General features: G+C 52.5%; 1 protein-coding gene across 3 annotated transcripts; it reads left to right on the top strand.

Moving 5' to 3' along the window:
• Positions 1-30,880: 30,880 nt before the first annotated feature.
• VSTM2B (V-set and transmembrane domain containing 2B) lies at positions 30,881-57,618 on the top strand. 3 transcript variants are annotated; one of them, XM_037518123.1, is made up of 5 exons: positions 31,470-32,156; positions 32,711-32,895; positions 33,869-33,898; positions 35,122-35,605; positions 56,915-57,618. In XM_037518123.1, the coding sequence occupies exons 1-5, from the start codon at positions 32,075-32,077 to the stop codon at positions 57,001-57,003; spliced, it is 870 nt and encodes a 289-aa protein (XP_037374020.1). In that variant the 5' UTR covers positions 31,470-32,074; the 3' UTR covers positions 57,004-57,618. The 3 variants fall into 3 exon arrangements, with proteins under 3 accessions (XP_037374022.1, XP_037374020.1, XP_037374021.1); XM_037518125.2 differs by lacking the exons at positions 31,470-32,156; positions 33,869-33,898 and adding an exon at positions 30,881-31,121; XM_037518124.1 differs by lacking the exon at positions 33,869-33,898.
• Positions 57,619-70,673: the final 13,055 nt, after the last annotated feature.

The following is a 70,673-nucleotide window of genomic DNA, read 5'->3' on the forward strand; positions in this document are numbered from 1 at the left end:
GGACCTCCTACCATATTTGATTTTGAGGAAGAAGAGGGGGTGTGTCCAGTCCCACTTGGCAGGTGATGTGGATGCTGGGCAGTGAACCTAGCCAGAGTGTCTCAGAAGAGCTGATGCCAGGCCAGGTCAGGGAGAGGAGATGGGGGCAGGTTGTGGGCAGCAGAGGAAGGAAAGTCTGGAAACCTCAGGCCCCAGGGGCCCCACCTCTCCTTGGGCCCCTCCTTGTAGGCTGCAGGTTGCAGGCTGCCCCTCAGCTCAGTTGTGCTCCTCCTGACCTCAGCAGGTACTGCCCAAAGCTGATCTACCTGGTGACGCCAGCTCCAGCTCTCAAATGCCCCAGAGAGAAGCAGGCCAGTGAGGCAGCCTCTCCTGGGTCCCGCAGCCCCTGATTCATTCACCCTTGCCCTCCCTGGAGCCTGGACACTCAGGAGGGCAGTCGGCTAGGAAGAAGTGCGTGCGGCCAGAGTCCATGGACATGGCCCGGCCCCTGGGGACTCAAGCTCCTGCTCCTCCTGAGCCACTGGCCAGCTGCATGCTTTTCCCATCTCCCCATGAGCCACCTGCTTCCTGACAGAGCAGGGGCTGCCAGAGGGGACTCCTGGCTGGCTCCCACCTGCTGAGAAGGATTCCCAGGAGCAGACTGGAGTCCTGGCCCAGTCAGGATAGCCTCAGCAGGACCCCCTAAATCAGAGGTCAGTGGAAAGTTTCCTGCCTGGAGGTCTGTGAGAGGCACTTCCAGAGAAGGCCCCACAGCACTCACATGTACCTAAAATGCAGCATCATTGCATTCAACCACCCAGACTCCTTGGGCAAAAGTCTGCATCATTTTACCTGCAGTGGGGTTTCTAATAGGAAGGGGTAGCCCCCGGGCATCATGGTGGCCAAGGACCATTTGGCCTTGGATGGGGACCAGGGTCATTCCCCCAACTCTCACCTGATGGTCCCGCAGCCCTGCCCAGTCTACGTGCCATTCCCACTCACAAATGGCCATGACCACTGGAGCAGCTGGAGCCAGGACTCCAGTTTGACACCTGAACTATTTCTCCACAGAGGACTGCAAGGAAGAAAGAAGGGACAATACAGAAATACTAGACATGGATAATGAATGTTTAAATTTTAAAGCCCCGTGTTTTGGAGTTTTTAAACTTCAAAAAATTTAAAACCCTCCTACCACCTCACACTAGCAAGAATGACCCTTCTCAAAATGACCAGAAACAAGTGTTGGTGAGTGTGCGGAGAACAAAGGACCTTCACACAGTGTGGGTGGGAATGTGGATGGCCCCAGCCCCTATGGAAGGCAGCGTGGAGGTTTCTCAAAATATTAAAAATAGATCTACCCAGGGCCTCCCCGGTGGCACAGCGGCTGAGCGCTGGGTTGAGAAGCTGACACAGCCTCAGCAGCGCCGATTTGATCCCGGGCCCCCAGCGAGGGTCCCACACAGCGCGCAGACCTCTCCTGCTGCACCCACTGTTCCGCTCAGCAGTGTATTTCATCAGTCTGCCTGTTCTGCTCCCCGCTCTGGCTCTGGTGAATTCTATCACTCTCCAGCACTTCTGACTGTACCCAGTGCTTGTATAAATAAATAAACAAGCAAACAAACAAACAAATAAATAAATAAATATTTTAAAAAATAGATCTACCCGATGATCCCTCAATCCCTCTCCTAGATATTTACCCGAGCAATGCAAAAACACTAATCTGCAGGCATATATGCACTTATTTACAATTTACATTGCAGCACTATTTACAATTGCCAGGCTCTGCCTCACTGCAATTTTATTTCAGCCATCAGCTTCAAAAACTAAAATGCCACCTCTATGATTCTTCATAACCAACACAGATTAACTGAAAAGGTGGATTGATGATGATGATGATATGTTAAAGTAAATTCGTACTAGTAGTAATGATGAAATATTAAAACATAGTTTTGACAAAAATATCTAAAAGTGGAAACACCATGTTGAGGTTAGAAATTCTGAGCCAGTGACTTTGGGAGACAAAACCTGCCACATGCAGGAGTGGGGTGGAGGACCTCCCCGCCAGAGAGTCCTCAGGGGCCCTGTCCTAGAAATGCAGAATGAGCTGACTTCCTTGAACCTGTGACCCCAGGTTACAGGACTGAAGAGGGGAGTCTCCACGTGGAGCTGCAGAGTCTGTGATGGAACCTTTAAACAGCAGGAGACAAAGCCCAGAAGTTAGGGTTCATGGGCTGCCTCCAGAAAGTCTACTATTATGATGAACCAAAAATAAGTGCACACCAAAGAATAAACCCTATACACTTTCACACTACTAGAAGGTTCCACCCATACCAAAAAACAAGGCCAACAAAGCAAGCAGGAGAAGTGACTTAGCTCATTATGTTGACAGGAGGGCCCCCAGCTTTCGCCTTGGACACCTGCTAATCACATCTTAGCATCATTCAGTGTCCACCTGTGGACTTTCCTGGTCCCTCCCACCTCACCTGGGCTGCACTGGGCCTGCAGCAGTGATTAGCTGTAGGACACATAAACTCTGTATTTGATTATAATTAACTTAGTAACTACTTTTTTTTTTAGCAGCTTTATCAAGGTGTAATTTACATACCATAAAATTCACACCAAACTATTTTCAAAGAATACATAATGAGCAATTAGGACCTGAGCAACATTATTGCGAGAAAAGGAGCTCTGCCCAGTTGTTTGGGGACCTGCAATTTAGACATCCCTGCGAAGTGGTATCTGAGCCTGGACCCTCTGGCTCCTTCCTAAAAATGAGAGAGCTTCCAGGGGCAGGTACAGCTGCCTGTGCTGCAGAAACCCGGCTATTCGTGCAGACAGAAGAGCCCCATCTCGTTGCACAAATTATTTCTGTGAAAGCTGCAGAAAAGGATTGTGGGCTATAATTAGAATAATGCCCTACAGGATTACACTCACAAATGTAATTACATAATCGTTTAGAGCTAAATGGCTCCTTGAAAGGACACAGTTTCCTGATGTGTGGGGTGAGGGGAGGTGGGGTGTCTCCTGGGGAGCAGGCGTTCTGAGACCCCTTTCTGATGCCAGCTGAGCCAGGACACAGTGGAAGATGAATCTGAAGGTCCCTAATTCCTCAGTAGGACTTGTCTTGGGCATCAGCCCACTGCAGACTTCATGAGTGATGGGGAAACATCCAAACATGACCCAAGCTGGAATTCTCAATTGGCCACCTGGTGCAAAACACACCAGGGACGGTGGGACCCTTCAACCGCTTCTTATCTCTTCATAGAAACTCTGGCGCATGCATGGTTGCAAGCGCAGTGTGCCAAACCACTAGGGAGAAGTGCCTAGAATCTGTCGTCTTGCTCTCCCAAAGCTTGGGGAGCACGCAATGTCTTGGAGTTTCTCATGTCAATATTTGAAGCCGAGGATACCAGATCACTCCTGTTGCACCAGCGAGATGAGCGCAGTGACCACACACACGCCTGCGCTTCCCCAGAAGTCTGGACCTCCTGTCACATGGTCTATGCAACAGCAGGGATTTACCCATCGTGCTGAGCTTTCCATAACTGTGTAAGATATTTCATATGCTTAAATGCACAACTGAGAAAAGTATCTTTTGTTGATCCAAGTGTCCTAAATTTTGGTCCAGAAAGAAAGAAAAACAAGTTTCTGTCTAAGCAGACGGAGCTTTGGAAAACCATGAGGATAAATCACATTAATTTGGACCCCATTAATCTGGAGTACCAGCTAATCCCATAGGCTTAGGAGGAAGCTTAACTTTGAAGAAAGAGTTTGCTTTCCAAGCAAAGAAGGAAGCAAACAGCTGTTAGTGTAACCCACTTACACACAAATGTTGTCCTTTAAAAAGGGTGCACACTGAGCTCTGTTGACTGTGAGTCCTGATCTCCATTTACCCTCCACTGTAGACATCCCCTCCCTCTAGTGGGTACAGAACCCCAGGTTCCCACCATCCCGCAAGCACAAAGTCTCCACAGTACACAGTAAGAAGTAGATGTGTCCCCCTGAGGATCTACCAGTCCCACAGCCTCCTCGGGGAAACTGAGTCTCAGAGAGGAAAGGAACAAGACCAAACAAACTCAAACTTCCAGCAGCTCTGCCCAGTGGTTAGAACCCTTCACATCTCAGCCCTGCTTCTCATGGGGAGACTCTGGACAAGGCCCTCAGGCTGCTGAGTCTCTGTGCTCTTTGTATGCAGACAAGGCTGCAGGCTTCCCACCCTTTGAGTCTCAGGTAAGAATGGCCCGGATAAACACATGCAATTTGCAGCAACATGGATGGCGCTGGAAGGGATCATGCTCAGCGAAATAAGCCAGAAAGAAAAAGAAAAATACCGATGGTCTCACTCATAGCAGGAATCTAGAAAACTTAAATAAGGGGACCAGGAAAATGAATAACTATAAGAAAGTGAAAATCAAAATCAACAAACAACTATGAACCAGAGACACTTTTTGGCGGGTGGGGGGCGGGAGGGGAGGGATTGGGGTCAGAATGGGGGGATTGCAATTGTATGGGGAATATAAAAATAAAATTTATTATTTAAAAAAAAAACTAATTACAGTGGTAGTTGTATAAATCTGGAAAGATAACTAAAATCTATTGAATTATACATTTTAAAAGAGTGAATTGTCTCAGATATGAATTATATCTCAATAAAACTGTTACCCCCCCCAAAAAAAAAAACAAAAAAAAAAAAGATAAACACATGCAATTTGCAGCAACATGGATGGTGCTGGAAGGGATCATGCTCAGCGAAATAAGCCAGAAAGAAAAAGAAAAATACCGGATGGTCTCACTCATAGCAGGAATCTAGAAAACTTAAGTAAGGGACCAGGAAAATGAATAACTATAAGAAAGTGAAAATCAAAATCAACAAAAAACTATGAACCAGAGACACTTTTTGGGGGGTGGGGGGCGGGAGGGGAGGGATTGGGGTCAAAATGGGGGGTTGCAATTGTATGGGGAACATAAAAATAAAATTTATTATTAAAAAAAAGAAATATACATTGAAGTAATCAGAAAAAAAAAAAAGACAAGGATGTCTGGGTATGCTATTATACAAATATATTTGTCAACAAATCAGGCTAAAAAAAAAAAGAATGGCCCGGCTCTACTCTCCCTGTGAAACGGCCCCTCTACCCTCAAGACTTCTGCCAGGCCTGTGACTGCCTCTGCCCCAGGTTCCTTCTTATCTGTCGACTCCGTTTCCTAACCAGCTGACTCCAGGGAGACCCCCTCCTCAGCTGGCAGGCACACACCTGTAAAGGTACTAGAGGAGGGGTGCCCGTAGTTAGGCTCTCCAGCAGCACAGGAAGGGGCTACCTTTGTACACCTCTGTGTCCCTCAGCCATTGGTTATGGGGTCAGGGAGGTACAATCAGCTCAGGGCAATTCCCTAGGAAATGGGTAGCAGCTGTCAACCAAAATGAGACAAAACTGCAAAATAAGACAGCGCCTTATTCAGAGTCTCAGGGCTTGTAATCGGGGGAGTACAAATTCTAGAGGCTCTGGAGTCTGGGAAGAGGCCAAAAATGCAGGCATTTTTCAATTATGTAAATTGTCAGAATTATGACTGGTGTGTAGACAAGCAAAGCCTCTGACTTGTCTACGCAGGACGGGTTACTATGCTTTTAAGCAGGAAAATCTGTTATCAACCACTGGCAATTTCTCCAGGATGCTGATAGATGTGTAGATGTCTCCCCCTCGGGATCTACCAGTCCCACAGCCTCTTCGGGGAAACTGAGGCTCAGAGAGGAAGGGAACAAGACTAAACTCAAACCTCCATCAGTTCTGCCCAGTGGTCAAAATCCTTCACACAGACCAAGCTTCCCATCCAGTTTTTCTCAGTAAGCAAACTTTTCAAAGTTTTTTTTTTTTCTCTCTCTTGGAATGGGGACAAATGAAAACTGTACTTCCTTAATATCCCCCCAACTTATTTTAAACGCCCTTGTCACTTCTGATTTCATTTAGGAATCTTTCTTTCTACACAGTCCCAGCAGCTGAGATGGGGGTAGGTGGGAGGGGAGAGAAACCCCATAACCAAATCTGGCTGGAGCACCCCAGCATCTAGCATAGGGAGGAGGTGAGCAGTGCTCTGGGGCTTCCACAGAGAAACAGCTTCACACTCAGCATCAGGCTCCTTGTTCTGAAACATCCCAGGCCCCCACCTTGGGGTACCCCTCACCCACTTTAACACCCTCTTCCTTCCTTCCTCCCATTCCCTGCCCCTCTTTCTTAAATCTCCCCTCCCTCTCTGGAAAAAGAAAATGAAAGAAGCCTCCCTTTCTTCTTCAAAACAGCCCCAATCATTCTTTCATTCTCCGAAGTCCCAACCCGAGCCACTGTCCATGGTGACCACCAGCCTGTTTGATGGCTTCAGCCATACAAGTTCCCCATCCAGGAAGCCTCAGCCCTAACAGAACATCTGGTCACCATCCCAACTGCTCTTTCAGCCGCTGTGACTCTTATCAAGGCTCCCTCCCAAATGTAATATATCATCTGCTAAGACAGCTAGCTGGCTAGATGGCTTTTCTTTCTAAGCAGGAATGGGTGGAAATCTTCTGATGAGTTACATTCAAACGCTGCTTCAGGCCCCATTAAGAACCTCACGTAATATTATTTGCCAATGGAGTGATTACATTAGCCTATTTCCCAAAGTTCTAGTTGCTGGAATAAGCCAAATTTGAATACATGGTTTGTTTCTTATGATCTCAAGCTTGATTTGAGATGCTAATATTTCATAGGTAACTTTGTTTCTAAATGAGGTTCAAATGAACTTTTTGCTGTCTTTTTCTGGTGTCGGTGCCTGGTAGGAGACTTTCCTTGTAAAATGAACTTGGAAATTCTTCCACTTTTTTTCACACTATTTCCTTCCTGCCTAGCCTGAGCACATGAGCAAAAATGAAAGAAGGAAGATACTCAAAGATATATTACAGGGAACCCTCCTCAGGAGAAGGAAGTTCATTTTTTCATAAAAAAGATACAACTTGTTCAGGAAAAAAATATTTTAAATGATAGATATCAAGAACTATATTAGTTAATAAAATCATTCTTCATGCATTCAGAGGGGGAAAAGACATTTTCAGAGGGAGAGAGGTTCATGAAATCCTATGGGGTTCAGACAGTTCCTCAGCAATTTTCTGAATTCAGTGGATAAGAGAAATGTCTGAACCTGCAATGAATACATGAACCTAAAATATCACAACCATCCAAGCTGTCACTCAAGCAAAAAAGCAACAAACATTATCAAAAAGCATGAAGGAACTCAGAATATGGCACCAAGAACTTTTCTTTTAAAAAGTAAATCCAGGGGCCTCCCTGATGGCACAAGGGGTTAAGACACAACCTATGAAGCTATCTGCAGCCACTGCAGCACAAGTTTGATCCCTGGCCAGGGAGCTACCCACATGGCATGGCAGACCTCTCCTGACTGGCCCGCTGCTCCCCTCAGCAGTACATTCCAGTTAGTCTGCCTGTCCTGTTCCCCACTCTGTCTCTGGTGAATCCTCTCAACCCCCCTCCTCTGGCCTGTACCCCAGATCTTATATGCATAAATAAATAAATCTTAAAAAAAATAAAATGTAAATCCCACAAAGTGCATCAAAAGAGAAAGGAAACTGGAGAAGCCACTGTATAGGGATACAAACAGGGGTGGGGAGGGTCTCTAGAGAAAATCCTGTGGAAAGGCATTTTTAAAGGCAAAACTGTCTGTTTCAAGTTATCCTTGAAATGTAAACATCAAGAGACAGACATTCTCTAGCATGAAGAACTCGGGCAACACAGCTCCCACAATTCTTAGGGAAAAAAAGAAAGCTATTTCACAATAAGAGAGCATCAAAATAGAGGGGAAAAACCTTTTAATGGAAAAAGTCATGAAAAAATGCCAAGCATTGAATACAATAAAATATAGCAAAATGAAACCCTATAGAAGAGTGCCCTAGTGATACAAACTTAGGTAAGGTAAAAACAATCTAGCAACAAAACTTGGCAGAGCATCTTCAGAATTTTTTCAAGCCCTACTAATTTCTTCATCTTTCAGAGTACCGCAGCAGCTGAAATTGGCTAAAATTGAAACATCTTTAAGATAAAATGACTCCCAACTCATACTGTTTCTCATAATATTTTTCTTAATCTTATAGATTCTTTTAAGATTGATGGTTTTTGAGATGAAGACAATGTTCCAAATTTCAACCATTGTTTCAGTTTCACTTCAGTTTTTTTCATTGCTGCTATTAAATTCAAGCAAAACTTGACAAATTCATTTTAAACAGCATGTGTGAAGTAATCCCATTTCATTAAACAACTTTTGTTTATCTATATATATATATATAGATATATATATTTATATTTATTCCTAGAGCAATATCTGCAATGACCACCTCCTAATTTTAACACTTGTGCCTGTTGAGATATTAGATTGCAAGTAAGTCTCTTTACCTTTTCTTTATGCTTCCTTCTTTTGCTTGAATTGTATATGACAATGCATTATTTTTATAAAAACCAATAAAATAATTATTCTTAATTGAAAGAGAGAGAAAGAAGGCAGAGGGAAATTAGGTAGGAGGAAGAAATCAGACACAGAAACCTGACTGGAATTGATTGATGGCATTCACTCCCAAGACTTTTGTTAGAATTACAGGGGACAGAGGCCTCTCTTTCTGCAGCCAATCTGCTCAGATGGCAGTCTATAAACAAAGGGGGCTCCACAATGGGGCTCCTGCAAAAGTATTAATCAGAGACAGAGGAAAATAGACACATGGAAATAGAGGTTGAGACCCTGGATCAAGCCATGCCTGAAGTTTATTTCTTTTAGTTACTGAATCAAAAAACTGCCCTGTTTCCTTAATCCAGGTATATGATGGTTTTCTATCACCTACAACTGCAAGCATCCTAACAAAGCAGTCTCCAAAGGCCCATCTAACTGGACTTTGGGGATTCCTTTAGCCTGTGAAAGTTTCCCTGATAAGCTCCTGCCTGTACTCCTGAGTGCAGTCTCAGTTGCCTAGCCTACCCTGAGGTTAACTGCCAAATAAAGCAATTTGCAGAGGCCCAGTGACTAACATGGTGGCGAACCAAATGCTACTGCTTGTAACAGTCTCACAGGAGCAGGACACTCAACAGCCTCACCCTTCAGAGACTCAGCCTTGACTCCCTCATCCCTCAGGGCTACTTCTGCTTCAAATGACCTATAAGGGAGGGCTTCCGCTCACCCACTATTTTCCAGGAAGGAAAATTCTGGGGTGAAGAGCAGGAGGAGTTCAGGTCAAGCATCTGTTTAAAGGGAACTTTGATAAAGATCCAGGTTGATTTCCCCAAGATGGCCCAGGGGGAGAGCTGTGATGGGCTGCCCCAGAGGCTGCTGTCCATCAGGACAATGAGCAAGAAGGGACTCAAGGCTTCCAAGGGTCAAGAAAATGAGGGAGGCAGTGAGAGGTACAAGCCTGCACCTCCACCTATGTCCTGCCAGGCCTCACCCAAAGTTCTTGACTCACTCCCTTGCCCTGCCCTCAGCCTTCCTCTCCCCCATCATCTGTGAGCTTGGAGTGAGGAGTCACATGTGACCCATCTCTGGGCACTCTCACCCCAGACCTCAAGCAGATCTCGTGTTGAGAACCAAATGAAAGTGAATAAATGAAACACGTCCTGTGTGCCTGGCACTACTCATGACTGAGTTTCCAGGAATGTAGGGGAGGCAGGGTACCTGCTCCGTGAGCTAATGTTCTTCCACAGTATGGCTCTGAGTGAAGGCATGCAGAGGTAGTCTGGGCAGGGGCCAGCATTCCACATCAGACTGCTGTGAGCAATCTCTGCCAGTTAGAATTGCCTGACCTTCTAACTAGCACTAAATGTCTCCTGTCCAAGCCAATTTCTTCAAGTGTCTGCACAGGCATGACATTTTCATGTTACCCTGAGCAGAAAAATGACCCAGAGAAGCAGAGTGAAGAGTCTTGGGGGCGGGAGCTCAGCGGAGGAAGCAGCCCTACTCACAGCTATAATTCATTGGGGACCGAACACCCTACTCCCTACCTGCCCAGGTCTGAAACAAGATCATGCAGTTCCCAGACTCTTCATGGGAGGTGAATGTCACGATCCATTTTACTGGCCTCTAGAACCCATTACTGTGGCCAGGCCTGGATGTGATACTTCTGGGAGCTGCAGGGCTGGAGGACTTAGCAAATAAAAACCCTGTTCGGGCCTCCCCTGGTGGCTCTGGTGGTTAAGCGACAAGCTGTGAAGCTGTCCACAGCTTCTGCAGTGCCGGTTCGATCCCGGCTGGCCGGCGAGGGTCCCACATGGCACAGCAAACCTCTCCTGTCTTGCCCACTCCTCCCCTCAGCAGTGTATTTTGTCAGTCCGCCTGTTCTGTTCCCCGCTCTGTCTCTGGTGAATCCTCTCACCCTCCTGCGCATCTGGCCTGTACCCTGGTTCTTGTATAAATAAATTAATAAATCTTAAAAAAAATTCTTGAAAATCTCCTCCCCAACAGCCAGTTCTGAGGCTCCCTGACACCACAACAGGAGGTCTTGGGGACCCCTTCTGCAGGTTATGGGATTCTCCTCATTCTTTCCTTGCATGAACACAGCTCAGGTGTTCAAGGTCAAATAAATGCAGACCCTCTATGTCCACTCAGAGAGACAGCTGGTCAAGCATCCCCATAAAAAACACGCACCCAGAGGTGTAGGGAAGAAAGGGGTCATGTTCCCCATTTCACCAGTGGAAAAGTTGAGGCCCAAAGTGGGAAGTGGCATGGACACTAGACCCCTGGGCCACAGCTCCTCCCAGTGCTGCAGGCTGGAGGTTGGATGTCTCTTCCTCTGAACTTACTAAACCACAACCAAGTGGTCAGAAAAATCAGGAGCAAGAAGAGGCGATAAGATCTCATGCAAAAAGAGCAATTTGGTGATTCTCCAAATGCTTAAAAAGAGTCCCATTTTTAAAACTTTCCCCAGGCCTAACATGTTACCAAACAATCTTTTAAAGTTTCAGATCAAATTGTTTCTGATATTTTCAAGAGTTCCATGTCAAAAGCTGATGTTAATATTTTGTGAGAGACAGGCATGGTGGAACAAACGCAAAATCAATGCCATCTGTCTCCAGGAAACTACTCGAGATTCCAGACATCAGAGAGGCCTGACGCAAGCAGTTTCAGGAGCGATAGCCCCCACAGAGGCAGAGAAAGATGGGAAGTGAAAAGATCCATTTCTGAAGAAATCTTCCGTTATTATTAAAAAACAAAATTAATGAGATCAACCCATTCCAGAATGATTCAGCCTTCTTTAAAACCCACAACTCAAATACAAGTTCATAACAGTGATCACGCTTTGCAGCAGTATAGCTCGGGGTCAGATAGCAGGAGGGACTTACCTAGTAAGCAGTGTGGAGCTTTGGAACCAGTCAGCGAGTGAGACCAATGAGTGTGAATGCAAAATTAGTCCAGAAGCCGGGACTGCATAGGAGGGTCTCCAAAGGCACCTGGTGGCCAAGGCTTCTCAGACTCAGCGGCTGTGCCAACTAGCACTAACGCAGAGGCCTCGCCACCCACCTGGCACTTAGGCTTGGGAAGTAGGCACATTGCTCCAGCAGTGCAGGCTGCAGGGCGTGCTGTGACCACTGAATCAGCCATCAACAGGCACCCTGGGGAGCAGGTAGCAGAGCTCTGGGGTGTCTGCAAGTGGGCGATTTTGATTCCTGCAGGTGTAGCCACTCGAGCTCCAGGGTCCCTGGAGCCTGCAGCACTGCCTGAACATCATCCCATCCTGCCTGGCAGAGCGGCTACCTGTGTCCACCGGGGCGCTATAGTGATGGCACACCCCAAATTTGAAGCAGAACACAGGTTCTGACAGAGATGCGTGTGAATGAGGAGGAGAGGGCAGATTTGAAATCTGGAGACTTCTGTACCCGGGCTGTCCTTAACACTGCCTCGGTCCTGCATAACACATCATGCCTCAAATAGCAGCCCTGTGCTCCCCACCTCAGGCATCTGGGGCCCCATACGCAGAGCACCCCACCCTACCACATCACCTCTGCTTTCTGCCCACATCGGGGTGTCTGCTCCCAGCCATGCAGAGCGGGCATGGGCAGCTCAGCTTCCAGGCAGCACAGCGCATTTCCTCTGCCCGTGTTCCCGCACGGCGGAGGGGCCGCCCGCTGGTCCTGTTTGTTTTCACATCAACCAATTTCCCTGAGGAATGCCTGGACCTCTTGATTGGATGGGGGACCACCTCGGCCAGAGAATGCTGGCGATAAGTGACATTCACCAAAAGGCTGGATCAGAGCAGATCTTCCAAAGGCCGGGCTGCCACGCGCTGCAGTCAGTTGTTAGGGTTACAGTGAGCAAGGAGCCTCGATGACTGGACAAATGTGTCTTAATGTGTATGACAGCCAGGACTGACCATGACAAGTCACAGAAACACAATCTGAGCTGTGGGTTCAGCCTAGGAAGGGGGGGGGAGGAGCTGTGGGTTCAGCCTAGGAAGGGGGGGGAGGCGGGGGGTCCAAGGGGCCTTGGTGACGGCCGGGACTGGCAAGATTCTCTCCATGTCTATCTCTGGCTCTTCCCACTTGCACAGTGTGGTCACACGTGTGTCTCCCTATAGCTGGACCATGGCAGCCACAGATCACAAGAGTCCAGCTTCCCTAAGATTGAATGAGGGAGCAGGGAGTCTCTTCCCTTGGCTCCAAGTTGAAAGTTCCTACTAACATGATCTGCTGGTTTGGGTCACGTGCCCCACTGCACTGCAGGAGCTGCAAGGCTGAGTGAGAGGAGGAGCTCCCCCAAAGAGGGAGGATGCTGCTGTTGGAGGAACGAGGGAGCCCAGCAAGGCCTCTGACCTCAGCAGCTGGGGACCATCTCCACCCTGCTTCCTAGCCTGCAAGAGCTGACCCTGTGTGGGTCAGCTACAATATAATATCTACGATATCTGACTGGGGGGGCTTTCCTGGCTGGTGTGGGGCAAAGGGTCCTTCCCCAGAGAGATGTGCTCTGAACAGGCCCCCAGGCTTCGCAATCACCTCACTGAAGGTGCATTCACCAGGGAGGGCTGCATAATGAAATCCCACATGCTAGAGGCTGAGACAAGACCTTTCTTTTCTCATAGTTCTAGAAGCCACATGTCCAAAGATCAAGGTGCCATCCAGGTAGGTTTCTCTTCTCTTGGCTTGCAGACAACCACCTACCTGAGTGCTCTGTGTGATCACACAGCCTGAACTACATTATGGAGTGGGGAGGGAGGGCCAGAGTTGCCTTCCTCTTCACATGAGGACACTAGTCCTATTGGATTAGGACCATCCTCTATGCTTCACTCATGACCACATTAAACTTATTACCCCCCAAAGATCCTACCTCCAAGTACAGTCCCATCAGGCATCAGGAGTCAGAGTTTCAACCCATGAACCAGGGGAAACAGTTCATGCAGCACTAGGTCGGGTGCTGGGACATGAGCACCATGCCCACATGAGCTGGGCCCGGGGGGCTGCAGAAGCAGCCTGCAGTGATGCATCCTTCATGCCCTTCAAGTCACCAGGCACAGCCCAGCCCTGGCACTGCGCTAGGGCAGGTACCCCCAGACACGCTGCCACACAACTGCACACAGGCCCTGGTAAGGCCCCAGCCCAGCCTGTAAGGTGTCCTCCCTGCTCACCTCCACAGCCGTGATCCCAGGAACAGCCCCTGAGACGGCTGTAAGCTCCAGTAGGTGACTTGGGGTACAAGGGGGGAGTAGTGCCGGGAAGCAGTGCCAGCTGCGGCTATGAGCTGGGCCACAGCAGCCCTCGGCACCCCTGGGAGACTGCATACCACCGTCCCATCCAAGAGGTGAGGAACCTGAGGTTTCTGCTCCTATTTGTCATCTCTGAAATCTGCCCTTGGGGTGTGAGGGATAAGCTAGAGGGACAACAGGCAGAACCCTACAGGAAGAAACTGTGGGTGTGCCAGGCACCCTTGGGTGAGCAGGGGCTAGAGGCGGCTGGTGACCCTCTCCAAGCATATACCTCTATGGGGTTGACACCAGCCCCATGTGACTGGATGAGGGGAAACACCCCCATAGAGCTCAGTCCCATGGACCAGCCTGGCCTCATTTTAAAATGACCAGAAGTCTCCCAGGGGAGCTGGACACCTGCGCCAGGCTGCTCCTGCCTGCCCACTGGGAGTGTGGGCAGCCACATGCCCAAACTGGCTGCTCAGAAGCAACACTTCCCCAGAATAGAATCCCCTCCCAGGCTGTGCTTGCAGCAGGACGGGCCGGGACTCAATCTACCGTGTTAAATCAAGTCAGATCATTCTCTTGTCTGCATCATAATTAACTTTACTCTCTTCTGAGGAGCACATTATGGCAAAATGTTGGGGATTTTTTTCTTATAGAAAAGTCATTTTCCTCACTAGTATTATTTTTAATGAGCTAAGTGGTGCTAGTTTTTAAATTACAATCAAGAAAGCACACACACAGAGTCATCGGAAATTTTAATTCTCAACAATTGTGAGTGTGAATAACGCTACTAATAGCTTCCACAGAGGTTTATATTCATCTGCCTAAAAGCCAAACCGCAGCCTTCTAGATTGAAGAATAAAATGAGGACAGGCCGATGTGTGCACTTCATATGCATCCACCAGCGCTTTTCTGGAGAACCACTCTGTGCTATACCCATTTATCAGAATCAGAGGTTGTGCTGGCACCCTTACGGAGAAGTAGAACAGTTTGGAAGAAGAAGTTAAATTTAGACCCCCTGGCTACAATTGCAATCAAACATAGGGGGGGTCAGTCTTTCCCTGAAAATGACGGTCCACCGCCAAGAATGTGAAACACTCCAGCACAAAACATTCAAATGGACAGCGGCAGCCGGCATGCCATGGGCTCTTTAAAAATAAGCCCCATTGTTCCCCAACTGCCTATTAATAGCTTGAAAAGACATCTGTTCCTAATTTGGTCTTCTCAAATCAAGAAATCTTCCCTTCACTTTCCTCCAGGGCCAGGATGAAATCAATCAAGCGACTAAATGTATCAAGCACCAGGCCCATTGCAGCCCAGCTCGGCAGTCTGACCCACGCACCCAGAGGCCCAAGTCTGCAGGGAGCACACGCCCTTTCTCCAGTGCCAACAGCCTTCCACAGCAAAGCAGCACATGTGCCACATGGGGAGACCCCGTGCTGGCTAACCCCACCCATTCAGTGCCCCAGAACCTTCTGCTCCACCACGGGGTTGACTCTTACACGGCATCTGACTGTAAGCACAGTGACCCTTCTCTGCTGGGAGGCTGCCTCTGGGGTGACTCTTCTCACCCCTGAACGTCTGTGGGGTTAAGTAACTTTTCGGGGTTACTTAACACTGCTGAAACCTACCTCCTGGGGTTGGTGCAATTCTGCTCTCAGGGGCCACACACGGCAGGTTGATTCTTCTTCCTAACACAGTCCTCCAGCTACCTGAGCAGAGATACCTGCTGCCCTGTCACTGCTCTCCAGCTAATACTGGGGCCCAATGCCTGGATAGGGCATGCAACTTCAGACACAAAGCGAGAGCACCCCTCATTCTGGGGAGGCACTCCTGGGAGTTCACGTGCTCACTCCCACACCCGCTCCTGCTGGGCCAGGCTCCAAGCTCACCATTACTCTGCACACCATGCTCACACCCACCCCAGCACCTTTGTCCAGCTTTTCTCTTTGCCCAGCGTAATTTTCTCTGATTTGCACAATAGTCGGTCCCCATCTTGTCAGACAGGCCCTGGGCCCTCAGAACAACCTACACAACCTACCTGCTAAAATGCACCCCACTAACAATCGGGGCCCATCACAGACTTTTTTTAAATTTTCTACGTAGCACGGAGCACTATTGCTTTATTTTTCTTCCTTTTTATTCGCATGCTTATTATCTGTCTTCCCTCCTAGATTGTAAGACCATGAATAAGCACAGGGTAAGAATTCAATAAATGGTTGTCATTTGAATAAATAGCTTTGCAGGCAGAAGAAACAGCAGCTGGAGCCAAGGCACCCAGAGACGTCGTGGAGCCTATTGGTTCTGAGCACAGGCTTTGGAGGGAGTAAAATATGTGCAGGCCAGCTGTGTGCCCCTGGGCAAGTTGCTTGGCCATCCTGAGACTCGGCTTCTGCACCTGCAGAGCGAGGACAGTGACAGCACACGCTGCCGTGCCGTGAGCAAGACGGTGTTTGCGGAGCACTGGATACAAGGGCAGATTTGGAGCAAACCCTCATCGATGGGGCTATGGCTCAGAGTGGGGGAAATTGGGGTCAGAGCAAGGGGCCCCCGCCCTGCAGAGGGAGAAGAGGCTAGACTGGGTGGTGGGGGATGAGGGGGTCTTGAACAGTGGCATATGGAGGCTTCTGTCCTGGGAAGAAGCCCAGCCCCATTAGCTGGGTGGAAGAGCCTGAAATAAATGCCACCATTGAGACCCAGAATGGGAATTCACCCCACCCCCATTTTTCTTCCCACCCCATTGAGGGCCTAGATCCCACTGTGGACCTTGAGCTCTGGGGACCTGGTTAAAGGGGAGCAAACCAGCTGTTTTCATGTGCTCTCATAGCCCATCAGTGAGGGTATCAGTGAGAAGTGAGCCAGGCCCTGAACTTTGCACAGTCTTCAGCACCCTTTCAGAGGCCCAGGGGGTGTCCCTGAGTGTGTGACACCTTGGCCAGTGTTGGCATCGATTTGGCTCTGAGGAAAGCAGAGGCCCTGGAAAAACAGGCTCGGAGGGCCCCAGTTGCCCCAGTCTCACAGGCTTATCACCCCCTGTAGCTCCTGGGCTGGAGCCAAGGCGCTTCCGTTGGCCCCTGGTTCCCTAGGACACAGCCGGGATTGTCCAGCCCAAGGCAGGCGCTGAGCCACAGCTGAGGGGACAAGGCCCAGCTGTTCCTGGAGACAAGTGGACAGCTTCTTCCCACATGAAAAGGGAACCTGTGTCCCCTGGCTGAGGGAGAGGGGCAGGAGGGGAGGGGCCAGGGAAGAGGCCTGGGCAGGACTGTAAACACCCCTCCTTGGGGTCCTCACTATAGGGCCAGCAGGAGAAGGGCACCCAGACACCTGAGCAAGCCTCCCAGCCTCGTGGATGCCACCGGCTCAGCCCCGCTGGAGCATGAGGCCTGGGCTCTGCTAATGACCCCCATGTGACCCTGGGCAGCCCCTATGCCCCCTGTGGTCTCCACTGAAAACAAGGGAGGGTTGCAGAGTTTTCCCTTGCAGGGAGCAGCTTCAAGAACAAAGGGGGCCATTCCCTGGGCCCTGTGTCTGCTTGGCAGTGCCAGCACAGCCCCATTTACCCGTGTGGCTACTCCCCAGGGCCCAGGACGCCTTCAAGGAAGAGGCACAGGAGGTGGGGTTAAGAGATAGTCTGCCCCCTGGAGCCCAAAAGTTTTGTCACAGAATATGACTGTCCGCCAAATCCTCAAAAATTTGGCTCAAAAATATCCGAGGTGGGGCTTTTTCATGCGTCCCCTTCCCTGGGTCTTATTGTTAACCTCACGCCTCATTCTATGGAAATAAGAAATCCCCAGATGTCTGCACCAGTCTCTCTCCTGGCCCCAGCCCACCCTGGCACCGGGGCAGGCCCTCAGCCCTTGGAATCCCTCGAGGCCCAGGCCTGCGTAAGACCTGGGTGCCAGGCCCTGCCAGGCTCAGCTGCAGATCACAGGGCGTCCAGCAACAGGCACAGACTCACTCACTCAGAAGCTGCTGAGGGGGTTGGAAGATGAACGCTGAGCCCAAAAACAAGGGCCTCCAGAAGAGGGGCATGTGAGCTGAGCCTTATTGAGAACCACAATGGCTGCTATTTTCATGAGTGATTTTCTATTCGGCCTAAAGACTTGGACAGACACCGTCAGTCTCTTCCAGGAGTAACTAGCAGAAAATTGAGCTCCAGCCAGAGTGTGACAACAGCAAAGAGGGTGTGGGCCATAGAACTGCAGAGAAGGGGTGTCCAGATGTGCCAGGGACACAACCGACATCCCACACACAGGCTTCCCTCAGAACAGTCACCGCACCAGCCACCCTCACGCCCGTCATCCTGGGGACCATGGGGTGCTGCGTCCCTGGGGACTCTGGCCAGGCTCCTTACTATAACGTGGAAATCATGGCCCACTTGGGCCCCCGTGTATCCCTCAACCTGCCTGCTGCCCCTCCCTGCGTGGTCAGCACTAGAGTGTTCTGACCGGCCCAGTCCAGATGATATTTCCATCTCTGAAGCTGAATAAGATGTGAGATAAGGGGTTATCTCCCTATGGAAAGAGCTACAGGGTAAAACTTTAAAAACCAGCCATTCACCATAAATGTAAATAGTACTCCTTCCCCACAATTTTTTGGGGGAAGGGGAGCGTGAGGAAGTAGGGGAACTTCAAGAGAAGGGAAAATGAGGTTAACCTGGAGAGAGAGAGTCCAGGGAGAGAAAGAGATAGATAGCAAGAGATCTGATTAATTCATTTGAGTCCCTGGATCAAACTCTGCCTGATATCTACCCCAGTTCATGTTAGTCAATAGAGTTCTTATTTATGTTTGTTTTAGATGTTATAAATTGTTTTCCTGTCACTTGCAACCAAAATTCCCAAAGGAATTCAGGCACCACAGATAATTAAAACATGTTTAAATGCCTGCCCTGCCCACTTAGATGGTGCACTCCAAGAGATCAGAGATCATGGCCACATCTGCACCCACTCCACTCGCCCATGGTGCAACACAGAGCAGTAGGCACTTAATAGGTGCTTGTTAAAGGAATGGGTAAATATTGACAATGATGATGATGGTGAAGTTTCTGTTCTCGCTGCCCTCTGCAAACTCCTACCATTCACGTACCTCCATGCACCTGCACACGTGGTCTCTACTCCAGCCCCCACAACACACCCAGGACTCGGGGGGTAAGCAGGTAGGTGCCCATTCTACAAGAAGAAGGAGAGCCAAGGAAATTGACACCCAGGTTTCTTTCCTCGGGATTGTCATTCGTTGCATATTGATTAAGATGTTTCAAGAGGCCCATTCGCATTACTAGAGAGCCACCTTTTGGACAGGTGGTGTCCATGCCTCTTTGGAGGGTGTCCCCTCTCCAAGGTCTCCCTCAGAAACTGTCGATACACCCATGTACCCACCAATACGGGGCCCCCACAGAATAAAGCAGGCAGATCCTCGGACATGTTTTAAGAGTGAGATGGAAGTCGTTAGCTCCCATTTTAATTTAACAAGCCCAATTTTATAAATAAGAGTGAATTTTCCCAGGCTATTATTTCTAATTATGCATTTACATCAATTCACATTATGCGGTTGATGAAATGTTAATACCAAAGGCAATTTTCTGCTGACGGGTGGCATGGAGAAGAGCTTTCTTCACATTACAAGTCAATATTTTTGGAAATAATTACCCAGTTGCTCACCAGAGTCTGCACTGACTAACCCAGTAGCTGTGTCTATACAGCCTACAACTTGAGAGGCTAACAGGGGAAATTCCCTGATTTCCTAAGAGGGAGTGATAGAGTTGTCCAAGGGCAGGCTATGGGGGGTGCCGGGGCAGGCTCCTGGGCACCTTCACTGGCTGCTCACGTTGGCAGGACAGGCCCGGCCTCAAACGCACCTGGTACCAGCATCAGCCTATTGGCTGAGTCAGTAAACTACTCCAGAACTCGAGACTTTTCATCTGCAAGATGAGAGTGCTAACTGCTAATGGTGAGGCTCCCTCAGGGTGTGAACACACACCTGCCTGCCTTCCCTTACTTGTTCAAGAAATATTTATGGCAGCGCTTCCCTCTGTTGGGAAAAGCAAGGACTCAATAAGCGGCAGTGAGGACTAGGAGGAGGCAGAACACTAGACCTCCTGACTGACCAGGCCAGAGGCAGGCAGGGGAGGGCTGTTGCCCTGGGGGACGGCACAGCTCCACACTGAGAGGCAGCAGCCACTAAACCCTGAGGGAAAGACCGGCCTGCAGGACAAAGACCTGGCCAGGGTTCATTGAGCTGCTTCCATTCGGAGGTAGATGCTGGTGCTGGGCCCATGGGAGATCTCTCATTGCCCAGGAAGTGGTGAAGGTTCAAGAAGGGGACATAGCTGAGGAGGTGGCGAAATGGACTGATCTGAGAGACAGTCCAAGGGCAAATCACAGGTCGAAGTGATGGACCAAGAGATGAGGGAGAGAAAGAGGACAAGATCCCTCCTGTTGGTCTACTGGGGAATGAGTCAGAGGAAACGACCAGGCAGGTGGAGACCAGACTTATGAGGAAAAGTCACAAGCATCATGAGGACATCATGAGATTCCTTCATGGCATCCCCATGGAAGCCCCTGGAGATAAAGGTCGCCTCCATCTGGAGCTACGGCAGAGGGCCTGGGGCCAAGCTGAGCAACCCCAGGCTCAGCAGCTTGGCTGAGTCAGCATATAAGAGGCCGAGGTGGCAGGGCCAGCGCACAGGAGAGAAGCTGAGAGACCGTGTAACAAAGGCCGCAGTGCTTCGGGAAGAAGAACAGGCTCAGCCATGTTGAATGCGCCAAGTCAAAGGGGGGAGTAGAAGTGTCCCTTGTTTACATTTGGGGACAAGGAGGCACTGAGGCATCTCCTCAGGAGCACTGCAGTACAGGGGTGGGGTGTCAGCCAGGCTGAGGCTGGGCAGTGAAGACGGAGACACTCACGTGCCCCAGAGGGAAAGAAGCAAGAACTTGGCCTGGACGCCCCCACAGCGCCGTCCCAGATGGCTCCTGGGCTCGTGCACTACAGTGCAGCACGGAGACCTAGGCCTAGGAAAAAAGCCAGATTCTGGAATGACATCCTCACCTGAATGGACGGAAAACCCAGGTGAGTCTGCAAACGCCCTGGGGAACACCCCTCACAGGTGTCCCAAGTCTCAGAGTGTCCCCACAGGTTTCAGATTCAGCTGGGGGGCGGGGAGGAGAGATGAGGATCCCACCCTGGTCTCCATAGCTGGACTGGTGAGAGACAGACCTGGAGACCCCAACATGCTTAACCCCTATGACACACTGAACCCCAACGCCCAAATTTAGGCTATAGACCAGACAGGGTTTATTTTGGAACCATTTAAAAATTAGAGTTTGCATAAAATCCTGGACTTCCAACTTCATCTGAAACACTGCAACATCTGCCCACACAGGGCTGCCCTGATCGGTGCCCAGCCCCAGTGGGGGTGAGAGCCAGGGCTGTCCCAGGCCAGTCCCCAGCATCTCTGGAGCACCCCTAAACCCCTTTACAAGTCTGCTTGCCCCCCTCTTTGCAGCTCCACCCTCACAGAGAGATCTGGAACTCAGATCCAGGAGGAGACAAGGAAGGCTTCTGGCCCCTGAGATTTCATCCACTGTTCCTCAAGAGCCAGGCAGGAAAGAGGGGCTGGCTAAGAGAATAAGGCAAGGGGGGATGTTGGCTCCGGCTTGTAGTTCCAGGATGGAAGGTGTGTCATCAGGAAGGCGGGGGAGGAGAGGTAGAGAGGAAAAAGGAAGAGGTAGGAGAGCAGAAAGGAAGAAGGGAAGAGGTGAGCGAGGTAGAACAGAGTCTCCTGTTGCCCCTGGGGGGCGGGAGCAGTGGGGGGTGGGGGGCAACAGCCTGGATGCAACTTGCCACCCTGCCTGTGTGCCACACCAGCCTGTGCACTCACACGCAGCACTCCTGGGTGCAGGCACACCATTCACACACCCATGCTGTCTGCTCACACCAGCTGTCATCCACTGTCCATGGAAAGTAACACGCAGAGGGGCAAGCTGAGGCAGGCAGCCCGGGAACACACTCGGAGATGCCACTGGGCCCAGGTGCCCTGCATACAGGAGTGTGTTCACACAATCACGCGGCCTCCCTGCAGCCTCCCTGCAGCCTCGCTGCACACAGCCTCTCTGTGAGGGAGTACACTCATGCTGCCTCCCGCGTTTAGACAGTGTGGGCACATAAAGACCCTCCATGCGTACATATACACACCCCATCTCCTCAGGGTTCACCCCTGGGCCCCAGTCCTTGCAGGAAAGGGTTGGGCCCATTGGAAGAAGTGCCTGCACCAGCAGATCCTTGAGGGAGAGACTGCAGGTGTGTGATTAGGGGCTGGTAATGCCCAGAAGCAGGAAGAGTGGCATCCCTTTGCTGGCCCCCCTGGTTTACGCCAGGCACACTCTTTCGCACCATGAAGCTTGCCTTGTGTCTCCTAAGCTCTGTCACCTTGCACAGGTGTGCCAGCCCCACCCTACTTCCTCAACCTAGTATCTCTCCACCCACCCTCAGCCAGTCGGGTGTGCTCTGGAGGCCACGACCGCATGCCAGACCCCTCTGATCTCTCACAGGCCTTGGCACTACTATGACTGCATGGGGCCAGTCCTTCCCAACCCTACTTCTGGGAGCACGCCAACACCAGAACCCATCAGTCTGCTCCTCTCTGTCTAGATCTGTCTTTTTCTACCCACCCTCCAAACCCATACTCCTCACACACACACTCCCATTCCTGAACCCCTCCACCTCCCTCTAGCACTGTCCATCCCCACGCCCTCCCACAGAGGCCTCAGCATACAGCAGTTGCTCTCTAATGGCTTATCAAGCTCTAAAGTGCCATGGGACAATATCAGAGCTTGACAGCACTCCAGGCACCCACTCTCCACCCTGGAGTGAGCAGGACGGGGTGCCTGGCTCACCGGGAAGAGGAGAGAGGCATAGGCCATTGGGCCTGGTGCCTGGGCTCACCCACCTCAGGCCTCTTTCCAAACAGAGAATCTCATTCAATGGCTTTTTTTAAGAAAAGGAAAAATGACATTTTGAAATGACTGTGAAAAATTAATTTAAAGCATCAAAGATGTTTTGCAAACAAAACCAGGACGTTTTACGGCTGGTGACTGCCTGAGTCCAAGACCCCAGGCGCCTCGGCCCAGTCAATGGGCCCCACAGGAGCAGCGCCCACTCCCACCTGAAACTGCTCCCCTGGGGACGCTGGCTCGGCTCCAGGGGCACGGAGAGTAATCACTTGCCTGCAAAGCCTGGCAGCCCCCAGCTCCTCGGGCAGGGTGACCTTTTGTCAACTTCGGACGGGAACACAAATCTACCGTCACTCTGGATCGGCCTTGATTGGATCAAAATCCCATCGGAAAACGGGGGGGAAAGGCAATAAAACCTCCAGAATTGATATTAAACCACTGACATTTCACAAACCGAGCAGCACTGGCAGCTGCCAGTCTATCGGCAGGACGGACTCCAAGGGGCGAGTCAGGCGTGAAGGTCATGGCAGTGCTGAGGGGCCTCTCCCGGCTTCCCGGGGCCTCGGCGGCCAGCACTGAGCCTGCCCAGGCCCATAGGAGCCCCCGCATGACAGCTCGTCCCTCTGTCTGTCTCTCTGGTCGCTCTAGCAGGTCACAGGTAGGCTGACCTCCAGGGCTGTCCAAGCCAGACATTCTGTGGTTCTGAAGCCAAAGAACAATGTTACACCCAGAGCATGAGCTCACCCCCACCCCAACGCTGTGCAGACTGTAGCCCCACGATGGGGGCAGCCACCACCCAAGATAAAACCAGGAAAGACAGAGGTTCCTTTGAGAACAGCCTAAGCCTGAAATTTACCAGGAGCCATGCAATATCCTTGGCTTCCTGCCACCAGCACCCACTGGGCACCTGCCAATGCCAGATGAGGTGTCCGAGCAAGTATGGACCAAAGTTTTTTCACTCTTGGCCAGAGCAGAGACCTGGACTCTGAAATAAGGCACTGTCTGCCCGGGACCCTCCCCTAACACCCTTCCTGCCTACCATCCCCCTACCAGCACCCCCCCCCACCCCGACGATCCCCACCACTGAGGACAATGAGGGGGAACTTGACTCCCAGGCTGGGGGAACCACAAAGAGGAAGGAGTCTGTCCTTCCATCCAGGAGTCCAGGAAACCATTCCCGAGGTGGCAGATCCTGCCTCTGCCCTCTAGGCCCTCCATGCCAAGACAGACTTCACTAATCCATCACAGCGAGCTTTCCTGCCGAGTCCAGATGCAGCCTCAGAATATTCCTCAACACAGCCCAACAGTCACCACACCCGTGGGAATTGCCTGTGAGATAAAAGCAGATACGGGCCTCCCTGCAATGACGGCTTAACCCAGGCCAAGGTCCCTCTGGGTGTGTGGGTGGCAAACTGCTTCAGAGGAAGAGCTCATGAGAAGGGCTTCCTGGAAGAAGAGTCCAGCTGGTTGGAACAAGCAGAAGAAGAAGGTAGACAAGCACATGAGTAAACTGTGAGGCGGAGCAGGACTGCTGTGGGCAGGCCACGGAGACTGTGAAACTCAGGACAGCATGGTGAGCACAGCCTTGGAGTCCAGGGGGTACAGAGGGCAGGGGCCACTTCACCAGGACAGCATCAGAGGATGGAGAGCCGGACTTCTCCTCACCCTCAGAAGTGGTCACTAGGAGCAGCCCCCGTCCAGCACTACTTGGGCATCCTGAGAGCCCCAGTCTTCCGGTGAGGATGCTCTGGTCAGAAACTTCTAGATGGCAACCCCCCCAAAGTGTAAAAGGATGCCAAAATCTTGGGGTTCTGGAAATGGAGCCATCTGACAGCCCAAACTGGCATTTCCTGAGTCGCTCTTGGAACCCAGGGATGCAGGGAACACGGACTTGAGTCCCCCCAGTTCAACTCACAAAGTCACTTCCCAGACATCGGCCCATTGGTCCCCACAACAGCCCTGGGAGGCAGGGTCTGGGTGCCCCCTGACACTGATACGGGGAGTGGAGGCTCAGCTCAGCAAGGTGGAGATATGAGCTAATGTCCCCAGGTTTCGGCTACCCCCTTGCTGCCTCCACAGCACTGCACCCCCAGCTCTGCCCCCTTGGTTCCCTGATGACAGGAGGCTGACTCCTTAGGAGAATGGTCAGTCACAGACACCAGAGGCTGCCACAGATGCCCTTGACCCCCAAATCATCTCTTCTGAAGCCAAATCATCTCTTCTCGGCAAGGAGAGATATCCCGTGGTCTGGAGAGAGCCCGACGCCCTGGCTGGCCCCAGTCATCATCAGTCAGTTCTATTTCCTGATCACCATCCGCACTGCTAAGGTGAAGACGCACGGGGACAATCACAGAGCTCTATCTCAAGCAGATCGATCCGCTCAGATCCGTCTGGCCCTAGCCTCTTAATTCTCCATAATGTCAAAGCAATTTTTGGTTAAGTACACAGTCTGTCCTCTACTAAATTAAACTAATAGATCTAGTGGGAAATAAAACCCCAAGTGTACTGAGAATATTAAAAATAAAAAAATAAACTCCCCACGGTTCTGTAAGATTTACTTTGGCAAATGATTAAATAAATAACACATACAGGTAGCAATAAAAGTCATAAGGGGACATTCCACTTCATTGGTCATCCCCCAATAATAGCACCCCTCCCAAGAACCCAGGCTCAAGGACAGCCAGGCAGTCCCCTGAAGTCCCCTCCTATGTCCTCAGGACCCCAAAGTCAGCAAGGCAAGTGCTTTAAAATGCAAACTGCTGCTCTTAGTTTATGCCAGCTTCCTAGTGATCTATTGCAAACTCTCTCCAAATCAATCCTTTCCACCCCCTGCACAGGTGACACACCCTTTGTACAGATGAGAAAACTGAGGCCAAGGCAAGGTCAGGATCTGAACAGAAGCCCATCTGACCCCACTGGCCACCACCTCATTCTGCCTGGTTTTGTTTTGCTCTTGACTAATTATCCATTAAGCCAAGAGCAGCCTAGGCCACAGGGCAGGGTCTTGCTCTGATGATGTTCCTGAGACAGTGCCCAAAGCTTCTGGAGCTATTCCTGCACACCCTAGTCCAGCAACTTTGGGCATCTCCATGGGAATGGGGCAGGGAGACGAGGTAGGGCAGGAATTGAAGTCTCATTTTGCAGCTGGGGAAAGTGAGATACAGGGACTTTCCCAAACCAAGAAGTCCAAGACTCTTTGGAGGGGGGGCGGAAGGTGGCCGAGGAACCAGGAAGGTGGGCTGCAGCATTGTGGGGCCGCCCTGTAAACCTCATGCGTTCCTTGTGCTGAGTGGGCTGCTGTGTCAGAACCAACTCTCATGTGCAAATGCAGTGAAGGGAAGAGAAGGATGAGGGTGAGGACTCATCGAAGGTCCTCTCCTCCCAGCTGGGTCCCAAGCAGGTGGGTCTGGGGAACTGCCTTGCTGCTGCTTCCCTCTCCCAGCCCTTGTCTCCCCACAGACCGCTGAGTCTCCCGCCATCGGGATCTGGCCCCCTCTTCATCACCTTCAAGTCCAAAATCTTAGCCTGTCTGGCCCTCAAGTCTACCCAGTGATCCTGTCACTTTGCCCAGCCAAGTCCCTGCTCCCCCGCCCATACCTTGCCGCAGTAGCCACTCATCTGGAACGGGGACCACCAGCACCCAGAGTTCCCTGTTCCCCTGCTGCACACCAGGGCTGAGCTGAAGGCCTCAGGTCAGGAAGTCCTCCCAGGGACCTAACTCCCACCTCCCTGTAGATCTCCTGCCAAACGAGGGGTCACTCTGTGCTTGATTAGCTTCCCCTTTAGGATCTGAGCCCAAAGACCAGAGCTCTTTCTTCTTCAGCTCTGAACCCCACCCTTCTCGGCACAAAATCCTGACTATGGCTACAAGGTCCTGCAGGCCCTGGCCAGCTGCTGGCCTCCCTGTCCCTAGCTGGCACAAGCTCATTCTTGACACTCTGCCCTCTTTGACCCTTCAGCCCATGCCCTACCCCAGGCCCCCACACTCGCTCTGCTTCTGCTGGAAGCATGCTTCCTCTCCCAGGTCCTTGCCAGGCTGAGTGCTTCAGATCTTCCTCCGGCCACAGACCAGGACATGCACTAAGTGGATCTGTTTGCACGTGTACACGCGTGTGCGAACTGCATGAGCAAGCTGTGTGCTACACATTGCAGGTTGAGATGGTTTGACTTCATTTTGTTTCCTCTGCTTGAGTGTGCCTCTGCCCCCTCCTGGGCTCAAATGCTGATTCCCTGCTGGCAGCAGCTGCGGGTGCCCAAGCCCACGGCCACGCGCCAGGGAAGGGAAGCAGTGGCTTCTCAGGACATGCTGGGCAAATAAAGGTTTGAAGAGAGACAGGCTCTACCTGGAGTTTCTCCCCCTCATTCCCAAGCCCAATCAATTCTGTCTCTGACAACCAAACAAACAGCCCCAGGCTCTGGGGACCCAACCTAGCGACACCAACACAGCATGATGGGCCAGGCCCTGTTATGAGTCCCCAACTGCTGCCGGCTCAACTTGGGCTGCTGCAAGCCAGACCCGCCTGCCAGTGCCACAAGGCCTGGTGACGGCAGTCACGGTGTCCTCCTGGAAGGCGGGCAGAAGGGGAGAGGATCCTCAATACCAGTCTTTCTCCTGCCCTCTCTGAATGTCTTCGGGGCAGTCAGTCCCCATGCAGGTATAGAGAGGACCATGCTTCTGCCACCCCATTCAATCAGGTACCCTTCAGGGGCATCTGCCTGGGCGGACTTCAGGCCTTTATCCCCTGGCGCTGATGGCAAGTGAATGACTAAATTGGCCAAAAATAAAAACCCCCATAAATCCGATATTTTCCTTTAAGCTGTCAGGTACACAGAGTGTGCTGAGGTTATTGATAGAAAAGTTTATGGATGGGTTGCATCTTAAAATCAAAATACATTACCCAAAATCAATGTTGTTGTACGTAGCACGGGGAGGACAGTAAAGGTCAGTTGAGACAAGAATATTGAAACCAAAACTCCAAGAAGACCTGTGCATTAAAATAAATAAAATTTGAAAGTGAATTCCAGGAAAAACATTCACTTCGGGCTGTAATTTAAGGCTGCTTTCATAAGAGGCTAGGCAGTCCTTTTAAATAACACCTTTGGAAGTGCCTTTGAAAGTCCAGTGAATCCATCCACAAAATGGTATTGACAAGTGCCGCGTACCCCAACTCTCAGCCCAATCATCACCGCAAGGAAAGCACAGGAGTGATGATAAGGCACAGCCAGAGGGCAAGGGGTGGGCCAGGTAATAGGTGGATGGGGCCCTTGCAGCCTGGGTCAAATTCCAGGAGGGTTCTCCTCCAGGACCCTGTCCACGGTATTCCAAGACCTTCCAGAGCCCTAGAAAGAGGGGAAGGGGAATACCTTGGTGCCCAAAGGTGTCTGTGGCACCCACTGATGAGCACTGGGGCTGGGATGCAGCCGTTCTGATAGGCTCGCAGGAGCCCACAGTGGGAAACTGGCAGGGCATCTCGGGGTGCCAAGGGACCCTGGCAATGGTGGCTTTATCCCCAGAGGGAAGTTTCCCTTTGGGGAAGCAACACACATGTTCCATGACAGATGCCTTCTTCGGAGTATCCCACCAAGACGAAGGGTAGCAGTAACTGGCTTCCCTGTGGGGAGGGAGCCAGCCAGGCATTGTCAAGGATGGGCAGGGGCTGCAGCTTCGTGTCGCCCTACTGATCCTCCAACTGGCTAAGCAGAAGAGGCAGCTTCCACTGGGAACCTCAGCAAAGGAGCAGCGAAGTACCCCTTCCCAACACCCCTGCCAGTGCCCCAAGTGGGATATTTACTGAGCCCTAAGTATGGGTCAGACCAGTGGGGAGGTAAAGACACAGAGAAGAAAGGCCCAGCTCTGGCCTCACAGCCTGAGAGGGACACCAGACCCCACAACTGTACAGAGCTGTACACCAGCTGAACACACAGGGAAGAAGCTGCTCAGACCCCAGGCTGCCATCAGGGACTTGCTCTCTACACCAACTGCAGCTAGAGAGGCCCAAGCCCTCTGGACTGTGGAAACATGGGGTGTTTTTGGTTAAGAATTAGAGCCCCAGAGTAAGACAGACCTGAGTTAAAGCCCTGCGTGGCCACTGTGTGACCCTGGGTTAGAGGCTAGGGTCTTTGAACTTTACCAGAGGGTTGAAATCACAATGTCTACCCCACAAGTCTTAAGTTTGAAAACTTAAATAAGCTCTTTCATTCACCCCACAAATATTATTGAACTCCTAGCCTGTGCCAGACCCTGTTTTACATGCTGGAGATACATCAGTAAGCAAAGCAAAGAGTCCCCATCTGAGTAGTGTCTACAGATCACAAAAACACAATAAATACGGGTATTGTACCAGATGTTGGAAGGAGGCTAGCAATTAGAAAGGACAAAAAGTATAGCAGGGTGAGGTTTGGGGACTGCTGAAGGAGTAGGGAATACAGATTGTAGTATTAAAATAGTGGTCCTGGTAGGCCTCATTGAGAAGGGGACTTGTCAACAAAAATCACGAGAACATGACAGAGTTAGCCAACCAGATCTCTGGGGGAGGAGCATCCCAGACAGATGATACAGCTGGTGCAAAGGCCCTGGAGTGGAAGCACACTCAGTGCATTGCATTGTAGGAAGGAGGCCAGTGTGACGAGAGGCATGTGATCAGGGAAAGAACAGAAAACATGAGAGGAGAACAGAGAGGGGTAAAGGGAAACAATAGATGGTTTGACCTTGTCAGCCACTCAAGGCCACTGGGGTTTATCCTGAGTGAAATGGGAACCACTGCAAGGTTCTGAGCAGAGGAAGTGATGTGATTTCTGTTCGAAAAGAATTTCTCAGCTGTCATCTTGAGAACTAACCCAGGGAAAGCATGTAGCCAGTGCCTGCCTGGGACATGAAAAACGTGTGTTAAAGTGCAGCTATTATTCTTAACACCAACTCATGCAACAGACAAGAAACACTTTACCCCACAAAGTGGTAGAGGTTTACAAGGTCCACAAACCTTAAAGGTAGCAGAGCTGTAACTCCCTCTAGCTGCAGGAATTCTCCCCTTGGGCTTCTCGGGTCACGTGATCTAGGCTTGGCGCTGGAGTCAGGACAGGCGATGGGGCTGCCTCTCCAAGAAACCCAGTGCAAGGTGGGCTGGCTTTTACCACCAGACCCCTGCCTGACATCAGTCCCCGAATGAATCGGCTTTCCTAGCATCCCGCCAAGGCTCTGAGTGTGTGCAGCACAGTGCAAGTCTGCCCTCTCCCTTCAGAAGCTGAGGACAGCAATGGGGCCCTGCAGGGTCTTACATTCATCCACCCAGAGCAGTTTCTAAGGGAAGACGGGCGTTCTCAGGAAAAGCCGCTGGCCCGCGGGGGCGAACTGACAGAAGTCATCTAGCCACTGCCTCCTTGGGGCCCCTGGAGAAGAACAGGAGGAAGAGAAGGCCCTAGACAGCCCTGCCTTCCTGACAAGCAGGGCTCAATGGGTGAGCTACAGTGCCCTGAGGGGGTGGGAATGACTTCCAGACTCCATGAGGGAACTGAAACCCAGGCCTGGGAGGGCAAAGGGAGCTGTGCAGGGGGGCCCTATTGGTGAGAACAACTCAGAAAGGGCCTGTCCTTTCATCCCCTCCGAGGCTGTGCCGCCAGCAGCATGGGCTGGGCCAGCTGCTGGGGAAATCTGCCCTCTCTGTTGCTTCTCCCAGCTCTGGGGGAACCTTCTCCTGGTGCCTCTGGGAGGCCGGTGAGCAAGGAAAGCAGACATATGAATGGGGGAGAGAGGTTCCCCTCACCCCAACCTCAGGTCTAGGGGGGTAGGGCCTGGGATAATGAAATCCATGGACTGGGGATCCCCATAGGGAAATGAGGGAACAGACTCAAGGAGAGCTGTGGGACTCGCCCCTAAGACTGCGAGCCCCTTCTGAACCACACGCCTGCTCCGTGTTTCCCTTTGGGGGGCCAGATGGCCCTACTACAGATGACTGGGGAGGGGGGCCGGCTCCGGCGAAGACTGGGACAGGTACAGAGATGGGGGGAGCGGGATCCAGAGGCGGGGGATGGGCTCCGGAACGCGGCAGTGGTCACCGGACCTTTGCTCACGCTGCCTCGTGATCCCCCACCCTTGCACGCGAGCAGCGGAGGCAGCGGCTGGCGAAGAGCGAGTGGGGACTCAAGGTCCAGCGATCGAGGTGCAGGAACTCCACCCCCGCCCGGAAACCTCCCGGGCCTTGAGTCGTGCCGGGCTCTCCCCACCCCACCCCGCCCCACCCGCGCCGCCTCTGCTGTCACTCACGGCCGCTGCTGGCTGGCTCGCTCGTGCGCTCTCCGCGCCACAGGCACCTGCTCGCCGGGCGCTCTGCGCGCACTCCTCGCCCGCACACTGCAGCCTCCCGGCGACGCCGCCGCCACCCGGCCTCGTCCCCGGCCCGGCACCGAGCTCCGCCCTTCTCCCCGGCCCCCGGCGCCCACCCACCCAACATGGCCTGGGCCTGGGACAAAGAGAGGTGCATCTCTTTGCCCAAACCGGGGTAAGGAGTTGCGGGCAGGGGGCTGCGGAGAGGGCCGCGGGACACGCGGGGCGCAGGGGCGCGCGGCCGTCTCGGGCGGTGGAGACCGGGGCGAAGCCGGGGAGAGTTCAGGTGGGAGGACCCCCAGCCAAAGCCGGGGCGGGGCGGGGCTGCGCTCCAGCGGGAGAGACCGCGGGCCCCCCCCCTACCGGGCGACCCCGGCGGGGGAGGGGGGCGCGCTCCGGGGGCGGGGGCGGTGCCGGCGGTGGAAGGGGAGGGGAGGGCGGGGGAATGCAGCGGTGCGGGCGGCTCGGAGCCCAGCCGCTGACCGCCCCCTCCCTCTCCCCTTCCCCGCCACCCTTTCTCCGCGCCTCGCTCCGGCTCGGGGTCCGCCACACCGGACCCTCCGTGCCCGCGCTGCGCCGGGTCCACCGCCAGGTCTGCGCGCCGCGGCTGAGCGCCCACTCGCCCTGCGGAGAGCGCCGCGGAGGGACCGGCGGGGGCGGCGGCGGGAGAGCTCGGGGGGAGCCGGAGGAGGTGGCAGTCGGGAGCCGAACCGGAGGAGCCCGGGAGGCAGCGCGCTCGGCGCCGCGGAGCTCACTCCCTTGCCCGGGGATGGGTCCCTGCGCGGCCCAGCCCCTGCCCGGCCCGCCCGGCCAGGACTGAGCTGAGGCTCCCCGCCGTCCTGTGAACTGCCGGGTACCGCGAGGCGCGGACCGAGCGCCGGCCGCCCCCCGGCGGGACCCAGTCTTCTGCGCACCCCGCGCAGCGCCCCCAGCCGGAGCCGCGCCGGGCAGGCCGGCGAGGGAGCGGGGCTGATTGGCGGCCGCCGGCGGCCGGGGGAGGGGGCGCCGCGCGGGGCCATGGCTGGCTCGGAGGCGTCTTAGCCGGAGCCCCAGCCGGAGCCGAGCCCGAGCCGTCGCCACCAACGCCTCTCCGCGCCCGGGCCCCCGCCGCCGCGCCCCCCGCGGGAGATGGAACAGCGGAACCGGCTCGGCGCCCTCGGATACCTGCCGCCGCTGCTGCTGCACGCCCTGCTGCTCTGCGTGGCCGACGGTGAGCGCGGGAACTTTGCTGCCGCGGGGGCTCGGGGGTGCTCGCCGGGGCCGCCAGAGTCAGCGCGCCCGAGTCGCTGCGGAGGAGCAGGAGTAAGCGCAGGGGAAGGCTCCACCGTCTCCAGGAATCCCGGCGCGCAGCCCGGGCCCGAAGGGTAGGGGGAGAACCGTGGAGGGTCGCCGCCACGGCGGTGCCCGCGCCCGGGGTCATTTGAAGCCGGGCCCGGGTTTCAGCCGAGGATGGGCTTGCGGGGCGCGGGAGTTGGCGCGCCCCAGCCCGGCTCTGTTGGTGCGGCGGGGCGCCGCGGGGAGAAGCGTGAGCCGCCCCTGCTGCCCCACCCGATCCGGAGGGAAGCAGCCAGCAGCCTTAGCCGTCCCTACTGCGGCCTGGCAGCTGCCAGACCGAACTTTGCTAGCGCCCCTCGCCTTGCGCCACGGGGCAGCCTGGGGGTGGGAAGCCCAAGGCCAGCAAAGCCAGGGACTGACCGTCGCGCCTGGGGTTGCCCTAGGCCCCCGCCCCGCAGCTGGTCACGCCTCTCTCTCCCCCGCCCCCAGCTACATTTACCGAAGTCCCCAAAGATGTGACAGTAAGGGAGGGAGACGACATCGAAATGCCCTGCGCGTTCCGGGCGAGCGGAGCCACCTCTTATTCGCTGGAGATTCAGTGGTGGTACCTCAAGGAGCCGCCCCGGGAGCTGCTGCACGAGCTGGCGCTCAGCGTGCCAGGCGCCCGGAGCAAGGTAACCGTTCCCTGATGCAGAGCTGGTGCTCAGGGGCTCAGGCCCTGGCTGCTGGGGTAACCCGGGCAAGGCAGGCTGACCACGCAGGGCGCCGCCCTGTGGCCCAGCCCATCTCCTACCCTCTCCATCCCCCCAGCATCTTCAACAACAGTTCTTACCTGATAATTCATTCCCCTCTCCCAAAACCTCCCAAGCTCCACCTCTGGCCCCTAAAAATGCCACGCCCTATCTAGTTCACCCTTTCCTGCTTGCTGGCTGCAGGCCCAGAGTCTAATGGGTGCTGGGTGATGAAGGGAGACCACTTGGTCTGGCCAAACTTTCCCTGCCCTCTGCCACCCCAGAGCACGGGGCCAAAGAGCTGAGCTCCTGGGGGCGGGGTTCCAGAGGTGGACAGAGCACCTTGTACAGAAAAGCAGGCAGGTCACCTCCAGCCCCCACAGGGTCAAAAAGAAAGCATCCCTCTGGTTGCAGACTGCCACCCACTGTCCATCTGCCTCTTAACCCACACTCTTACACACACTCTCCACACACGCCTACCTGCCTTCGCTCCCCAGGGTCCCACCTAGAGTTACTGCTCACACCTCCCATTGGGTCCTGGCCAGATACACCAGCCCCTACATCCAGCTTTGCACAGGCTTTACACAAACAAGGCATGGAAGGAGAATGTTCTGAGAGAGGAAATGGGTCTTCCTCGCCATCTCATCTGCTGGCAGTCCAGCTCTCCCTCTTTGGCCGCACGTGTGCTAGGGCAGCCCCTCCTGGGCCAGGCACCTTGCTAGCTCCAAACCCTGCTTCCTTCAGGGTAAAACTCCTAAAAATCCTGTTGTTGTTCTTGGTCTCCGCTGCTGCTCTGTCGTCAATAGTTCCGAATCCCAGCCTGCCAGCGAAGGGTCCCCTTGCTGGAGGCAGATCTGAGCTCTGGGAGCCTGAAGGCCAAGAGCCTAATGTTTCTCTCTCCCTCTTTGCATTTTAGGTAACAAATAAGGATGCAACTAAAATCAGCGTAAGTGTGGAGCCCAGCGCGGGCCGCGGGAGACCCCTTCTGGCAGCTTTGAGCCCCACAGCTTCCTCCCTTTTAGAAAGGCTCCTCGGCTGAGCCATGAGGCCCTGAACGCAGCGTTGCGTTGTTGGCTGTTCGGCGTGTCTAGGCGCCCTCTGTCGCCAGTAGCCGGATTGGGTTCTCCTTTGTGTAAATCAAGGGTCCCAGACCCGAGTCTTCTTCCTATGCTCCATGCTCACCTGAAACACTCTGGGTAGGGACGTCGCTTCCCAGCGCCCAGGCCTGCGCTCTGTTGGTATTTCCCCAGGCAACTTGAGCAAGCTGCCCCTCTGCCTGGGGTGCCATCGGTGACCAGGCTTGTGGGGCCAATCCTGCCCACGCACACCGGGTGCCCACTTCCTCCTCCCTACCCCGAGTTTTGGCTGCAGGTGGGAGTGTTGGGTATTACAGGCTGGGGCTGGGGGGCAACGTTCTTGCCTGACTGCCAAGGGCTGGGGTGGTGGAGTTTGTAATTCAGAGAGGACTTTTGCCCAGACTTTCCTAGCTGGAGTACGGACTACTAGGACCTCCTCTGGGCTTGGTTCAGAAGTAAGGGTTGCTAGGGTGCTTGGCCAAGACCCCAAAGCAGTCTCTTCGGTGTCTCCTCCATGGTACAAGGAAGGGGTGCTTGACCAGGAGCTTCCAGCTGTGAATGGAAAAGCAGGTTCTTAGTAGAAAGGCAGGTAATAAGTAGCAGGGGTCAGGGAGCCTGGCAGCAGCCTGAACTAGCTTGCCACCTTGGGAAGGCCGCGGGTTGGTTGTGGGGGACTGAGGCAGCCCATGAACAGGCCTATATGTGTGTACTCTAATGAGGACACCATCCAAGCCCTCCAGGATCTACAACAGAGGAAGAACCTTGGTGCAGTAGCAGCTCTGTACTTCCTCAAGGCTGTGCCCCAGCTGACACGCCTGAGGCGTGTAGTCTGAGCAATGAGAGGTGCAGGAGGGAGGAAGGAGAGAGGTCTGCACCCTGAAGGGAAAGCTGTGAAGATGCCAAGAGTAGGTTTGTGTGGGCCAGAGGATGCAGCCTGAGGCATTCAGTTAAGATGACAGGAAACTGGGGCCAGCGCAATGGGAAAGGAAAGCTGAACTGGGATGATGGGTAAACCTGGATGGAGAGTTTTGGGGGTGCAATGACGGACAGGCATCCCCGTCCCAGCCTCTGACCCAGGCCCACTCTCTTGCAGACGGTCCGGGTCCAGGGCAATGACATCTCCCACCGGCTGCGGCTGTCAGCGGTGCGGAGACAGGACGAGGGCGTGTATGAGTGCCGCGTGTCGGACTACAGCGACGACGACACGCAGGAGCACAAGGCCCAGGCGCTGCTGCGTGTGCTTTCGCGCTTTGCGCCGCCCAACATGCAGGCCGCGGAGGCCGTGTCCCACATTCAGAGCAGCGGCCCGCGTCGCCACGGCCCAGCCAACGCTGCCAACGCCAACAACGTGGGTGCCACCGGCGCTGCGGGCCGTGCCACCTCTGAGCCCGGCCGGGCAGACAAGAGCCCGCCTCCCGGGAGCCCTCCAGCCGCCGTCCCTGGTCCCGGAGTCCCCGAGGCTGCCGCGGCCTCCGTGGCCCACGCAGCCAGCACCACTGTCGCAGCCATGGCCGCTGCTTCATCGGCATCGCCGCCGTCAGGCCAGGCGGTCCTTCTGCGCCAGAGGCACGGCTCAGGTAAGGGCAGACCAGGGGCGTCGGTGCCAGGGCTGCGGAAGGGCCGCCTCCACTGGGGTTATTTGCGGGTGCAGGGTCCTTGCTCCTTAACTGGCGCCCAGGGCATGGCGCATTTTTGGAGCCTGGTTTCAGCGTCTTCTGGTCTTTACTGTTGACCTCTTGTAGCTTTCATGACGTGCATTTATGAATGTGGAGGCGACCTTGCCAGTGTCCTCCAGACATAGCATGGTATACATGGCATGTGGGAAGCCCTCTGGAGTCTGGACCTCTGGCCCCTGGGGCTGTGTCTGAAAGAGATGGGCCTGCTTTTCAGCTACAGTCTTTGGTGCACAGACAGTGGGGTACTAGCATCCATTTGAGTGGCAGGTGGTGGTTAGCACTCAGGAAGTGGACATCTGGGTGTGCTTGCCTACAGTGACTGTTGTCTAAGCCATTGGTGGTCTGGCCGTGTAGCCTCAGCTCTTTCTGTATGTCCAGGATGGTCTTAAGCATGGGCTCTGCTATAAATCACTGCTCTGGTTCTCTTTGTGCCTTTGTGAGGTGTGGGGGTGTGGGATTGAAGGTGGAGCCCTCCCATGCTTAGGAGGGAATCCAGAAGTGAAGGCCTGCTTTCCTAAGTAAATCCTTGCTTTCCTAAGAAGACTGAAGGAGGCAAAAGGGGAATAAGAGAGCAGAGGGTAAGGAAAATGGACTGACAACCAGAGCAGGCAACTCTGGGGTAAGAGGGACTACTTTGAAGTCAAGGGATTTGATGAGGGTAGGTTTGCTGTTCATGTCTATACCCTCTCCCAAGGCACCCCCTCCCACTTCCTTTGCTTACTCAAAGATGGGCCTCTGTGTGTGATTTAAGATGTGTCTCACCCTCTCTGAATCCCTCCCTCAAAGAGCATCTCTGCTGTTCTTGCAGCACTGGGCTCTGGTATAGTTGCATTTAAATCTGCCCAGTGGGATGGAGCACCAAGTCACCCCCTACTGTTATAGTTGTCAAAGAGCCATCCACCTGCCACCAGCTTGTGGGTTTGTCAAGGATGCAGGTTTCTGAGCTTCCTGAGCTATCCTGCTAAGCCCTGGAGACAGGCATTCTGGCCTTCCTTCCTGCCAGGATGCCTTCCACAGCAGTTCGGTTATTTTGTTCATTTCCACTTCTGCAGGGGCCTCCTCCCTGCAGCTTAGGCAGCTGATTGTATATGGAGACCTTCACACAGGGGCCCACAAGATTTCCTCCCAGGTTCTAGGAAAAGGTGGGTCAGCTGGAACCTATGGATGGCCACTTCCCAAACAGCCCCAAAATCCCTTACCTTATTTAGAACCTTCTATCCCCCATATCAGTTTAGGACAACATTAGCTGTTGTGACAAATAAACCCCAAAGACCAATGACTTAACACAATTCCAAGATATTCTTCCCAGTTCACATCAAGCCCTGCAGTGGTGTGTGGTGGCTCTGTTCCATGTAGTCATTCAGATACTCAGGCTGACAGAGACATTAACATCTTCAACACGTGGTCCCAGTGTCACTCTGGACATTGACACATATGCAACAGACAAGGGAAAAAGGAGTGGGAGCAGCCAGTTTCAATCCTGTTTCCTGAGAGAACAGTTCTAACGTTCAAAGGCATATGTTGCATGTGCATTTAGTATGGTCCTAAGTATGTATCTTTCTTAAAAGATTGAAAAATAATCATGCACAACGATTTGGGAGGGCTTGATTCTCTCTGAGAAAAATGTGGTGTTCAGAATGGCCAGACAGGTTTTGAAGGGCCAGACGTAGGAATGGTAAATATCCCCTCCACCCTCAACCTTAGCCAGAACATAGTCCAACAGAGGTGCAAAGCAGGCTGGAAAATGTAGCCTCAGCTTAACAGCTGCTTTCCACCTTCGTCTATTCACCAGCGAAACGGCAGGTGAATCTTTGCAGGAGTTAGCTATTTCTGCCTAGCACACAGTAGGTATGATAGAAAAGTGCTTATTGGCTTGAAGAGTGATTGACTAGTTGATGCTGGTTAGTTAAGAAATGATCCTTCTGCCCTTGCGCCCCTGAGGGCAACGTGCGTCACAGGTCTGGGAAAATGCCATAGCCCATGAGTAGGAGGCCAAGCAGAGGATCTAGAAGCCAGAGCCCAAATACGAGTTGTGTCTCCAGAAGTTGCTGGGCATGTGGCTTTAGGCAAGTGTCTTAACATCTCTCAATGTACTTCTTCATCTGCAAAACAGTAATTAATCCCTGACCTCAGAGGGAGTTCTTTGTGGAAGTTGCTGTATAATGTTCACTATTATCTCCATGGCCAGTAGCTTCTCTGGACAGAGAAGAAAGCGTGAAGGAGGTAAAGATGAGTTATTAGCAGTTGGAGACCAAACTATGGAGGGCCCTGAATGCCAAGGGGAGTCATTAAAAGTTTTGGTCAAGGAAGCACCATGTGAAAGAGATATCTGAGAGGGAACTTGGTAGTGTTCTCAAGAAATGTTAATGAGCAAGGTCACTAGTTCATTCCTGCTTGAATCTGCAGCCCCTGGCCAGAAGCTGACCTTCTCAGCCAACAGAGGCTGATCTGACTATGCTGACACTATCTGTGCTGGCCACAAGAGGGCGCCAGCACAGCATCTGTGTATGGTGGCACTGACAATGCCCTTCTCTCTGGAAATCTCGAACTTTCCCGGTCTGCTCAGTTCTGACAGCAAAGAGCCCAGGGCCTCCTAGCAGGTGGGCCTTAGGCAAACAGCCACAGAGCAACATATTAATGCCCAGATAGCTCAAGGCAGCATCCCAGGTTGGGGGCTCCTCTGTCTTCCCTGGAGTGGGAGGTAGTGTTCATTTCCGTGCAGAAAGCACAGCTTCCAGCAGGGCTGACAGGGCAGTGCCACGAGGATTGGGGTGTGGTGGCCCCTAAGGTCTCTCACCCCAAAACCCTTGCCCAACTCCTGAACAGGCCAGGAACCATGAGACACATCTCAGAAAGAACCCCAAATTTGGGCCTCCCCTGGTGGCGCAGCGGTTGAGCCCTGGGTTGCGAAGCTGCCCGCAGCCTCTGCAGCGCAGGTTCCATCCCTGGCCGGCGAGGGTCCCACATGGCGCGTAGACCTCTCCTGCCGCCCGCTGCTCCCCTCAGCAGTGTACTTCTTCGTCAGTCTGCCTGATCTGCTCCCCGCTCTGGCTCTGGTGAATTCTCTCACCCTCCCACGCTTCTGACTGTACCCAGTGCTTGTATAAATAAATAAATAAATATTTTTTAAAAAAGAACCCCAAATTTCTTTCCAGCTCCCATTTGGAAGGCCAGGAAGGTGGGCCTCCATTGGAAAACCAGAAAGCCCATGTCCTCAGCTCTGCAGGTGAAGCCCCTCAGGGGACCCTCGGCTGTGGAGCCCTCTGTGTCCACTGGACCTGGAGACGTGGGTTAGGTGACCTCTAATCTGCCTCTAAGTGTACCCAAGGAGGGAACTGTGCCTTCTTAATGGACACTTCTCACCCCACCCCCCAAGGCCCTCAGACTGTGGCCTGTCGAAGGGGTGAGCTGCAGACCCTGTTTTGTGGGACAGGTGTTAAGAACATTTCTGAGGGGCTGTGCTGAAGAGCAGTGCCCAGAGTTCTGTCACAGCCCCGGCCGGATGGGGAGCTGGCGGCAGGTAGCACAGACGCAGCCTCCCCAGCTCACAGTTCTCCAAAGCTCAGAGGGAGGGGACAGGAAGGATGTGGTTAACGTGGTTGACAGACAGGTCAGGGTGCTGGCAGAAGCATGGTCGCAAAGCAGGGTCAGTAGAGAATATTTTGAAAGGTGTGAACAGGCTAAGGATAGTCCCAGAGCCAGTGCAGCAGGAACCGCTAGCACCCCTGGCCTAAATGTGCAGGGGGAGGGGGTGGAAGGGGGGAGCAATTAGTAGAATCTGGAGAGGCTGGCTGGCTGGGCAGGAGTCGTGGGCTTGGTAGAGGGATGCAGCCCACCCAGAGGCCTAGCAGGAGACTCGCCTCCTTATGCCCTCCAGTCTTACATCAGAGCTGCCCTTTGGCCAAACCCTCCCAGTCACTAAGGGCAGAGGCTTCTGGGTGATGCAGCCACTGGAGAATCCATGGATTCAGTGGAGAAAAGTTGGCCGGAGGGGGCCGGGGAGCGAGTAACCCACCCTCAGAGGAGGGGAGATGGAGTCCAGGACAAACCCAGAGCTGAGTTTGTAATAAGGAGGTCCTCTCCCAGGCCTGGGTCGAGGGGACACACTGGCCGTTTCAAATTGGCAACTTCAGGGATACTCCCAGCCCGTCTCCCTGACAGCCACCATTAGGAGATTGCATCTGGAAGAAGCTCAGAAGTCCCAGACTGTGCTGTGGTGCTCTGGTTCTTAACAAGCTGTTTTGGTGAATGCCAGAAAAGGGATAGGGGGGGACTCATTCGAATCTTCCTCTAGCTACTACATAGACAGGCCAGAAAGTCCTTCCTATGCCCCATATGTACCCAAAGCAGCCAAATACATATTTGCACTAAAAGTTTATGTGCAAAAACTCATTCATTTCACGTCTCATTTGTCAAGAGACATTTTGATATTTGTGCTTAAAAATAACACGGGCTGGATTAGCACAGCAGAGCCAGCGCAGGAGCGGGGCCCTTCTTAGCCACGCTCAGAAATCTGGCTCCTAATTAATCTGAACACTGACCTATTTTTCATGAACAGTTTGTTGCTGGTTGCAGTTTCTAGAAAAAAAATAAGAGAGAAAACAAAATGGAATATCTTCCAGACAAACGCACCTAACCAGGAAAGGCACCGCAGTGAAGCCAAGAGCAGCCTCAAAAGAGTACAGTTCACAACTGAATGTCTTGTATGTTGGCAAGAGGTTCCCTTCTTCAGGGACCTTGGGCTCAGATCCGTAGTGTGTGAACCTCTAATTAGCCTCGGGGCTCCCGCTCTGAGGAGAGGTGCCCTGGCCCCTACAGAGAGCCGGCTGGATGTGGCAAACTGCTGCCTGATGCCCACACGAAGAACCGACTCTCAACATTTCAATTAATAATGAGAGAAAGACAGCCAAGGCCATGGATGTGACAGCTTTACAGAGGCTGTTACTGCTGGGAGCCATCAAGGGGAGCATCCTTGGGTGTCGCCATGGCAACTGTAAACTATGACTACAGGGGGCTATGGACAAGGTGAAGGCATTCACTCCAGTCCTGACTGGTACCCCTGGTGGGGGGCTGAGGGACACAGCTGGTGGAAACGGTGCCTCCGTGAGGGGAGAACCCCCAGGCAGGGGGAGAGTTTCCAACCAGGTGGACAGGGCCAGGCGGCAGTCACCCTGCCTGCCCGTCCGCCCAGACCCTTGAGGACCCAAAAACCTTTTGTCCTAAATAAATAATCCACTCTGTCCTCGAGCTGTGATGTGACGTGAGAACTACAATTAAGGAGAAAATAAATCTGGCAAAAGCTGTCCCAGAAAAGAGAGGGCGAGGCTTTCTGAGCATCCTGAAAGAAAAAATTAAAGGATTTCATAAAGGAAGTAGCTGAGCTTCACAGCTGGCAAGAGACGCCTGCACCATCCTGACAGCAGCGAACATGTGTGATTATCGGCTGCACAGCATCCTCTCCCCCATCAGCCAGTCACATGCTTGCCACGAGCAGGAACCAGTGATGGAGGCCATGGCCCAGCTCAGGGGCAACGGGACACTGTGGAGTCCAGGACAGAGCCTGCCATCTGTCTTAGCAGCAGTCCCAAGGAGGGACAGCCCTCATCCATCTGAGACAATCAGAAGAGGCTTCCTGTAGGTGGCGTGATTTCAGGCCTGAAAGAAGCACCTGGGTTGATGTCCTCCTGCTTAGGTCAGTCTTGGGGAAGCTTGGGAGGCCTCCCCTTCTCTCCCCACCATGGTTTCCATGAATTGAGAAAGTCACACCAAATGGAATGACCTTTGTCCACTCAGTGGTCAGACAACTCACTGTGCAGCCATTTTCTCTGCATCAGGGAGACCCCAAATTAAGGGTAAATCAACCGCATTGTGGATTATAATAATGATAAATAATGTCACCGTTTACTGAGCACATACTATGTGCCATGCTCACAGGCTGCCTTCTCTGCAGTTCACTGGAACTCCTCCTGCCTCATTTCATCAAACAGTCTTCTCCCCCGAGCAGAGCCCTCCCCCCAGCGTGGGTCACTGCCCCCCAAGGGAAACACAGAGAGCCAGCCTTTCTAAATGTCACCAGGGCCAAACCCACCAAGGCGCTGCTCATTAAATATGCCAGGTGCACATCCTTAAAGCTCTGAATATTAAGGATTCCCCGAGCGTCCATGGGGATAAACGAGGTCAAGTACTTTTGTAGTACGATATTGATTAATTCTGCCCCTGTGTATGGTGGCAGAGCCTTGGCTGTGGTCTAAACCCTGAGCTTTGTGGGAGATGCCAGCATGGTTTTAAGATACCTTTGCTGCACAGAAAAAAAAAAAAAAAAACAAGTATCATTTTATTCCCCCATGCTCTGCTGGCTGTTACCAGGCATCTCTTGGAAACTCATATCCAAAGCAGTGCAAAGCTTCGCTGGTCTTATGTAAGGGCTGCAGGAAAGTTTAAGATTATAAGCAAACAGGCCCAGCTTCTGTAACTCTCGATGCCTGCCTGTCCTTCATGAAGGCTGACAAGACTCCTTCCTTGGGGTGGGGCTTGTGGAGAAATTAGCCTGCTTGTCGTACCCTGGTGCTCTCAGGGAAGGTAGCTATAAATACCAAGATGGATTACCCAATTTGGCCTCCTCTGGGTTGGGTTTAGCTGCTGTTGAGCAGCCCACGGTGGCAGCTGCGGGAACTGGGGGACCCTCACCAGCGGCTGGAGCGTGCCCTCTGCAAGACGCCCCTGGAGAGGCAGGCCTGGGCAAGCCTTATCCCTGAGTCCATCACCTGAGGGAAGGCTGTGTCTGGAAATCATTGGCTGTTCCCTGAAATATTAAAGCCTCTTTGGATTGGCGTCTGGTTGTTATAGTTCAAGGGCAGTGTTTTGGGGTCCTGGGGTTTGTACAAATGAGAGCCAAAGTGGACATTCCAGCAGCTTTGCCCCACCTACCCATCACCCTCGTCCATGAGCCCTGCTCTGTCCAGCTCAGAAGTGACCCCCTTCATGTCTGTGAAGGTCACTTGTAAACAGGGTGGCACCTGTGTGCACCCAAATGGGAACCAACACCAGCTGAAGGGGGGTGGGAGAAGACCTCGGCAACAGAGGCCATCCCTCTCGGGAGCGGCCCATCGTCGGGGGAGAGGGGGTGTGACAAAGCACATACTCCTGAGAGGCTGAGAGCAGCTCAGGGGGAAGTCATGCTCACCACCTTTTCCACCCACTTCTTCCTGCTGCCATTTCAAATGTCCCTTACTCCTCAGCTAGCTGGCTCATAGGCAATCCAGGGGTTTTTGGTCAACAAATTCCCCCTATTTCTGGGCCTTCCAGAACTTCAACCACCCAGAAACACAGTGTGTGCCACAAGCTTCTTCCTTTTGATAAGCACCGCACTGCCCATGCTCATGGGTCCAACTGCTTGGATTCACACCCTGACCCATCAGTTCTTGCTCTCTGGGGCAAGTCCCCTCACATGTTATGGTCTGGATGGCACCAGTACCCATGCCAGAGGGTGAGCGGCGGGGTCAGAGCAATCAGGAAAACTGAGCTTGCACAGGCTGGCAACTTTAGTCAACGTTATCCTCTAGAATGGTGTCAGTTGTCCAGGGTCATTCGTGAGACCCCTGGCAGGACACGATGCTCTGACCTCAGATGTCACTCTGAGAAATTTCCTATGGTTCTCATGGAGCTAACGGTGATGGAAGGAAGCTGATGGAGCTTCAGAACAGAAAGTGCCATCAGATTGCAAATGGCTCGGTGATTGCTATTTTCGTCCTTTCTCTCTCCCTGCCATTTCGACAGGGGAGGGTAAGAAATAAGGATGATGCCACGTCCTCATCCTTGCCTGCTTGAGGCTAATTTCCATGAGTCAGGAGCTCCTTGGTGAGCAAGGACAAGTTCATTATGGCTTCTCATGTTCCACCAGCAAATTAAACCACCACATTTGTTCACCTGCCTATGGGCTGGCTGTGCCCCCTCGGTTCTTCCTGGCCTTGCTTTGTGGCTGGACTGGCTGCCTCGGTGGAGAGGCTATTGTGGTGGAAGAAGACAAGGCTCCCTGGCAGCTGGGAAACTGACGTCAGAGCAGAGGCTTGTATTTGCAGCCTCAGAGCAGGCATCTCCGCAGGAGAAGGGGACAGAAGGGACAGAACCCTCAGTAACAGTCAAGTGGCCAAAGAGCCTTAGGGCAGGTCTGGCCTGGAGAGGAGCAGCCTGGGGTCTCCCTCACAGAAATCAGCTGCTGGTGCAGTGACGCCCGTGCCCCCCAGGGATGGGCCTGTGAAGCAATGGGGCCCCGGGAGGCTACACCTGCAGGCCCACACTCCCTCCCCGCAGTTTTTTAAAAGATTTATTTATTTATGCATACAAGAAGTGGGATACAGGCCAGAGGTGTGGGGGATGAGAGGATTCACCAGAGACGGAATGGGGAACAGAACAGGCAGACTGACTGAAACACACTGCTGAGGGGAGCAGCGGGCGAGACAGGAGAGGTCTGCTGTGCCATGTGGGTAGCTCCCTGGCCGGGGATCGAACTCGTGCTACAGTGGTTGCCAACAGTTTCATAGAGCTGCATCTTAACACCTTGCGCCACCAGGGAGGCCCCACCCCTCCCTGCATTTTGCTTTTGTGTTCAAACCCTGCCAGAGGCCCTCACCATGGCTCATTGATGACACAGGGCAGCCAGTGCAGAGAAGAGAGCATGAAGAAGGGGCTGCCTTCAAGCCCAGAGATCCTTTCTGCCAACCCTGCCTTTCCAGGCCCCTCGTGAGCCTGCCTCCCACCCAGCACAGAGAGCCCACCACAGGCCCGCCGGGAAGGAAGACTGCTCACCTTTAATGCAATCTCCAAAGACAGAGAGGCCCTCCCTCTGCTCACCCTTGGCCCCCTGCCCATCAGCTCTTCTAGGGAGGAAGTCGCAGCTTTCTCTAAGCCAGGGAATCTCAGTTGCAATGTCAGTCTCTTTATAGCGACTTTCATTACAATTGATTCTCATACAAATGTCATTTGGCCCAAGAGAAGGTTCTTTAATAAGCCTGGGGGAGGGAGGGCTGACATCACACCATGGCTCAGTCTGAGCTGGTGCGGGGTTCCTGGCCAGCTGATCTGGTCGAATCAGGCCCCGGGCGGAGGACAGCCCAGAGCCTCAGCCCACCCAGCCCCTGCCTCAGGAAGGAGCTTACGGTCCAGCCCAGGCTACCGGACCAAGCCAAGGCTCCCTGAGAACAGACTAGGCTCTCAGCTGGGGCACCCGAGGGGCTCAGAAAAGGTGGACCAGGACGGGCTGACATTTGGGGATCACATCATGGAAGGGAGGAAGGCCTCCCAGGCCCTGCCGACAAAGGGGTCTCATCTGTCCTAGCACCCAGGAGTGCCCCCACTGAGGTCTCAGGGCCCCAGTTCCTTCCATGCCCTGGGTCAGTGCCAGGCTGAGGACCCCATCCAGACTGATGCATGCTGCTTTCTCGTGGGCATGACCCACCACCGCGTGTTCAGGGGCCTGGCACCCATGCATTTGATGAATGTCCCTTGAGCATCTTTTATGGGCAGGGACTGTGCAGGCACTGGGGGCACCATGTGATCAGGCTGATCAGATCCTGGGAGTCTGACCAAGGGAGACAAGCATGGATCAAATAGTCTCACGGCAAGCAGGAGCTCACAGCCATGGTCGGCAGCCCTGGAGAAGCCCCTGGGCTGCGCAAACTCAGAATAAGGGCTGTGGGCCCTGCAGTAGTGACACTTGATAATTAAGAGTTGACTTGGTAAAGAGGGAGGGAGGACCTCCCAGGGAGAGGGGAGAACGTGTGTGAAGACCCAGTGGCAGCAGGGGCAGGGATCTGGCTGAAAGTTGCTGTGGCTGGGCCAGAGAGAATAAGAAGGGAGATGGGGGAAACTAAGCCAAGAGGAGTTCAGAGCCAGCCCTCATCCGGCCTTATGATAGGAATGGGAGCTTTGGCTTTGCCCTGTGGGCGCAGGGTGCCAAGCGGGTAGGTAGCAGGACATGATACTTAGGAAAATGTAGCATATGCCCTGGCTACAGTCTGGGGACCCATGGGTGGGGGGCAGCATGGATGTGGGGAGACCACCTTAGAGGTCGTGATCCACCCAAGAGAGGTTTGGCTGGCTGGGTAGGGTAGTCGGGTAAAAAATGAGTAGCTGAGAGGAGCGCATGTGGGGTGCAAGTAGAGCCTGCCAGGTCGAATGGGTTGGGGCAGCAGGTGTACCTAGCATTGGCCTTTTCCACACCTGAACACACACATTCAGTGCGTGTTGTCTGGGAGGAGGCTGCAGGGAGAAAGGTCCAGGTTGATGACGGGGCACAGGCTGACCAGGCCAGAATTGCACCCCAGTGCACTCTCTGCCTGTGGTCCCAGGCCCCAGGCAGAAGGCAGCTCAACTGGCCACAGCCAGTTCCCAGCCTGCCTGCTGCTCTGCTTACCCCTCCATATCCGCCTTCGGGTGGCACCGGGCACCAGGGCCGGGATTGCCCTCTGCTGGACACCGGGCTCTGCTGGATGCAGATGCCACTGGGCTAGGCTTGAGGGTTATGGTCCATGTGCAAGTAAATGAGATATATATTTTTCAAGCATTTAAAAAATCAAATCTCTAGGTAGGTAAATGAATAACTGTATTCACATTAAAGACTAATGTAACAAAAAATACACAAGGCAATAATTCATAATGCATTCTATTCTACAGAGTCATATTTTAATGCGTGACATATCCTGGGCAGCTCCTCTGTGCTAATTTTATTTAATGAGCACATGTTATAGAATTTTCAGAGCACTATCCCTGGGCAATTAAAATGTGTTAACCTTTTCGGTTAAATCATGTTTCTAAAGAAAAGTCCTCAGTGTGAAACAGAGAGAAATATCCAGGCGTCGTCAAGGCAGGTCTGCAGGAAAGGAAGACCCTGCTTCGGGCTGACCGCACTGGCTCTGGGCCATGGGGCCCCGCCCCACCCCACCTTGGCCCCTGGTCGGTCTTCGGCTACACTCAACTCCGCCTGGCAGAGCCTGGGCCCACTCACTGAGCAGCTTTCATTAAGTAGGCATTAATTGAGTGCCTACTGTTTGCTTGAGCCAGGGGATCTGGGGCACAAGCTGCATTAAGTGACTGCATTAAAGGCTATGGTGGGGACAGAGGGGACTTAAAGGGGATTAGGCCACCCCAAGAGGGGCAGGGTCCTCTCACTTGAAGCCATCCCCATCTGTGTGATGGCCACACAGCCCCCTGCCCACAAGGCCATGAGTTTTAGATCCAGAAGGGGTCCTGGAAAGCCTCAGAACCCTAGGCTTGTGCACCCCAGCTTCAACCAGCAATTCTGCTTCTACTGCTGGGAATATTGGGGGTCCATGCAGCTATCAGCTTGATAAAGGGTTTCTACAACTTTGAAAGATTTAAAAACCACTAATATAGTCCAAATATTTATAGATGTATATTCATATATATAAATACACAACATGTACTAAAGTGTGCGTGCCAATTTGAAGTGGCTTATAAAGAAGTGTATGCCGTAAGAGGAGAAAAATTTCTAAATGAAGAAACTGAATAAGGGAAAGTGAAGGACAATGTGAAATTAGACAAAGAGTTGTGTGCAGTTTTGGGTTGTTGAAAGGTTGTGGCTGTGAGGGGCTGGCCTCCTGCCCTAGCTGGTACCCAACATGCCACGTGGGTCCCTGGCAATATCCGGTGCGCCATGACTGCTTAAACTAGCAAGGAGCATCTAAGAAAGACTTCATCGTTCCTCAACAAATTGTGGGCATTTCAGGGCACAAGCTGGGTCTGGGTTAAGGGGTGCTTGCCATCAGGGTGTACATGCATCATGGCCACCCTCACACAGCACAGAAGAAACACAAGTTGCTCTGGAGCCCATGAGGCCTGGTCTGAGGGACCCCTGGGATGGGGAGGTGGCAGCTGGGTGAAAGAGCAGAGACTGGGGGAGCAGTGCGGGGGTGAGGGGCAGGGCTCAGGTGAGGAACCAGACCTGCAAGCTGGACGAGGCCCCACTGGGCCTTGGGAGATGTGATATGTGCTCTGCTTGTGACCTGGGCACTCTGGCCTCTGACTGAGGTGTCTGGGGCTGTTAGGAGAGGGAAGCCAGGCAGGACGGTTGTTGCCTCTGCCACTGAGAGCTGATGTGGTGAGAGGTTTGAAGGCCCAAGACAGGTTGGGGGCAATGAAGGCGCCAGAAACAGCCTGATTAAGAGCTGTCTTGGAGGTCACCTTTGGGGCCACCTGGCCAGGCAGGTGGGGGCTCTGGGCAGCCACAGGTGATAGGGCGAGGGGTCTAGTAGCATGAGTGAAGGGCTGGGAATAGGAAAGCATGGTCACACTGGCCTCCATGCAGAAGCCAAGTTTTCCTGGAGCTTGGAGGCACCTGACATAATGTGGACTGTCTGTGGGCAGGGGCAGGAGCAGCTTCCAGCAGACTGAGGAGCGGGAGAAACTCTCCTACTGCCTGGCAGCTGTGCAACCTTAGACAAGTCACTTAACCTCTCTGGGCCTCACCTGGAAAGAGGAAAGTGGCTCCTTCTCCTTAGGTCAGTCAAAAACCCAACTCTTCATGCTGAATAAAACCAAGCAGACAGATGGCGTTTATTGCAAGGCTTTCGAAGGCTATGGAAGCAGTGAGTTCTGAGATGTTCACAGACTAAGGGATTTTGTGGGGTAAACTGGGAAGTTGACTTCTCTAGCTGAATGGATGCCTAGTGGTCTTCCTCACTTGGATCAGAGAAGCAGAGTCGGGGAACAAAGAGAAAGTGAACAGACTTGGCATTTTGAGTGTTGACTGGTGCCTTTTGTGGATTTATCAAGAGCTGGAAATTCCTGTAAGGTGAAGTGAGGTTTTCTTTGTGCACCTGTGTGTACGGCTCTTTGTCTCTGACATAATTGACTCATTTTAGTTTGGTTCTACAGGCCAGTGAGAGAGAAAAGGAGAGAATTCTCTTGGCACAGAGAACCTCATTCCTGTTAGCTCCTGTAGTCTTAAAGCCTGGGGTGTCCCCATGAGGACCAGACCCATCACTGAGGGAGGCCCCCCATCCTGCCTAGAGCACCCCCATGCATGCTGTGGTCAGGGTTGCCCCTGGCCCTGACGATGCCAGGGAAAAAACTGTTTACCATTTTCATTAAGTAACATTAAAGGATCATGTGGGGCAAGATCTCATTTCAAAAGAAGTAGGAAACTGGAAAGGAGCTAGCAACAACATTGGCCACATTAAAAAGCCATTATGACTATTAAAATACAGGGGGAAAAAAAAATCTCATCCTCACAGTCTCTCCACTGGAAGCAGCCTGAAGCTGGAGCAAGCCGAGGCCTCGGGAAGGCCAGCTTCTGCTTTCTATCCTGAGAGGCTGTGTATGTGGCTGTTAGGTGTGAGGACAGAGGCCCAGCTGTCTGGATTCCAGCCACAGGCTGCCCTATCTTGGAGTGGCCTTGGAGGGGCCGCCTGACTTGGCAAATAAAAACATAGGACACCCAGTTAAATTTGAATTTTTAGATAAACAGCCATAGCGTTTTAGTGTAAGTATATCCCTTTGCAACATTTGGGATATACTTGTACGTAAAATTATCTGTTGCTACTCTGAAATTTAAACTTAACTGAGCTTCCTGTATTTTATCTGGCCATCCTAGGCATCCCTTGGGCAAGACACTTCTCCCTGGTTCTCAGTTTCCCCATCTATGAATCCTACACTTGGGGGGATTAGATACTCCCTGGTAGTCTAGTGGTTAAGATTCAGCACTCCTCACTCTCCCCCACACAGCTAGAAGTGTTGAATTTAGTGCAACACTCCTGCAGCAATGCCCAGCCCTGGTAAGTGCTGGCCAGCTTTGCCTTTATCCTAAAGGCACTTGGCTGTGTCTACTTGAGCTGAGATGGGTTTTCTCCTTGCTGTTGTCATCAGCTCCAGCACCAGATCACCATTCCCAGCTGTGGGTGGGGCCACATGTAGTAAGAAAGAAGGGGATGGTCGGGACAGGGACAAGGGCCACATGAACAGCACAGATGTTTGTGCTAAACCCTCTGTACCTGGGTGCTCAGGGAGGGCTTCCTGGAGGAGGCTGCATTTGCTCCAGTCCAGGACAAATCACACCTAGACAAAGGAGCAGGAGGAGTTAGTTGTTCTGTAGGATCTCCTCCAGGGAGAGGTGGACCAGAGTGCAGGGCTGGGGGCAGGGGAACAGCAAGGGTGAGGTTTTGGGGAAGAATTATGGAGAAGCTCCAACCATGGCCTAAGACAGAGGTGCTTTCTCCTGTGGGCAGAAGGGACCCATCAAAGGTTGTCCACCATAGTGGGAGTTCTCAGGTGCAGGGAGAGGGGGAGCATGGGTGGCAGTAGAGGCAGGGAAACACTCTAGGAGGTTGCAGTAGCACTGGGCACAGCAGCAGTCTGGACGCTGCTGAAGCAGGGAGAGAGGACGCAGCAGCAGATGGTTACAATGCTGGGTGACGCCCACCGCTACCTGCCCACGCGTGCGCCCCAGGGAGCATATGGGTTTCTCCCACTGCCCACATGCTGGAGCTGTTGTGCGGGCATCACCCCAGGTGGACATTGTCAACTGCAGGAAGTCAGCTTGTCTTCAGGCCTGGAGCCAGCTGCCCAGGGCTGGGGAGGACGGGCAGCCTGGCAAGGTCAGCACAGGGCACCACGGCTCATCCACTTGCTCGCACCTCCACACCCCACACCCAAATTTTCTTTCAAATATCTTTTTCCTTTAAAACCCAACTGCATTGGTTGCTCCCAGCTACCAGCACGCATTAATTTTATGGCAGAAATTAAATCTATCCAATTCTGTTAGAGCTCGATTATTCCTCACTGACTCCCTTTGAATAAATATCCATGAAGAGGCTTTAATTAAAACATCAACAAGGGAAGCAGCCTCGTTGCAAAGTGGCATCTTCCCTCTCAGCTGTGGCCGGGCCTCCTGGCCTGCCCAGCGCAGCGTCCAGGGACGGGCGGAACCTGGGCAGTGCTCATGGCCATCTGGAAAGGGCCTCATCAGAGCCAGGGCCCCGTCCTCACAGCAGCCTTGGGACAAAGGTGGGAGCGAGCAGGCCTGGCACCTGGGCCACAGGTTACAGATTCAGACATCAGAGGCTGCTTGGAGGCTGGAGATGAGGGAGGCAGGCTGGACAGAGGGTGGCCAGCTGCGCAAGAGGCCAGGAGGTGCCTGCAGGGCACCGGGCTGCGGCTCAAGAGGTTGCAATAGTGGAAATTCCTGCTGACAAGAGCAGTCAGCTGGTCAAGTCCTTGGTGGAAAAGTAGGCCCAAGGGTGGCTGGGTATCGGGCCTTCCCAAGAGACACCCAAACCTGAGCTTCTCTGGAAAAGTATCCCAATTTTTACACACTGGGTTATAATTTATAATTTTTAAGACTGTGTGCACCAGTCCAGGCAGAGACAGCCTTCAGACAGCTACAGGGTACCTTTCCAAGGCCCTGCACTCTGTAGATGTCTTGTCCCCTGTGAGGCAGGCATGGAGAAGGCAGGGAAATGGTGAAGGGAGAGAGGGCCAGTCTCAGGGGTGCCGCCACTCTGCCCAGGTTGCTCCCAGTGCTTCTGGCCCACCTGGTGCCACCCTCAGGAAAGGGGGTGGTGGTTGACCGTGACCAGGATGGTTCCATGGGCCCTCTTTACTGGACACCACCAGTCCCTGTGAGCCCAGAGTGAAGCCCCATGCTCCCTGGTCCCAAGAAGTTCCCAGAGGGGCTCCCTCTTTGATGGAGCTTGACTGTTTGCCGTGTGCACAGCGAGGCCCAGACCAATTGGGCAGTGCTGGAAGGCCTCTGTCCACATGGCTAACTGGTGTCCGAGTAACGGCTTCACTTAGACGCGACCCTTTTCTTTCACTCTCAGATGGCAGCAATGGGGCTAGAACCGAAGGTCAGGGGTCCCCGCCCGGCTCGCTAACCTCCCTAGTCAAGAAGCACTTATTCACAAGACGTGTTATAACAGCACAAGATGCAGAGCAGGTGCCAGCAGGTTGAGAGAGAGCAGGGCCTGTGCTCTAGACCATCAAGTCCTCTGGAGGATGCACTGTGAGCTGCTCTGTCCACGGGGCTGGACCCCATCTCCCCCAGCTGCGGTGCTGGGCGCCCCCTGTGGGCCGCAGCCTCAACCTCAGAGCCCACATGTGGCCCTCGCTCTCCACCCCGCAGCAAGAACCAGCCCTGCCTGCCTTTTGCTTGTGTGTAGAGCCAGGCCTCAAATGTGCCTGAATTTTACTGACTTTGTTCAAGCTTGAAATAGATTTTAGTTTTTAAACTATAGCCAAAAAAGAAAAGAAAGAAACAGCAACCCCAGACTCTGAGGGGCACTGTTGGCAAACTCCCGCCCTGGACCTGCCCCTCAGCTGTGGTACCTGGGCTGCCAGCAGCAGTGACCAACCAGTCCCAGGTTCCTCAGCCCACAAGGAGCAGGGGCCATGGCTCCCTCCAGCCTGGGGGAGCACCCACGATGCTGGGAGGGCAGGTAGGGCAGGCGGCCGAGCTGTCCCCGCTGTCTACTGAGGAGTGACAGGGAGGGAGTGCTCCTCTTAGTGCCCCCATGCCTGTGGGCGTCCAGACCTGCGTGGGGTGACAGCTGCCACCCCAGCATCACCCCAGGAATCTGACTCAAGATCTTGGCCTCCGGCCAGTGTGGGCAGCATCCCAGAGGACTGCTAAGGGAAGCTGCTTCCTGTCCTTTCCTCAGGCTTTGAATGACCTCTGTTTCCATGTTGTTTTCTGACCGGGCCTTTGGAATTCTGCCTCTGAGGGTAAATGGAAAAGAGCAATTTCTGGGGCTTCCCTAGTAGCCTGGGGGTTAAGACTCAGCGCTGTCAACACAATGGCCTGAGTTTGTTCCCCGGCTAGGGTGCTGACCCACAGGGCACAGCAGACCTCTCCTGCCGCGCCAGCTGCTCCCCTCAGCAGTGTGTTTCAGTCAGTCTGCCTGTTCTGCTCCCCACTCTGTCTCTGGTGAATCCTCTCACACCCACCCTCACTCTTCTGGCCTACACCTCAGTTCTTCTATGCATAAATAAATAAATCTTAAAAAAAAAAAAAAAAAAAGGGCAATTTCTGCACCAGAAACCACTTGGGCTGGCGCCGTGGGTGTGCCCACTGGGGCCTGGATGCGCCACTGGTTCTCTGAAGGTCTCTTTTAAATGGCTCCAGGCTGCACCTTATCCCACTCACCATATAAATGATAAAAGTTAATATTCACACAGCCAGAGCAGCTTTGATCTCTTTAAGACTGATTAACAAAATGGTGATACTTGTTTAATACAAAGAATGAATCAACTGCTATTCTGTCAGAGGGCTTCCCTCACTCTCAGGCAGCCTGAATTTCCAGCTTAATCATGACTAATAAAGTCCTGCGTGTTGGTGCTATTCCTGGCGCTCCTTCAGAAGGAGGAAACAGATAAAGAGACCATTAGCTTCCAATCAACAGAGCAGCCTCCGTGTCCCTGCAACGCAGATGTCTGCAGGCCACTTAACAGAAGTGGCTAGGCTGAAGATAGGACCTCTGTCCCCTGCTGTGGAGGGTCAAGGAGAGCCCCAGACAGCAGTGGGTGTTCCTGGCCCCTCCAGGAAACAGTGAGTCTGGGGTTGGAGCTACAGTGTTGAGGGTGCCAGCAGCCAAGTGCAAGACAATTGTCAGCCTCCCTCCAAGGAGAACTCCTGGGGAGAGGTGACCTGGGCTGAGGCTCCTGACTTTGAGCCCACTCTGGCATGAAAACCCTCCTCCTCCAAGACCAGTCAGTCCTCCTTGGGGATTCCTGGGGAAACTGAATGAGCCTTTGATAGGGGGAGTAATATAGCAAGAAGCTCCAAAATCTAGGCTCTTCTTTCACCGAAAATCCAAGGATGTATGTCTGTCTTAAAACAAATTGCAGGAGAGATGTTTATCCTGCCTGTTCTCCCTTGGAAAATGTCCTCTTAAGTAAGGACAACCCCCCAAATTCATTCTCCTCCAGCACTTTTCAGAAAAGTTGCCATGAGCTCCTCATTATTTTTTAAGCTCATTAACAATTAGTTCCCATCTCCAGTGGATGAACTCATGGGAATTCCATGTGTGTGTGTATTTTTTAATTGTTATTTTTCAGTGTATATATTTTTTAAATATTTATATGTTCTCCTTTTTTGTAACACCTATTGACATTTGACTCTGTTTGAGGCTCTTTTGTTTATGTGATTGTTGTCCATTAGCTTTTGTTTTGTAGCAAACGACCCTGACACTTAGTGGCTTTGCTGTGACACAAGAACTGACTTAGCTCCTGATTCTGTGGTGGGTCGGGCAGCTCTTCTTCCATCTCTGGTGGGCTCACTCATGGCATCCCTTCCAGCCCCCGGTGTCCCCCCACAGCCTCACCCACAGGCATCAGCCTCCAGCTCCTCCAGGCCACTGTCTCTTCAGCTGGAGGCCGGTTATGTGGAGGGGCCTCAGCTGGGGCAGCTCTGGGCTCTTACCTGCGCTGGATTGGCCCCACCCTTCTCACATGTCAATGGGTCCCGGGAGCAAGGGATAAAGTAAAAGCCTGTGTACACAAGCACTTTGCCAGCCTTTGCTGGCTTTATCAGTGATCGTCTTCACTGCAAGCCTGTGGCCTGGGTGGGAGGACACTCATAGGTGTGGATGCTAGGGGATACATGGGGGAACAAGGGGACCTGTTCCCCCATTTTATGAAGCATGACGTAGGGCCCCCATTTTATGAAGCATGACGTAAGGCCAAGAGAGGTAAAGGGTCCCACCCAGGGTCGCACAGTAAGTTCACAAGACTAGGCCAGGAAGCTGTCCTTGGCCAGCCAAACCCTGGCCGCCTCTGCAGACGGCCACCAGCAGACACCGCAGTCCCTGGTGTCCCCCGCTCCTCCCTCACCCCAGACAATGGCCTCTAGGAACCACCACAACAGCCCTGCAGCCCCTGCTGCTCCTCCCCCACCCCCAATACAGTCTGCAGTGAGACTGGTTATCTCAATCCAGGGTCTTTTGAAAGTCTTGTGCAATTTTAACGTGAGTAGGTGAGAGTAGAGTAGTGGGAGACCATTGGGCAGCATTAGGAGGCAAATTAGAACTTGTCCTCACGTCTCCTATGCCACAGTCACCTCCCTGGCTGCCAGCAGTTTGCTGTGCCCCTGTCCCCCTCCAGGGTCTGGAGTCTACTGCACACATACATCAGTTTGAAACACCCCACAGAGTTGTTTCTGCATCACCTGCAGTTGCCCAAGTGTCACCATTTTCAGGGCCAGAAAGGTCAGAGCCAGGAGATCTGCAAGTCCTGGGCAGTCTGGCCACCAGGGCACATGTGCCGGGAGCAGCGCTGCCCACCATGTCCCTCTGCCCCCGTGCACCTAGGCCTGTGAATTCCGCCCAGGCTCCTGGCCGTCCAGCTCTTCCAACTTGTCTGTCACCACGTCTACTCTGAGCCTTCCAGGGACGTGTGACAACAAGGAACAGCAAGAAGAACCCCCGCCTGTGCAGTGACCACTGGGCCAGTGACAAGCAGCCAGGAGGAGGGTCGACTTGGCCATGCAGGAAGGGCCTGGAGCACTCACTCTGAAAAACCATGTCTGGCGGGGATGGTGGGCACATCTGGATTTGCCCTTCCTTGAGCTGCTCAGCAGGGCCCAGCGTTGTGCTCAGAAATGATTAACGGAAGATGAGATGCACACAGTGGGCGGCCTTACCCCCTTGGATTCAGATGTGTGGACACAGCCCTTGTTTCCCAAAATGACCAGATGGAATCTGGGTCACTCAAGATGGAATGGTCCCTGGTCCGTTTGTGTGGCCTCCGCCTTTTACAGGGGGCAGGCCTGGAAGTCAACTCTGAGACACAGGAACTCGTCACCAGAGCAGGGTGATGTGGGGCCTGGAAATGCCCTGGAAGGACGCTCTGACAGCTCTTCCTCCGGGAGGGCAGGGAGTCCCAAGTTCTGCCATCCCAGCCTTGCCAGGAGAGTCACAGACCCGGCCAGCCTGGCAGTGACTCCTGCAGCTCACCACGTTCTGTGGTGGTGGACATAGCTCAGTGCCATCCACTTGGCACGGGGAAGGGCCCCCTGCTTATCTCCTCTCAGGCGTGGAGCTGCAACCCAGCTGGCTGGCTGGGTGGGGAGGAGAGGCTCCCGCCAAGGCAGGAGAGCAGGGAGCAGCTAGAAACCTCTCCTAATACAGACCACCTCTGTGGGAGTTAGCAGTGACATCCTAAGGATCAGGCAGCCCCTCAGGTGTGTGAGGCACTTCTGCACTGACCTCTCTTGTAGGCTCAGAAGCAGCCTGGGGTTCATGGCTGCACCTTCCCCCACTTGCACAGGAGACTTCCTGCACATGAAGACCCTGTTGACAGAGGACGGGGGGAGGGGGAGGCAGGGTGGAGGCACAGGTGTGCAGTGGTCGGTCGACCTGGGGCCCAAGTTACTGGAGCAATGTAAAAGCAAGGGGGAAAGGTGACCTCCTACCAGAATAGTGCTAGGGTCACTCCTTGGGTGCCCTAACCCACCTACCTCCACCATCCAGTGATTTCTGAGCTGCAGCCCGAAGTGCTGACCGTTTGTGGAATGCTGAGGGGTGCGACTCAGGCAGGGCTCAGAGGAGAGGAGACTTGTGGAATTGTTTGTAATCATGAAATCTTCCTAGAGGAGGGGGAAGCTGGGCCTCAAATGTGGAGGGCACTTTGTAGCATTATATGGGGTGAGTGGGGAGGGTGCATATTATCTTTTTTTTAAAGATTTATTTATGCACACAAGAGCTGGGGTACAGGCCAGAGATGTGGGGGGTGAGGGGATTCACCAGAGACAGAGCGGGGAACAGAACAGGCAGACTGACTGAAATACACTGTGAGGGGAGCAGCAGGGGAGACAGGAGAGGTCTGCTGCGCCATGTGGGTAGCTCCCTGGCCAGGCTGGAGATGGAACTCCTGCTGCAGAGGCTGCGGATTGCTTCACAGTGTGGTGCTTAACCCATTGCTCCACGTGGGAGGCCCCATATTATCTTTTCACTGGACTAAAGGTATGGCTTGTTAGAACTGTATATAACCTAGCATGCCCCCATCAGGCCTGGGCACCACAGCGGGCCCCAAAGCACGTGGCTGGTAAATATTGTAACAAACAGGAGCAAATGCTTGAGCGTTGCACGGAGCAGCCCTGCGCTCTGGCCCCGGCTGAGGTCCGAGGCCCAGGCGGGTGGGCACTCCCTGGTCAGCCCCGGGGTCCCCTGAATCAGACTAACAATGCGGTTCTCTGGTCTGCAGGCACCGGGCCCAGCTCCGCCACAGACCCACTCCTCTCCCTGCTCCTGTTAGCTCTGCATAAGTTCCTTCGCCTGCTGCTGGGGCACTGACACTCGCGGCCAGCCCGAGCACTCGCAGCCCGCGCCGCCGGACCTCGCCGCTGGACCTGGGTGAAGACGTGGCGGATGGACACAGACTGGAAAAAGCATGACAAAGTCCACATGGAAAATTTAAAAAATCATATTTTTGGGGAAGTTACACAAATGTAGAACACCTAAAGTAATGCATCTAGTTTCCAAATAAGATGGAGTCTGGACCGTGCAGTCGCATGGAATCACCCGATTTCTCTACTTTGATGTATTTTTCTTTCCTAAACTTTTCCTCCAAGTCTTCATTTTGCACGAACTGTTGAGCAGTTATCTCTAGGATCTCATGTAAAAACGCTGGGTCAAAGCCTTTCTGACAAAGCAAAATATTTTTAGCAGATTATTGTGTTTAGGATTTTTATTTCCTTTTTCGTTTGGGGGGGGGCTCTCTTTTTTTTAATTAAAGTAAATTATTTCTTTTGAGACATTTTGATTAAAAAAGATACATCTTATCAATTAAAATCCACTGTCAATAATATTTATTTTTAAATAAAGCTTGGAAACAAGGTCAGATACTTGTTTATAAACTGTATTGTATATTGCTGAATAACAGTTGAATAAAAAACAACTTTGAAATAACCTTTCTACAGGCATGTATGATGTTAAGCCTCAGTGCCTGGCACAGCCTGACCTCCCGTTCTCTGGTGCCAGCTGCACCCTCTGCTGAATACAGCCCAGGCGGGAGGATTCAGGGCACCTGGCAGAGGTCATGCTGAGCAGACAGGAGCGCTGGCCCAGCCCCACACGGTGAAAGGGGTCTCACCCAGTTAGGAGCCAGAGGAGCCCCCAACCTTGGACTGCTGGGAAGAGATGTGGTATAACCCAAGGGCCACCTATGCCTTGTGGTTTAAACTCACTGTACGGCACCCACTCGGGTTCTTACACCAGGTGTGTTCACAGTTACTGGATTCACCACTGGTTTGGGAAGGAGATTCGAGAAGACAAGCATTCCACACTTTGTTCACGCACAGAGATTGTGGTGAGTCTCAGAAATGCATGCGTTTGGGCAGGTCCTAAAGAAAGAGACATGCCTCGGGGGCCCTCATTCTTCATTTCATGACAGGACGTATTAAATGGCCAGATCCCATGTATTCACTTAGATTCTAGCCAATTTTTAAACAAGGATGCTTGTCATTGCTGCTGCTCACCAATCGCGTCCACCTCTCTGCTGGTTGGCACTTGGCTCGGGGGCAGCTTCCAGGCACCCTGGGGCAATTAGGGCACTGCAATCAGCTCTGGCCAGTGAGCTGTGAACAGAAGGGCCATGCAGGCCCAGGCCCTTGGATGCTAGTGCAAGACCCTCTGATGCACGCTCCTACGCTGCTAAGATGACTGGCGACATTCCAAGCAGTAAATACCCCACAGGTCCAGGTCCGGCATATCTACGATGGGCGGAGCCTCCCCTCCTGGCAGGGACTAGAAAGGCAGCAAAAGGAGCAATCACCCTGTTTGATTCAAGCCCCTGCTTTGTAATTCAAGCCACGGAGCTTTGGGGTTGTTTGTTATTGTGGTGTAATTCAGCCCATCCAGACTAATTTGGCAAAGTATTGCTGAATTTATTCCAGGGGAAAAAATTCCAGGACAGTGCCTCTGGACTGTCCGTATGCGGAGACTCCCAGCGCAAAGGTGGGGAGGGGCCGTCCAGCCTGTCAGGGTGCCATGTCAAGCCGCTGTTTTGGTGGATACATTAAGTTGTTTCACATTTCATTTATATTGATCAGCACCAATCGAGCTGTAAATTTAATCATTTTGTGTGGTGGATAGTGATTCTGTCCAGAAGGATCATCTCTTTTTATATTTAACTCAATACTGCAGTGGGCTAATGTCATGTTAAATAGAGGCCCTCTGTGCTTGAAAAGAAAAAGGCACTTCCCCGACTCTAGGCTGAATGGAAACGATGTGTCAGTGATGAACTGACGTGGTGCCAGCTCACTGCAGGGCTGGGCGCTGGGGAGCATTCCCAGCACCAGAACCAGCCCCCTGTGCACACAGCAACCAGATCAGGGAGGCTCCCTGCTCAGAAGCGACTGGCCTGGGCTGATATGCCAGGGGAGAGGAGACAGGTGACCTAGGGAACCGCCCTCTCAGCTGCAGAGAGACAGCACCCCACACCCCAGGAACGAGCTCTATGTCTCCTCCTGGACCTGGGACTTCTAGGAAGCAGATCTGGGATGAGGTTGGGCAAGTTCCCTGAAGTGGGAACTTAACCCCCAGTGGAATCAATGGAAGTCAGACTGGGATCAAGGAGTCTGCAGCCAAGCATTCACAGGAAGCTAAAGCAAATCCCTTTGACCCTGGGACCACCATGGTGGGCAGCATCCCTGATGGAGACGTGAGGTGTGCAGACCCACAAAGCAGACTGAAGGAGGCCTGAGTGACAGGCACCCCTCCTTGGGGTCCCTCATGCAGCACTCCAAGATGAAAACGATTATTAGTACATGGTGCTCTTATCACTAATTGCAACTCTTAGAGAATGTAGATGAGATCCTTTAGATTTTGAATGTGGCCTCCACTGAATTTTGTGGAATGTGTATAAGCCAGAAGGGACAGCACCCACCAAAAATGGAAACCATGGGACTGGACTCACCACCCAAACCACGTTTTCCTTTGAATTTTCAATCCAGTCCAGGCAAGAGAGGGACGGGGGTGTGAGGACAAGACAATTTATTTCATTTTAGGAAGAGCGTACTGTGGCCGATTCAAAAGCTCTCTAGTACCAGCTTTCTGGGCCGAGCCTGGTCTGTTCAAAGGGGCTGTGGGACAGGGGCCCCACGTGACAATCAGCACCAAATGAAGAGGAGGCTTCAGGACGGGGAGTGTGAAGTGATGCAGGACAAACTCCTGGGTGGAGGGTGGAGGGGAGCAGTAAAGGAGGTCGGGGAGCCAGGCAGGCCAGGAGAGCAAGCCATGCCCCAGACCCAGTGCAGGAGCACCCCATTCTACAGTGGTGATAAGGTCCACACCTCGGCACCAACCAACAGGGCCCTCCAGGCCTCAGGCAGCTTGTCAGTGCTTAGCCTTGGGGAAGGACAGCACTCTCAGAGTCTAATAGGAGGTGATGCAACCAGAGGCAATGGCATTCTGGGTTTCAATTCCATCTCAGCCCCGCATTCCTAGTTACCACTCTGACCCAGAAAAGCTCTGCCTGGTGATCCAAAACTAACCTTGGCAGGAATAGAAGAGACCACTGCTGTGAGCTGCCACGCTGTAGCTGAGGGGCTTCTGACACTGGCAGGAATGCAGTTCTTGCTTAGTGCTGCGCTGCTTCCCCACGCAGGCCCAGCCCATGCAGCATGGCCTCAGTGTTCACTCTGCAGTGTGTCCAGACTGACCCCCTCTGCTGGTTCTGAGGAACAGTGGCACAAGCCAGGGTGCACTTGTGCCCTGTGCACACAGCTGTTCTAGAACACGTGTTGCTTTCCTCCCAGTGATGAGTCCACAGTGGGATGAGCTGGCTGTGTGGGCATGGATGCCAACCTGCACACGCACGGAGCTCCTGCCTCAGAGCTCCTGCCTCACCAGGCAAGACCTCCCGCATCCTTGGAATGTCAGGAACCTAAAATGCATGGAAACCACGGTCCGTAGGAGGCCCGCCTGCTTAGTGACTGCAGGTAATGACATGAAGCAGAGTCTGGAATCAACACCAGTAATGACCCCTTTTAAATGCAAGGACCCACACGGAACACTGAACATCCCTAACAAGTCAGAAAACATGACTTCACACCAAGGCTCATCCAACCCCAATCAGATGTGTTCTCTCTACTTGTTTTTTTTAAACAGGGAAATGATAAGTATTACTAGCATCACTAAATGAAACTCACTAGCATCACTAAATGAAACCCTTTAGATTTTGAAGTTGGGGAGGATTTTTTTAAATAGGACTTGGAAAGGGGTAACTATAAGAGAGATGACAAATAATTTAACTACATTACAAAGAAGAGCATTTCTTTATCAAAAGAGACTCTAAAGAAAGTAAAAAGAGATTTATAAGCTATAACCAACAAGAGTTTAGTATCAAGCATGTGTAAAGAATTCACAGAAATCAGTAAGAAAAGCTTCAATGAGATCATGAGAAGGTGGACAGAAGAACTATTGTGGGAAATATACCAGTGAATATATAAATGATGTCCAGCCTTATCAGTGATCAGACACATGCCAGTCAAGGCCATCCACAGGGACGATGCCCACTCAGTCACCTACAATGTACAAGACAGACAATCCCAAGCACTAAAGAGAATGTGGATCACAAGATACTTTATGACTTGATTGGGGCAGCATAATTGGGGCAGCCTCATTAGAAAACACTTTGGCACTAACTCTCCAAGTGGAACATTGACACACCTATGACCAGCAATCCCACTCCTGAGTATCTGCTCCTGCCTGCCAGGGAGCAAACATCCCTGGGGCCCTATTCACCTGGAAACAGAGTAGTTCCTACCAATAGGAGAATGCATGAATGTGCTGTAAGATATTCTCACAATGGACTATTACACAGGAGTCTAAATAATTAAACTATATCCCAGCACCTACTAGTTGAAAAAATTAAGTTCCAAAAGATTACATGGACTATAGTATCATTTTTACAAAGATAAAATTCAACCAAGACCAGTAATGGATGGATGGATGGATGGATGGATGGATGGATGGATGGATGGATGGACAAACTGTTTAAAATACATGAAAGGTCTTGAGCTAGCTGAAGAGGAAGTAAGGGAGTGATGAATCTGGGTACAGGACCTTAGCTACTTTGGTAGAGAGGAGGCAAAGGGATGGAGAGAAGGGGGAGCCACAGGTGTACATAGAGATTATCAAGGTCTTAGTTTTCAAGTAGAGTGGTGGGTTAGGGTACTTATTTTAAATAAATAAATGATGCCACACACACAAAGCGGTGTGAGAGCCTCTTAAACATGGACAGTGGTTAATCAATTCTGTGCAGATGAAGTTAAAAACAAAGGAATGGGAAAAAAGGCATTCCTACCAGGAATCCACAGTCAAACAAAAACAAAATAACTTTCCCTTCCCATAGCCCCCAAGAGAAATTCACATCTAACTCAATCTACCCAGAGATTGCAAACTAACCACTTATGAGTATAATCTGTCTCATATTTGCCCTACACAGGGATTTTTACTACTACTTTAGCCTGCCATATTGCTGTTGCCCCAGCCAGCCAGCCTCATGCAGGTACACCTGTGGGTATGTGTGAGCACCTGTCAGAAGAAGGGTTTGCACCCAGGAGGTCCTTGCCAGTCTCCTTCATGCACGAGCAGCCTATGCCCACCATAGTCTCTCCACTGGCCTTACCGGGTCAGAAGGCATTGAAGCCACTCAAAGCACTCTGCAAAGAGAGCTGATGCAAAAGAAGGTCTTCAGTTAGCCAGAATCCCATGCCCCAAGCAGGTAGTTGAAGTCTTCCAACAGTGTGTATCCAATAGCCTGTTTTGTTTTAAGAATACAGCTTGAAAGTTAAATTAGATTGCAGAAAGCCTGTTTTCTTTTCCTTGCAAATGTTGATTTTTCTGTGCCTTTTTAAAGTAAATTGTAGTATACAAAATTTTCTATTTTGCTTTGGAAGAAGGTCTGCTGTGTGCCTACAATATAATCTACCAGCATGTTCTCACCTACGTAACCGGCTAATTCCATTTGCAACTGAGCATATTCCTACTCCCCAAATACCAAAAGGTTTGGAACTCTTGTTCAAGCTCCCTTCCAATGCCCCAGCTCTCAGTTGAGCCTCTATGATAAAAATCTGATCCTGCCACCGCCAGCTCCCATAGTCCAAACTGGGCCTTAATAAATGGGGGCAGCCCGCAGTCACAAACTAAGGCAGCCCGCAGTCACTTTTCAGAACGTTAATTCCCATAAAATGGAATGTCAGTTTTACAGGGACGGCTCTCCTTTATCAGCAAAAACTGATTCTATTTGACTGATTAATTGTCCCTAGAACTGTCAAACGCTTCCAGACTCGGGGTGACGGCTGGGGAGGAGACAGCCCTACAGACGGAAATGTGAGGCACTCCTGGGCTGAGGAAGCCAGGAGATTACAAATGCACAAATAATTAATTCAAATCAATACAGCGAGGGGTTCAGGCTGAGAGACATTCAATTATGTTGTTCAAAGAGAAGATGCTGATCTTCAGCTAGTCCACTCCATGCTGCAAATAATAGAGCATTTTTAATTTGTGCAGCAGGGATGTTAATCTTTTGCCGTGTAATCCAGTCCTTGGGGAACGCCATAAATATGTGGCACTGAGTGCATCAGACTCCCCGTGGAAGGCACTCAATCAAGGCAGCCCAGCTTCCCTGCCTGCCTCTATATGTCAATCTCTCAACACTCAATTAGGAAATATATGATAGACTAATAGATGATGGATGGGTGGGTGAATGTATGTATGTATGTATGGATGGATGGATGGATGGATGGATGGATGGATGGATGGGTGGATGGATGGATGGGTGGATGGATGGATGGACAGATTGGATGGATGGGTGGACGGACATGTAAGTAGAGACAGAGATAGAAATTTTCAGAGTATCAGACATACATACCCCTAACCATAAAAGTTTATGACTTCCAGATTTTGCCTCAGCTAGTAGAACAAATAAATCCCAGGGGAAGTATTCACATCCCAAAAGAATATTTTAGAATTCCTTTAAATAGCAAGCTCCTGTAGCACATTTAAAATAGGATTTGAATCCTGATTTTATTAAACAGAGAAAGAGAGGCATGCATGTACACACATGAATAAAGGTTTAGAAGGTTATACACTAAGGTATTAAAAGTTTATGTCTTCATAGAGAGTGGAATTGTGTGTACTTTAATTCCTGACTGGAAGGTTCAACTTTTCTGTGATGAACATTTATGACTTCTGTAATAAGATAAACATAAAAACAGTAAAATATTTTTCAGTTAAAGAAAAGACAATTTTGGGCCTCCCCGGTGGCGCAGCGGTTGAGATCTGCGTTGCGAAGCTGCCCACGGCCCCTGTGGTGCTGGTTCGATCCCCGGCTGCTCCCGGCCACCGGAGGAGGGTCCCACATGGCGCGCAGACCTCTCCTGCCGCCCGCTGCTCCCCTCAGCAGTGTACCTCGGTCCTTCTGCCTGTTCTGCTCCCCACTCTGGCTCTGGTGAATTCTCTCACCCTCCCGCGCTTCTGACTGTACCCAGTGCATGTATAAACAAACAAACAAGTAAATAAATAAAATACATGCCTCTTAAAAAAAAAAAAAAAGAAAAGACAATTTTACTCCCTCCCCCAAAAAAGTAGGTATTAAGAAACTTCCTGGTAATTTGGAAAAGCCCATCCATGCTGCAGGGAAGCTCTCCAGGAAGGCTATGCTCTTGGGAACCGCCCCTTGACAGCTGAGTGGGAGGCCCTGAGGGAATGCTTTGCTGGGGAGCTTCCCCATCTAGGTGGGCCATCTACCATACCACACCATCCCAAAGGATGGGTTTGTTTGGCCCAACCACTGGAGAAGTGTGGAAGAAGAGGCTGGGGATGTGTCATGAGGCCATGGACATTTGTGCTTCCAAAGAACCTGGACATGAGCTATTTTTTTTTTCATTCAACAAACACTTATCCGTTATTACTCTGCACAAGAAAGATGATATGGAAGGATCTCCTCCCACACAAAGGAAATGGAGTTCCGGCAGGAGGGATAAACAGTAGCAGTCAATTGGAATTCAAGTTGGACAGGGATAAGAGCAGTAATGGGGCAGAGAGGGGGCCAGGAGACGTGGGTGGTTGGGAGGTGGGGGGAGGGGGGACAATTAATAGTCCCTGCTGGGGAGAACTAGCAGGGGCTCATCAAATGTTCATGGCACTGAGTTGAAGTGGCATTCAAGGTGGCCCTTGAGAGGCCTCCCTCCCTCCCCTGATGCTTGGAGAGTCCCATTAGCCTCCAACGCAGCTGGATCCCCCGACAACCGGAGCTGCTGTCATTTGGGCAAGACTCTGCCTTTTCACAAGAGGCTGTCACCAATCACCAAAAGGAACACCCTAATTGCATGTCTTTTTGAGGTGTGTTGAGATGTGGAAACAAGGACCAGTGAGTCTGGGGGTATCAAAGTCAAGGCCGTGTGGGGTTCTGAGCCCACTGGCCGGCACCTGGATGGACACTGGCCGTGCGGAGAGGGGGGTCAGCACGTGTCTGGAGCTGTGTCAGCGGCCAGGCTGGCACCCTCGGAGCCTTTCCGAGCAGGCGGTGCAGGAGAGCGGGTGTGCCAGTGAGTCAGAGGGCACCGTCACGGTGGAGACAGATGGGGGCCGGGGGCCGGCACGGAGGAGCCAAGCACACACAAATCAAAAATAACAAGGAAAACTCGGGTCAAATAAAACTGAAGAAACGTCAGCTGTTCCACCTCTCCCCCCGCCAGAGCCCGTCGCTCCGTGTAGACTCACCCAGGACAACAGAAACGGGGCCACACAGCAATTTTACAAATGAAAAGGCAGATCCAGGTCCAAAATATATATTTGTTGACTCTTTAGAAAACTAAAATCAGTCAAATAAATGAGAAATTTGCCATTTCCCCCTAAATTTTATGAGACGGGACTAAGAAAATGATCTATCAGGCAGGAAATATTTCGGCAATTGGCTTTTATTTAAAGAGATGGATGGTGTTTGGCGTCTGTTGTGAACATTCACTACAAAATAGAAATGGGAGAAAGAAGTTCATAAAACTAGGGAGAAAGCTGAGATTTTGTCCATACTTTACCACAAGCAAGTTGTCAATTTCCTAATTTATGCCATTGACAAAGATTCAAAGGGGAATTTTCACTAAGACATTATTCCCAAATGTCCCTGAAGAAAATTCCATTCCAATTTTGGGGGGTCTGTATGTCCCCATATCTGGGTCACTGGAGCACAGAGGAGATGGAGGTATGACCGTGGATGTGGCCGTGTCTGGAGCAGATAGTTTGGGGCTACCCAGGATATTCCCTCGGCCTGCTCTGACCTCACGCAGCTGTGGCAGAAGCTTCCAGATGCTGCCTGAGCTTCACCTAAGGGCTCTCTCTGAGTCTTTTCAGCTTCAGAGCAAGCACAGTGGAAGCTGTGGAGGTGGATGGTGCCCCAGGGGATCCTGTTGGCGAGAGCCCCTGACCTCCCCTCCGAGAGGATCCTTCTGGAAGGCACTCTGTGTTCAGCCTGCTCAGGGCTCACACTAGCTCCCACTGCCCTGAGCAGCCTCCGAGGAAGTGCATCCTTCCTTTTCCTCTGTCCAGTGTCACTCTGCTCCTGTCCCCCCTGTGCTCTGCCTGTCAATCACCTCCACCAGCCCCAGCCTCAGGCTCTCACTGAGACACAGAGCTTCACAGAGCAGGATGATCAAGCCCCTCCTTCCTCCCTCAGGGAGTGACCATGCCCTCAGCGTGTGCAGATTTGTGGGTAGTGGATCCAGGAGAGGTACCCCCAAGGGAGCCCAAGCAGTGGATGTCCCTGTGGTCCACCCCAGGGTGACCACAGGGTCACTGGACCCCTAGAGGGACGGTCACAGGGTGAGACGGACAGCTCAAGGCCACCCCCCAGTGGCAGTGGTTTGTGTTTACAGGACTGCCCTCGCTCATGGCCCTGGTCGAGCGTGGCCTCTGTGCCCTCTCAGCCACTCCCTTGGTGCCGCCGCCTCTCATGAGCCCGTGACACCTTCCTCCAAGAGTGTCTCTCCAACAGGAGAGAACTGGAGCCAGGATCCAAGATGGCCACCAAAAGCCCCACATGACATGGTTGGGTAGAGTCACCGAAGCCCAGCTCGAGCCAGGCCAGGCTCACACGGGAATTGATGAGCTTGTGAGGTTCCTCGCGGAGCCCAAGGATAGGGTTTTAGCAGTGCTTCGGGATGGGGCTGGAACGAGACCACAAAGCCATCGCTGCGCACCACCCGACAGATCTCTCTCTCCACTAACTGGCTCCGTTTGCTCCCTGCAGCTGGTGAAAAAGGATCCATTCCCCAGCACACGTGATGTACATCCAGCTGCCCAGGGAGACATGAGACCTGCACCTTTCTCTCTCACTCAGAGAGAGAGAGACCTAATCTAAATACACAGACAGAAACTACTCTGATTGGCCGACCTTGAGTCAGATGATCAAGCCCAGTCCATCAAATGGGAAAAGGAGCTGGATCATGATGCCAATATGGCCGCCAACCCCCTCCCATGCTGGTGGGGGTAGAGTACCAGCGGGACACGGGAAGGCCCTATGGTGCATATCCACCCATCACATCAGTGCTTCTCACATGCCCCTGTGCACAAACCCCTGGAGGACCTTGTCAAGAACGGGTCTGACCACGAGATGAGCAGGTGTGGGGACCCTCACATGAGTGCCCTCTACAGTCTCTCTGGGGTGGGGGAACCAAACCCCTGGTCCAGACGTGTGTGCAACGTTAGTGAGGCTTCCTGTTTTTCCAACTGGGGAAGGAAAACATCAGAGCTGTGACAGGAGACCCAGGGCAGGACTGGAAACCATGAGAGGAGATGAGAGGAGCTGGACCGACCACCTGCTGGAGTCTGTCCCCACCAGGGAACTTCTCCGTTGACACTGGCGGGGAGCAGGGTTCCCAGCACCAGAATTAGAAGACTCAGAAGCAGCCGCATGTGACAGTCATCAGAATGGATGGGACGGTGTGGACGAGGATGCACAGAAGCTAGAGACCACACTGGTCTAGAGCAAATAGAACAGACTCCTATTCCAGAGGAAGTTCCAAAATCAGAGAGTGGAGAACCAGTCCACACACCTGCCCTTCAGGGGGTCCCGAACGACTCTGCCTCCCAGCTGCTCCTGGGACCTGAGCAGCCTGGTCTGCTGCGGTCCAGGAGCACAGGTCCTCATCCAGGAAAAGGACAAGTTTCCAGGAAAAAGATGAAGCCCTTGGGCAGACCATCCATCTACTGCTTGCAGCGAGGGAGGTGTGAGAGTCATCGGAGTTGGGGAGGGAGCCACAGAGGAGAGGGATGGTGCGAGGGCCGCTCCCGGGGAGAACAATAACTATACAAAGGTGAACAGTGATGGAAGAAAATTAAAGTAAAAATCAAAGCAACGAGAAGGTGGGCCTGAGGCTGAGGCCAAGAGTCTGGATGTCCAACCCGAGCAGCAGGCGCGCCAGTCTCAGCCACGGAGAACCTCCTCCTCGCTCCCAGTCTCACCAAGGGCCCCCCCACTCCACCACACAGCAAAGATTAGAAGGAAGACTTATTGCTGGCTGCGATATGATAAGGAGTGAGTTGTCAATGACATTTTGATGAGGCTTTTTTTACACAGGGACATTTAACTCAGCCTACAAACCAAACCATTAAACTTTCAGCCAAGTAATTACTTTCACCAAGTAATGATCAAATCAGATCAAATCAGGCCTCAGCCCCTAGCCTCATCCCATCATCTTCCAGGGATGTTGATGGGAATATCGCTGATTAATTTAAAACAGTGATTTTACATTTTGACACAATACTTTTGGCACTGCTGCACCAACTGGCCAAGTCAGAGTGGTCTGCATCGCCTGTGCCCTTTGCCCAGCCCTGGAAGGCCCTCAGTTGCCAGACAGGCCCAGCCTCCCGTCACTGTCACCCTCCTGGGCTCCACTCTCTCCTGCCCCCACCTGTGATGGATTCTGACCCACATGCACCACACCTGCCCCTTCAGCCCCTCCCTGGTCTCCATCTGTGCCTGTCCTGTCCAACCCAGCTGTGTCCTCAGCAGCAACCAGTCCCAGCCACTCCTATTGCAGCTGCTTTTCAAGATGGTAGCCTTGCTGTCCTTTACAAACCTTCCCTTTTCGCTAGTCTGATGGCCAAGATGTCCGAACAAACCACCCACAGTGTATGTGGGGGGGAGGTGCCCATTTAGAGCAGCAACACAGTCTTAGTGAAACCCCTATAAACAATGCCACAAACCTGTCTGTGAGGTCCCTGGAGGCAGGCAGGATGGATCCAGGAGTGGCCTTGGCACCCATCACCCAGCACCGCACGCCGCCACTGTCCAGACTCAGCGCTGTGACTGACTGAAGGCCACCAAAGGCAAGTTTCCTGATACATCCAAACTCAGAATTTAAGCTGTAGCCCTGGCACCAGAGGCAGTTTTCTTGTCAGCCCCCCACTCCCACTAAGGAAGCAATCTCTGAGAAGGGAACCCTGGACTCCTGCAGAGAAATCCTCTCCCCAATTCCACAGCACAGTCAGAACTGGCTTGACTGCAAGTGATAGAAAAACAACTCAGCAATGAGAAGTGTAGGCCCAGCTGGGTCTGGGGTGTAAACACCATCACCAGCCCTAACTCTTCCTCCACCTCCCATCTCTGCCTTCCTCTCGCGAGCATGAGTCCTGGCAGGCCCCTCTCCTGGTGGTGACTCCTCAGCTCCTGGCTTACTTCCTACGAGCTTAGCATCCAGGAAGGAACCACCTCTTCTATCAAAGCTGCAGCAAGAGCCCTGGGTCTCCTCTCATTGGTCCAGTCTGGGTACGAACCACAGCAGCCAACGCACGGTGCTCTCGTTAGTCAGACGTGAGTCATGAACCTACCATTTGAGGTAAGGAATGAGGTGAAAGCAGCATGCTCCCCAAAGGGAAGGTGAGGGGCTGCTCACAAAAGCAAGTAAATGAACAACTTGACTAAAACAACCAAGTCTCTGGGCACGATGAAGAAGTTCTTACAACTGCAGTTGTTACAAATAATAGCACGCTAAGCAGTTAACCAGCACGTTCAAGAGTTAGTATCTCCTGGGTAATCCTACGCTTCTAGCTAATATGGCACGCTCCACACCCGCCATGTCTGGGTCACTGAATGGCTTGGTTTGGGGTGCCCCAGATGCAGATTCCAAGCCAAAAATTTGAGCAAAAATTATTTTGTTTGAGAGATTGGGAATCTCTGTAGGGGTGAGGGAAAGTGAGGCAGGACAGGGAAGGTAGTGGAGAAGAGAAGGTTAGGAGTCTGCTTAGCAGTGAGGACTCGGGGAGACGGCAAATCACACCCAGTCATCACACCCAAGGGGTGAGCCTGGAGTCCACTCACCCGTTCCTGTGTGTCATTCTGAGAATGGCTCATTCCCTTGCACTGCCAGCTGCCGCGCCTGTGACATAAGAGACGCAGATGCTGGGTGCTGGGAAGGGGCCTCATGCACCAAAGCACCTTGGCAGGGAACAGCAACACCTGCAGTTTCCAAAGACTAACTCGACTGAACTACATTGTCTTGGAGGTCCTAAAGTCACTGAGAATCTTGCAGTTTCTCCAAGTCTATAATAGGAATCATTTACCATTATACCAAGCCCTTTACAAAAATACAGTTAGTAGAGATTTTGGATAAGTAGAATGCTGAGTAAAGTCATTTTATGAGATTTAAAAGTTAGAAATGTCTTCTTAGAGAATGATACTTTTCCCTCTTTGATATTATTCTCACTAAGAATTTCAAAACATTTTATAAATAACATGGTCTCTAAGCCACTCTGAGCAGGGAAAACTGAATTTCAAGGGTTTTTTTTTAAGTCAATTTCTTTTTTTAAAGATCCAAACTGGTTGCATAACCTTCTAGAGACAAAGTAACTGACAGATTGATTTTTGCACTTTTTAACCCAATTGTTCTAACTTTTGATGAGATGCCGCCATAGCAAATATGTGACACGGCTTCTCAGAGATCACTTTGGCCAGTCCCTAG

Source organism: Talpa occidentalis, unplaced genomic scaffold, assembly GCF_014898055.3.
Source record: "Talpa occidentalis isolate TD23 unplaced genomic scaffold, MPIMG_talOcc4v2.1 talOcc4.17, whole genome shotgun sequence".
NCBI classification, from domain to species: domain Eukaryota; kingdom Metazoa; phylum Chordata; class Mammalia; order Eulipotyphla; family Talpidae; genus Talpa; species Talpa occidentalis.

Excerpts from the sequence above, each read along its gene's own strand:
- VSTM2B (XM_037518123.1), top strand. The coding sequence starts at position 32,075 with ATGGAACAGCGGAACCGGCTCGGCGCCCTCGGATACCTGCCGCCGCTG. Across the intron at positions 32,157-32,710 it reads GCTGCTCTGCGTGGCCGACG|CTACATTTACCGAAGTCCCC; the intron begins GTGAGCGCGGGA and ends CCCCGCCCCCAG. Across the intron at positions 33,899-35,121 it reads AGGATGCAACTAAAATCAGC|ACGGTCCGGGTCCAGGGCAA; the intron begins GTAAGTGTGGAG and ends ACTCTCTTGCAG.